This window comes from Musca domestica, unplaced genomic scaffold, assembly GCF_030504385.1.
Source record: "Musca domestica strain aabys unplaced genomic scaffold, Musca_domestica.polishedcontigs.V.1.1 57, whole genome shotgun sequence".
Taxonomy (NCBI): Eukaryota; Metazoa; Arthropoda; class Insecta; order Diptera; family Muscidae; genus Musca; species Musca domestica.
In genome coordinates, this window is record NW_026712358.1 from 1,772,253 (window position 1) to 1,844,341 (window position 72,089).

General features: G+C 35.2%; 4 protein-coding genes and 1 long non-coding RNA gene across 6 annotated transcripts; 3 read left to right on the forward strand and 2 right to left on the reverse strand.

The window, feature by feature from the left end:
* Positions 1-3,300: 3,300 nt before the first annotated feature.
* Positions 3,301-12,229, forward strand: LOC101887427 (ethanolaminephosphotransferase 1; the record flags this gene model as incomplete). The annotated part of the gene is made up of 9 exons (XM_059128679.1): positions 3,301-3,360; positions 8,139-8,207; positions 8,264-8,447; positions 8,508-8,764; positions 8,831-8,988; positions 10,323-10,503; positions 10,563-10,772; positions 10,834-10,875; positions 11,982-12,229. Coding segments are annotated over 9 exons (1,218 nt in total), but the record flags the coding sequence as incomplete, so codon positions are not given.
* LOC101887603 (uncharacterized) lies at positions 12,223-15,972 on the reverse strand. The gene is made up of 8 exons (XM_059128680.1): positions 14,988-15,972; positions 14,472-14,651; positions 14,169-14,415; positions 14,064-14,109; positions 13,786-13,991; positions 13,483-13,706; positions 12,525-12,701; positions 12,223-12,462 (listed from the first exon to the last, which is right to left on the reverse strand). Exons 1-8 carry the CDS (start codon positions 15,440-15,442, stop codon positions 12,234-12,236), a joined length of 1,764 nt encoding a protein of 587 aa, XP_058984663.1. The 5' UTR covers positions 15,443-15,972; the 3' UTR covers positions 12,223-12,233.
* A 1,097-nt stretch (positions 15,973-17,069) lies between these two features.
* LOC101899829 (uncharacterized) lies at positions 17,070-18,221 on the forward strand. Its single transcript, XM_059128699.1, has 4 exons — positions 17,070-17,375; positions 17,435-17,661; positions 17,722-17,892; positions 17,952-18,221. The coding sequence occupies exons 1-4, from the start codon at positions 17,082-17,084 to the stop codon at positions 18,166-18,168; spliced, it is 909 nt and encodes a 302-aa protein (XP_058984682.1). The 5' UTR covers positions 17,070-17,081; the 3' UTR covers positions 18,169-18,221.
* A 1,055-nt stretch (positions 18,222-19,276) lies between these two features.
* LOC101894322 (FR47-like protein) lies at positions 19,277-26,036 on the forward strand. Of its 2 annotated transcripts, none has more exons than XM_059128729.1 (5): positions 19,277-19,430; positions 24,414-24,672; positions 24,744-24,970; positions 25,032-25,202; positions 25,260-26,036. In XM_059128729.1, exons 2-5 carry the CDS (start codon positions 24,472-24,474, stop codon positions 25,474-25,476), a joined length of 816 nt encoding a protein of 271 aa, XP_058984712.1. In that variant the 5' UTR covers positions 19,277-19,430; positions 24,414-24,471; the 3' UTR covers positions 25,477-26,036. The 2 variants fall into 2 exon arrangements, with proteins under 2 accessions (XP_058984712.1, XP_058984713.1); XM_059128730.1 differs by having other exon boundaries at positions 19,295-19,430; positions 24,403-24,672.
* A 6,024-nt stretch (positions 26,037-32,060) lies between these two features.
* Positions 32,061-33,925, reverse strand: LOC131805525 (uncharacterized). The gene is made up of 3 exons (XR_009343706.1): positions 33,078-33,925; positions 32,346-32,806; positions 32,061-32,273 (listed from the first exon to the last, which is right to left on the reverse strand). It is a non-coding gene; the product is annotated as an uncharacterized LOC131805525 (long non-coding RNA).
* Between the last annotated feature and the right edge of the window lie 38,164 nt (positions 33,926-72,089).

Sequence of the window (72,089 nt, forward strand, 5' to 3'; positions counted from 1 at the left end):
GATTTAAAATTCACATTTCATTGAACTTAAACCCAGCTGCCGTATTTTCTATAATTAGTGTCAATACATGATTACGTATGTTTTTTGTATGTTTTTTTCCACAAGATTACTGGGGTATAAAGCCAGCTCTTTTGTAACATAGAAAAATATAATCAACAATATATGATATACAAAGAGCGTCGTAAAAAGTACTTTGTACCATCAAAGGGTTTTGTATAAGAAACACCATGTGTTCCCGTTCGTTTTATATTCAAAATTGTATGTACAAATATTTTGTAGTTCTAAAAAAACAAATTCAAGAACTAAAAAAACGTATTTATTGTAACATAAAAAATGTTAAAATAAAAACCTGCTAAATTTAGTCCGTGTATACTTAGAGTTTGTCCTTGTGATTTATTAATTGTCATAGGAAATGCCAAATGAAGAGAAAACCACAATCTTTTAAATTTGAACTGCATTTTTTTCTATTCGTGGGATTCCCCGTAATAATCGCCGTCTAAATTATATTGTTGTGTACTTTTTTCACTGTTAGAATTTTAGATCAACTTCCCTCACACTTCATTGAAATTTGACATACATAGCGTGTTTGGTGTATCAAATACTCCAAATCATTTATATAGGATCTATATTCAAATCTGGATCAATATCAGTGTAACTTGACTAATTTTTTGTAGACCAAATTCCGTATCACATTCCAAATTTCACTGAAATTGGAGATGCATAGCGTGGTTGGTTCATCAAATGCATGAAATAGGCCAAAAAATATATGGAAGCTATATCCAAATCTAAACCGATTTCAATATTATTTGGTAAATTTATTTTTATACCAAATTGCGTACACATTACTAACTTTAAAACTGTATATTTAACCGATCAATAGATATTTGCATACAAAATCCAGTTCCAAGTGGAATTTCAAAAATATATCTGGAAAATTTCAGGAAAATCTGTTTAGCGGTTTTTGAGTCTATAAAATACAAACAAACAATCAAACGTACAAACATTTTCCTCTTTTATAGATATAGAAGAAGAAGATTTCCGATATATGTTCACGAATTGGTAGTTCATAGCTAGGCATATTAATATCAAATTTTAAGGGCAAACGACGGCTCTGGTATCCCTTTATGATATGTCACAAAATATACCATGCGAAAATTTCAAGCTATTTACAGGGTGCGATAAAAAATGCAACAAAGTCAAACGCCATATTTTTTATATTTTTTAATTTTATTGAATGAAATAAGATAATATTCGGCATTTATGGCGGCCCACACCATTACCATGGCTGGCGTTTGAGTTCTGGTGGCCAACCGAAGGTGCAGATTTTCAGCTGACCTCTTTGGCTATTAAACACGATCATTTTGTTTGTTTGTTCACAAACTGCTGGACAATGAATGTTTTCTCATCGGAGAGAACCAAATTCGGCGCTTCACCACTTTCGGCCAAGCGAAGCGAAGCTCTTTCGAGTCTATTTTCTTTCTCTTGCGGTGTATGTTCTTGCACTTTTTGGAATTTCAATGGCTTCATTCCGAACTCATTTTTTTAAATATTTGCCGAATGGAATATTGCGATATGTTCAGCTTACGAGCTATTTTTCGGTAGTACGAAAACGAGCGATGTACGAGACACAAACAATTAATTCACATTTAAATGCTGGAGTGCTCTAGCGATAGCCACTTATGGTTTTCCAGCCAAATATAAAAAAATCACACGATTACGCTTGAATTTCATGACAAATAAGTTTTTTCTGGAAAATTCTCACCAAAATGCTTTTGTACGGTTCTAAACAATATAATGATGCAGAGCTCATCTTTTTCATTCCCAAAATCGAACTTACAAACCAGGGAATTGAAGTCTGACGGGCGCACTCTGTGCCAAGGTTACTCATTACTTGGACATGAGTAAAGTAAGTTATTTTGTCTTTTTATTTTTTAATGAATAATTAATTGCCCTCAACCTAATGACAATGCTACTGTTTAGATTGTCTTTTAATTGTTATTTGGCCCATACAGCTCCCAAGTTTCTGCTGGAAAGTTTTGTTTACATTGCCTTGTAATCTGTCTTCCAAATTGTTGTTGGAAATTCTATACACTTTCCACTGGCTGAAATTAGTTTTATTTATTTATTTATTTTTTTTTTGAAAAGAAAGTGTTTAATAAGATTTATAATATTCGGCTAATGTAATGCCATTTCGTATGATATGTTCGTTGAAGTACACGCTGCTGCAAATAAAAATAACGAAAGCATTTTAAAGGAAGTAGGAATAGCTGTTGACACTCTCCACTCTCGTTTGGTGATGCACAGTGGGTGATTTTTATTACGTTTTTATAATGTGAAAAAAAATGGTTTAATTTCCACAACTTTGCTTAAATACAATATGTGATTTTTTTAAATTTATATTTAATAATTTATAAATATTGGAATTAAATAGTGTTTGTGTATTTGGGTCTTACGGTCGTACCACATATCCACAGTTTGTGCTCAGAGGGGAATCGGGATCATAGTACAATAATTTCAAGGTAGGGCCAAATATACTAATAACAAATGCAACAAGTTGGATCGCCGCAAAATTCTTCACAATATCGAGTTCCTTATTCGAATACAATGATTTTTCATCCCAAAACACAAACATTTATTTTCCCCAAAAGTTGTAAATATTAATTAAAATTCAATTCAAAGAAAATCACATCACAATAGTGCAAAACCTACTGAGTTCATTGTCGAATTGTTGTCAAAAAAGTTTTCTTGGTCATCTTTATCTAGACACTGATTGGGATATTTGTTTTTAATTTTCCTAACTCAGTACTACTCGGTAAGAAAAGTTGATAAAACAATAAAATCTTTTTCCAAAGTTAGAAATTAACAAACTTCAAATTTTTGTGACAATTCGAAATGAAACTACATTGCAATAAATAGCTGTATAAAAATCTTCCACTGTGCCGTATGTGTGTCTTCTCATAATCAGTTCCCCACTAATTTGGAATCTTGCGATAGCCATGAAACAATTTTCAGCTGATTAAAGTCAAAAACGGTTGATAACGCCTATTCTGTAGCTTTTTGCGTGTAGAGTGATGAGCATTTGGAATGCGATACATATTTTGCGACAGTCGGTCGATAGTGTGCCGCGCGAATAGTTGTAACAAAGACGTGAAAAAGTAACAAAAGTTGATTTGAAATTTCTCCAATTAAACAGAAGCGAACGAAAATTTGCCCACAGTTAAGGTTAGGCTTTTAAAGCCCCGACAAACTAAATCGTTTCCCCGGAGACAAGCAAGAGGACACCATTACCGCTGACAGTGACAACATGTGGGCGTCAAATATTTAACAGAAGCCCATTTGAAGGGCTTCGAAAAATACAAGGTAAGAAACGTGAACAAACCCCCAAAGAGTGCAATAATTTAATTAGAGTTGACGACACCGGCAAAAATGGGCTGGACACCTAACGAATTGAATCAAACGTACTCAAACGCTACATTTGTTTGCAGATTATTGTGTTCTTTTAAAATGTCATCGATTGTTTGTTTTTCAAATATTTCTATTGCCTTGAAATTATTTATTTTTTTGTGAAAGCAATTTGTTCCACATGAATTCAAAGAATAGATTAAAAAACCCACACACTCTCAAATTGCTGACCTTAGATTACAATTTAATTGCATTTGAATATTTCCATGTTGTTGCTAAAATTTGTTTATGTTCGACTAGGAGGGGTTCTAAATTTTATAAAATTATACTGTATATAATTTTTATGAAGTGCAAAATCTGTCAGTTACCTATGCAACATACATACGTAGGTCCTCAATGCTTGACTTTCAAGGAGTTTCTAACAGCATAATAATGCCTATTGTTCACTGACCATCCTCACAACCATCCCCAATAAAGCCCCCCACATTTCCAAAAATAGTCTTCAAACCGGATCAACATCATTAAAATGACAAACCAAGACAGTGACACTGTTTCTTGATTTATTCATTTAATTGGATTTTTGTTGGTCAATTGTTGTTATAAAAAAAAATTATATATCACCACCTTTCTGTGACCGTTCATCCGTTCGCATTGCCCCTCCACTGATCGTGCTCGCTTATCTGCTTCGTTTCTTTATTCTGAGATTTTGTTGTGCTCATTGGCGGAGAGTGATCTTTCAATTTCATTTCGTTCTCCGTCCGTCTAATTCCGTTAATGTCTCGATTGTGGGGGGCATTGACCAAGTGAAGCGTCGAGTGTCCAGTTTTGCAAATGAATTTTTCTCAATGGAATTGTAAATTGATTTCTTAAAATGGAATGAGACATTGTTTTTGCTGAACTCACTAGGGCAATGGAAGAACCAGAGGGTTGTGCGTACCGACAGCGATAAGCGGGCTAAGCCAGGCTGGTGTGTTATCATCGTCACAAACGGGTGTCTGTTTGGTGGAGCGAACATGTTGTGCCTGCGGTCTAAAATAGAGATTTGTTGTTGAGTTGTTGTTTTTGTAGACAATAAACTTTTGTGATCTTAATCTGAGGATTCGCGTGCGAAATCTCACAAATGAAATTCGGTCAAAAATTATGAGAAACATGAGGAAACTTAAGAGGGATATAAAAAACAGGTTAATGAAATTTTTTGTCTAAATTTCCTTACACCAAGATGTAATTGAAGTAATTTAATACACGTGTGAACATGCATACATAGATACGTCATATAAAGCAAATTGATTAATTGTTGCATAGAATGCTGTCTGGCCACTGTAAGCAAGTCCTTATTAAATTAACAAGAGTTAGCAAGGGTAGTATAACAGGGTAGTATATCTTCCCCAGGGAGAAATCAGTAACTAGAACAAACATGTACATATAGGCTCATCAGCAACATGTGTGTTCAGTGCAATGGGGAAACCCGACATTGTTCAGAGTAGAACTTTGAACAGTTTTCAATAAATGTTTTGGGATTTTTTGAGATTAACTTTTATAAGTACAGTTATATAGAATAGAAAACTTTCGTAACAAAAATCACCAATATGGTTCACTTCTCAAAACTAAACCCAAATCTGTTCAGAATAGCTGCTTAATGTAACTGATTAAAACTTTTCGGTAGTCGCAATTTATGGGTCCAATAGCGACATCTATCAAGTACAGGGTACAACTATGAAACTCTATAAGATCTAGTCTTCTATGTGTGTTCCAACCAATCTCATATAAATCTGCGACACTAACATGAAGTCTAAAATGGTTCAATTATAAAATATATAACAAATCGAAGACCTATCATTCATATCATACTCGTCTGCTTGCAAGATATTGATTTTATTGAAAAACAATTGCAATTAGTGATGTCTGGGCGTATATAAAAATATCAATTACACTGTAATAGTACGTTTACGCTGTAAAGGATTTAGAAAAATCAGTCGATTTAAATTGTCAATTCCATTGCATATACCTCAAATAAATCTTCATGAAGAAGGTTAACCCGGAAAAAAGCTCTAACGTAAACATGACTTTACACAAATGGGAATCTAAGTCTGGGAATTGAAAATTCCTTTTGGGGATAAAAGGATTGGTGAGCATATTAAAGACCTAAAGGAGAGAGAGGATATGAGTTGCACTTTTAAGATATAGTCGATGTTTTTTTTTTCTTGTGACCCTGTAGTGTATCATAAAATCGCAGTATATGCATTACTGCAGCTTGTGTCGATAATCTTTGAGATGACATATCTTCATATTTCGTCTTTCTAACTCGATAATTTCTGTGTCTTAATTTCTTAAACCGGAACACAATGATAACAAGAAGAGTTTATGATATTAAAGTGGTTCTAATGGGCGAGAATACTATACTTCCATGTTTCCGGGGTTCACATTTGAATTTAAATTATACTATCACGAAAAATAAACTTCCTGTTACATTTGTTTCAGCCAATTTTTGTCCATTTTATGCTAAAACCATTCAAAATATTTCCGTTTGCGATAACACGTGCCACCAGAGCGATTCTTATTTCCATAGTAGACTTAGGTCAGATATGAAATGGACGATATTGGCCCACACTTTCGGAACACCCCATAAATGGTGAACAGTTTGAACAACCATAACGCAAGGTTGATACTCCTCTTTATTGATCCTTTAGTAAATTTTAGTGTTTTCAATGGTCAAGTAGCTTCTTATGTCAAATTTATACGCCAGCTTTTATTTTTATACTCTACACCACATAATGGTAAGAGTATTGTGTCTTTGTGCATTTTCTTGTATCATGGAGAAGGAAGTGAAATAGACCCATAATTGCTATTGAAAATCTTCATAGAATCACTTTCTTAGTCGATTTATGCATACCAGTCCGTCTGTCTGTCCATATATTTTTGTGAACAAAATACAGGTCGCATTTATTATCCGATTGAGATGAAATTTTCCAAACAATATTTATTTGGTCCAATGACGAACCCTGTTACGATTGATGAGAATCGGGTAAAATTTAGATATAGCTTCCATATATATCTCCAACCGATTTCGGGTTAATTGTGCACCTAATGGCCTATATTAGTGCAAATTACCTGTATTTTGGCACATCCGAACTGATTCAGTCTAGAAGAAAGTACATCAAATTTGGTGAAAACATATATTTTAGATATAGCTATAACTCCCATACATATGTTTCATCCTATGTGTTTAAGTCGCTCAAATTTGTAATATGTATCCCACCATAATGATATTTGGTACCAGGCATCGTATACAGCCCAGAAATACATCTGCCAAACTTTATCGACATCGGTTCAAATTTATATATACAATCGATATACATCTTCATACGATTTTATGGTTATTGTCCACCCTATATGTAATAGCAGTCCAAATTGTAAAGATTTTTTTATATTCATCGAATTTTTCCATTTGATGAAACTAGGTCCGGTACATCAATTTCTCCAATAATTTTTTTTAAATATAATTCTTATCGAAGTCATATCATGTACCTTACTGCAATGTTATTTGGTACTAGAGGTACAAAATCCTCCGTCTCATTTGTTGAAAATCGATTTATGGTTCGATATAGTTCCCCAATTGTGACTACTCTAAAGCCATGATACGCATTCAAATAAGGTTCATAGTTGGTACGATCGATTCCCATAAGTTCCCAATATAAACCTCTTTTGTTACGGGAGCTCTACTAAATACGCATAGTGGTGTCGGGTGTCATATAGTCGGCCCCGCTCGATTTTTGACTTTTCTTTACTGGCTTATTGATCCTTTAGTACATTTTATTGTGTTTAATGTTCAAGTAGCTTCTTATGTCTAATTGATACACCATGTTTTATTCATCTTTTTTTTAAATTAGAATACGATGGAGTCATAACAAATATGTATTTATACGATTTAAGGAGCCAATTATTTAAAATCGATCCCATTAGAAGTAAATTCGGTACATTATTGGGACAACGTTAACTTCGGGGTACTCCTCACTCATGATAATGCATCGATATTTGTTATCAATCAATCATGTTTTATAACTAATAATCAAAAGTAAATTATATGATTAGACGATGTTTGATTTTGAATATCACGTTTACCTTAATCTTAGTAAGTCATTATCATTCTCCATTGCTTATCGGGCAATTGTTGTTTATATTATTTTACTTTGCCCTAATTAACACCCAACACCGTAACTTTAATTTTACTTTTTAACTTTAATCTTTTTTGGTTTTATTTCAAAATTTTAAAAACATATAACACATATACATATTCCGATGGCTTTCGACTTTTTATATTCCTTCGGTGAAGAGACACTTGGTAAATGTTCTTGCGATGAAAGACATTTTTCGACATCTCTGTAGGTAGATTCCATAGATGGAAGATGTCCTATTCATTCATATTCATACTCTCTTCTATGTGACCGAGGGTATGTTAAACTTTTCTGGGTTCTCCCAATGGCAAAACTAATAAAAGAAAGAAACGTAAATATAGTAAATATGTAAAATTATGTCTGCCTTCCTCAGTCCTTTCTTTGAGTAGAGATCTTCGCGCATTGACTAGGGTCTTAAGTAATTTCTTACTAGGGTCTTAAGCAATTTTAGAACTTTTGAAATGTTTTAATATTTATAATGTTTATTAACAATTATTAAAATAGTAATATATACAAGATAATAATAAAGAAATGTACTTAATTAATCACTCTTTTTCCTTTCAGTATAACAGTATTGACAAAGGATTTCTCAGTGTTTATGTTATGCACCCGTTTTGGAATAAATGTGTAGAGGTAAGTGGTTATAAACCCCAACAACTGTGTCCAGCTATTTAAACTATCCCATTTAGTTTCTTCCGATGTGGTTGGCGCCGAATATTCTAACATTTGTAGGATTTCTTATGACGGTGGTTAATTTTCTTCTGCTATCCTACTACGACTGGGACTTTGAGGCAGCAAATCCTGCAGAGAATACAGTACCGCGGTGGGTGTGGTCAGTGGCGGCCTTAAATATACTGATATATTATAATCTAGGTAAGTTGTGTGTGCGTGTGTTGTGAAATATTGCTTTGCTGACCAATGCGTTGCTCACAGATGGCATGGATGGCAAACAGGCACGGCGTACCGGTACAAGTGGGCCGCTTGGAGAACTGTTCGACCACGGCTTAGATTCATATTCGGCTGTGCTAATACCCATCTATATGTTTTCGTTGTTTGGATCGGACGATTTGCCACCTATTCGTATGTTTTTCGTCATCTGGAATGTGTTTTTGAACTTCTATTTGACCCATGTGGAGAAATACAATACCGGTGTAATGTTTTTACCTTGGGGTTACGACTTCACAATGTGGGTAGGTAGAACAACGCAGATTTGATGTTTTCATCCCACAGACATAATGTTTTTTGCTTTATTTAAGGGCGTAAGCATAACACTGTTTTTGACCACGGTAATAGGGCCAGGTATTTGGCGTGCCCGAACAATTTTTAATCTATCAATGGCCAATGTGTTTGAAATCATCTTAATCGGCTCGGGCATTGTCACAAGCCATCCAATCATCGTCAAAAATATTTATATGTAAGTATTGACATAATGTTGGTTAGGGTAATCCGGCGTTGGTTTAAGCTCACCATTTCGAAATTTTCTTTTGAAAGAAATAATAATTAATTAATAATTAATTTTCGGACATTTTACATTTGCAATATTGGACATGCTTATGTGTGTCCTGTTTTAAAAAAATATTTTATAAAAAAATATAAAGGAAATAAATATTTTTCATTTCATTGAACAAGTATGTTTCAGGTCCTTGACTTTTTGTTGTGTCCCCGTGAAAGAGTTCCGATCAGCCTGTTCAGAATGAAAGGTTCTGTTAACGTCGCTCAAAGTAGGGTATACGATATAATTTAGAGTATTTATACTGATGACTCAAAGAATTCAATTTTTCGGGTATTTATGCATATTCGTTCGCCAGTTCTTCTAAAAATCCAATATACATGACAGAAAACTGCCTGTTCAGGTTCACGTTTTCTTATAGGTCACACATAAAGGCACCCCTCGATACTTTGATGATTATTTTAAATTTGGTATTTGAAGTTCGTAATGGGTACTACAGCCTACGACAGAAAATTGTCTGTGCAGGTCTACGTCTTCGCATTGCCCCCATAAAACGGTATCCCCCGATATTCGGTATTTGGATGATTTTACCGAGATTATTCACCGGCATTTTTTCAAATTTGGTATTTTGAAGTTCGTAAGGAATGCTACAGCCTAAGACAGAAATTGACTTTGCAAGTTCACGTCTTCGTATAGGTCCAATATAACGGTACCTCCCTATATTCGGTATTTTGATAATTTTAGCTACATTATTCAAAGAATTTTTTTATTCAAGTTTCGTATTTGAATATTGTAATGGATTATGACAAAAGTTGCCTATGCTGATCCACGTCGTCGTATAGGCCCTAATATAACGGCTACATTCGATATTTTTAAGATTTTAATGGAATTTTTAACGGATTTTATTTTTTTTTGAAAATTGTCAAAATTGTTCCAAATGGTGGAGGGTATTCAAAGATCGGCCCGGCCGAACCTAAAGCTTTTTCCCTTGTTCAGAATTATATTCAATTATCGTACGATTTCTCATGAAACCTATGAAAGGCCCGAGGGTTTTATTTTTTTTTTTTTGAAAATTGCCAAAATTGTTCCAAATGGTGAAGGGTATTCAAAGTTCAGCCCGGCCGAACCTAAAGCTTTTTCCCTTGTTCAGAATTATATTCAATTATTGTACGATTTCTCATAAAACCTATGCACGGCCCGAGGGTATACTTAAATTTGGCGTACGGCATTATAATGTCGGTTCTGTCTGACTTTTCGCTTACCTTCCAGGCTGTTATTAAACATGATTCTTTTTTTAGGTCCTACAAAAATAAGACTGGCAAAATGAGGCCATTTTTGGAAGCAGTTCGTCCAATGTTCCCCTTCCTGTGGCTCTTTTTCTTCACCACAATTTGGGCCTTCTATTCGCGCAATAACGTTCTGAGCCTGGAACCACGAATTATGTTCATTTTATTTGGAACTCTGTTCTCGAATATTGCGGTGAGTAACCAAATAAATCAAAGCTAGAAAAAGATATTTATTAAAAAAATGTTTTGCAGTGTCGTTTAATTGTAGCGCAAATGTCTGATACCCGTTGTGACGGTTTCAATATACTCATGTGGCCCCTGGTAGCCACTGTGGCTGTGAGCTGTTTTCCATGGTATGAGCAGGTGATGGGCAGTGAAATTGAAGCAAATGTCGAAAGGTGGATTGTTCAGGGTCTGACAATATTTGTGACCATAGCTCATTTGCACTATGGACATGGATTGGTGGGTTTTGCTGTCGGCCATTCCGACGTGTTTTATAATCCATTTCTTTCTATTTTTGTAGGTTCGGGAAATGTGTAGCCATTTCAAAATACGCTGCTTCAAAGTAAGAGATCGTCCCGTAACGACAGCAGTTCGTAAGGGTTTAAAGCATGCCGAATAAAACACATCTCAACTACCCAAATCATTGAGGGGTATTTTTTTCCAAGCACTAACAACCATTGGGGCCAAGTAAAGCAAAATGTGTGATTGTTACAGAACATAGATATATTTTCGGGTATCCTTCTGGTATTTATGTTGTGTTGTCGCAATGGTGTCAATGACAAACTGTAAATGTGTCACAGTTTTTTTCTTATTTGTGTTTGTAGGTTTGTGTGTGTGTGTGTGGATAAGCGGAATGTGATCATAAATTTAAAAGTAGTTTTTCTTATGAAAATTTATTCTAAGTTGGGCTTATGTGTATGTGTGTGCATGTAATGAAATCTATGTGTGTTAGGTATGTAATTGAAAAAAAAAAAACTGAAAAATGGAAAAACGAATTTAATTCTCAGAAAGTAGCCTCTTTATCTCAATTATTTTTGGGTCTCAACTTGAACCATGTTAAGAGACACATTGCCTGTTATGCGTCATGTATCTCTAATACGTAAGTGTATGCATCGTTTGATTTGGTGAACATAATAAATAAATAGATTAAATGTCAATTTAATATATCATGTCGGTAGCAACGTCAGAATTGTAAATATACAAATATAACAATATTCTAAATCTTATTTATTCAATTAGTGTATATCTATTTCCATAAGCGTATTTTAGAAAGATACAAAACAAATAATAAGAGAAATACCACACTGAAAATTCTTCATCATTAGGATTTGAAAATGCAAATATAATTCGAGTTATAAATCTGAAAAGGACATTTTAGATTTAAAAATTAAATAGACGGAATTGTATTTGCCATTAACACTTGGTAGATTGAATTTTCCTATGGAAAAATATCACAAGACTGAGCTCAGCAATATCGAAAATATTGAAGAAGAAAAATATCAATCGAAAAAAAGAAAATAATCTGTCAATCATTCAGGAAGCAATTCAAAATAATATGGGTTAAAAACTCTGCATGCAACTAATAAAATGGGTATATCACATAGAACGAATTATTCGAATCTATAAAACAGTTATTAATCCTATTTATTGATGGACATGTTAAAATAGATTACAAAACCAACACCGGCGGAAGAAGAAATGCAGCCAACGGCCGAAATTGTTTAAGAATAGCGAATTACTTTGCTCGGGGCGAAGCCGAGGAACGCCACCAAAACATGGATCAGATTGACAAAATACAAATTAAGAAATATTTTTTTAATTATAGTTTTAAGACGTTATATTTTTACATACATAAGTGCATACATTTGACACATATTTATATACATAATAATAAAATTGTAATGACAATCTGTTAATTGTCTATGTTTCTTTTGAGGGGCAACGTACGATGAAGACTTCTTCCTGTGAACGGAAACCGAATTTTGTAAAAAGATTTTTCGATATTTCGTTCGACGCATTGATCATGGTACGCATGGCATGGCCTTCTTGTGAAACTCGTTTAAAAAATTCCTTGATGAGCACTGATGCAAGACCGTGTCTTCTGTAGCCTTCTCGAACATGTAGGGTTCCCAAAAATCCGCATTGACATCTAAATGTAAAATATATAAAAACAATTGTTAAATATTTTAAATAGTGCTGTTTAGGACAAACCTTGTACACCAAGCCACTAGTTCTTTGTTGTCCTTGCGATACACGCCAAGACTTATATTGTATTGAATTAAGGATCGGATAAATTCTAAAGAACCTTCTTGACGAGAATACCAAATGTCATTAACAATTGCGGCATCTGAAATATCCAAGGATTCGACGACAAATTCAGCGGGACATCTTAAAAAAATAATAATAATGAAAAACATCAATATGTACGTTGCTTATGTAAATATCCACATTTGTGAAGGATTATAAATATAAGAAGGATATATTAAAAATGGTAGTATAAGTTCAGTTATTTTTATGACAGTCAGTTATTAAATGACATTGTGGTACATCGTAGCATAATTATCAAACTTAGATCGAGCTATGAGATGGGCAATATCGGCCCACTCCTTCTGGTACCTCCCTCACAAAGGTCTGCAAATCATAGTATTTGTATCATTGCTAGGTCAGTTGAGAAAAAGTGTAAAATTTTTGAATAATTATAGCTCTTATAAAATGTCTTTGCATTTCGCGTATATCAATATTTTTACCAACACAAGATCTGGTGTGAAAGTCGGTCCATTACTTCGGGTACTTCCCCACAATGGGTCAAAAATTTGAATAATTATATCTCTCATAAGATTCGAAATTAACATCTGATTCATTCTAAACTTCACACATTTCAATATTTATTCTAACACAAGATCTGCTGTGAAGATGGGATATATCGACCCACTACTTCTGATACCTCCCCACAAATGATCAAAAATTTTCAAACTGATATCTCTCATAACTTGCGAAACAAGTTAACGATCCTTTCAAACTTAGTAAGTCTAAACATTTTTTCCTCAGCCAGAGATCTGATGTGAATATGGAATTTTGCGAACAAAATTCGTTTGTTCTGATATACAGCTTTAATTCACAAACAGTTTTTTAAATTAATTATGTCGCTTTGATAATACATTGAACTTACCTAATATCGGAATACATAGCAGCATTCGGATCGTGTTCATATATTTGTAGATTAACCTTTCGGTATTGTAATCCAATTTCCTGAAAGGTTTTCTCCACTATGTCAATTAGTGATGCCGGCAGAGCTGTTATTTTAAAGTTGGGATCCCAGTTGATTGACCGGAGTGCCGTGGATACCTCCTCCTCGTCGTACGTCACACAGTTTATATAGTACTGATACATATCCTTCAAAATCAAATTAAGTTGAACTTTAGAGTAGATATTCACTCATATTGTTTTGTTTTACTTGTTTTCGTTTATCTACCTCGATGATAAAGAGCCCACTTTTCCGCCAAGAATTACTAACGACATATGCTTTTACAAAATCCAATTGTGGATTTGATTCAAACCACTGAACATAATTTGTAAGTGTATAATAGCCATGGCGAGTTTTTAATGATTTTCCTTCATACAAGCCACGGAGTACTTTCAAATCTTCAACTGTTTGTAGTAATTCAAATTTACTCATTTTTTATATTTTCAGTTTTTATTGGTATTGTTTTATTCCGAGTTATAAAAAATGCGTTTCCTGATGACACATACTGGACGATGTATAAACTACAACTGAACGTTGTAATTGTTTTCTACACTGAGTTTAAACAATAAAGAGTGTGAGAGAACGTAATTTTTTCTCTTTAAACATTATTCTCCATCTGGCCAGGTGAAATTCTCCGCTGTGGGTAAAGTACGTAGCCAATAGCAACGATCGGTTACGGTAAAACCAATCTTTTCGAACATGCCTCGCGATGCTTTATTATCCTCGTTGACAAGTGCCATAACATCCTCGCCCTGTTCACCCAAAGAGCGAGCTATGGCACGGGTTACAACGCTTCCCAAGCCCTGGCGCTTATATTCGTTTTTGACTTGTAGTGCGCCCAAAAAGCCACCCTGTAGGCTATGTGGAAAATAAATGTATAAATATTGTTTGCCGTATTAGAGGCTTTTTCTTACCGTAAACACCATGCCACCAATTCATCCGTTCCATCAGCATAGACGCCCATGTTTACATTCCAATCAATGAGTCGTTTTATCAGAAACAACGAGCCATTGTGGCGATTGGGCCATAGCTTGTCGATTGTTTCAGCATCAGTGGTAGAGGTAAGGGGTTTAACATAAAAACCTTTCGGACAACTGGAATTGGGAGTAAAATAAATACGTATGCATGTTTAAGAAATATTTTAGTTAAAATTTCTTAAAAACAAATATTGATATGTATTTCTAATTTCAAATAGGGGAGAATCTGAAAGTGGGTCCACTTATAACAAGCGTATCCTAGATACTTGTTAAAGTCCACGAAATAAAGATACAACCCGCACCAAGTCTTAAATTACTCAAAAACTATCCAATATCAGTACAAAATTCCCACTTTTAGAAATTTTCGAGATGACCCAATTGGTCATAATTTTAGTTTTCACATGCTGGCCGTTTTAAATAGTTTTCATTTGTATGTTTAAAAGAAACATTTACCTTATTTTCAGTTTCTTCGCCACATTGTGCGGCATATAGTACATTAGCGTCAGACTATCGTATTCACACTGCAGACCTTTGTTGTGCACAATATTCAGCACCGACTGTCGATGGCACTCACGAAAAGAACTTACTTTCAGGCCAATCGACCAATCCAATTGTTCCAATGCCCGGTAGAGATTCTCACAGCTGGTGGTATTAAGAGAACCAAGAAACACTTGATATCGATCGACAACAACATAGAGAGCTTCCACATGATCGCTCTCCTCTCTCATGGTGTAGATCTTCAAGTTTTTTATGTTGCCATCCAATCTCTTCCATTTGTAAAAATTATCTAAACAATAGTAGCCGACGCAGTGTTGGGGCCAATCTTTTAAATACAGATCTCTCAATTTGCGAATATTCTCAAGATCGTTAACTTCGATTAGTTTCTTATCATTTTCTATGGCAGACATTCTTGTAATCTAAAAATAAACGAAGTACGGTTAGGACTGAGCGTATCAAGCGTAGATCTTGCTTGAGAGACCAGATAATGGAAACTAAAACAATTTAAAATTTTAGCTTGTTCTCCATGTGAGAAATATACGACGATTTAGAGTTGCCAAGCAATGTTAATATTGTTGTTGTATCTTTTTTGTATCCGATAATACAAAAAATTAAGGGGGATGTACATCAGAGCTGAGCAAAATCCTAAATAAAAAAGAGATTAGTTAAGAGAAAACTTGAATTACGTTTTTAGCTGTATTTATTTCAACCAAATTTAAATATGAATCTTGTCTTACATTTTGTATAAATCAATTATTGGAAGAATTAAATAAATAATACATAAATATTGATTTGTTGCCGGGTTAATGACAACAAAGAATAATTGAACTGGTGCGCTAGAACACATTGTTTATCAGCTAGGATATACATACATATATACATATGTAACACAACCCCTTTTTATAATGTTTTGAACTTGCTATTATCACATGTTTTTAAATTTCAAGAAATTTAGCCAACGAAAGTTGTCATAAGGTATCCAAAAAAACTTATATTTATTAAAAAAAGTTTTCTTTTAAATATTTTAAAAAATAAAATATATAATACAAAACTATTTTTAAACTTTTTAAAGTTACATTAATGTTTAAATTTTATCCCTCAGTTATTAAAAAAAAAACAACAAAAAAGTAACAATACGGCTAAATTATCGTGCAATATATTTTCACTGAAAACATGAATATTTCATATCGATGACCCACTCTATTAAATAACACGTTTGTTGGGTTATGTTCTCTCAAAGATATAGTAAACTTTGTATATGTTTTTGTTTTTTTAAACAGAGGTGAACAAATCAGATAAAGAGATAATTAAAGAGAAAAATGTTAAATGATTTTTAATGCTTTATAATTTATTTAACTTTTTTAAAACATGCATGTCATCTGAAATGGTAAAAAAAGTAGTCATTCAATGTTATGTCTGGCTTTCAATATTAATAAGGTGGTGGGATAAAGTTCACATGTTGGGTATAATATTTTTTCAACATGTGACTTTAAAATGTTAACAGTAAATTTAGAAAAATGATAATAAAACAACACATTTTATTAAAAAAATTAAACATTTACAATACAAATATTGATCTGGTCGAACTTATCTTCAACAACTTTCTTATAAAGAATAAAATTCAAAAAAGTTCAATCTTTTAATTTTCATATGTTTTTGTCTCCCTACGTTAGTAAAGTAGTAATTTGTCGGTCCCAACTGCTACGTTATAGAGAAGTTCGACGGAACGTCTCGTTGCGTATTTCGAGGGAAAAACATCACTATAGAGCGTTTTCATAATTGTCTAATTCTAAAAAATTAACATATGTTTTCCACAGTCAAATTTATTGTGATTGATTAATTATCAACATTTCACAGATAATGATTTTTATGTAAATGAAATTTTAATACAATGTCTTGTCGAATAATTTTCGGCTACCTTGTTAATGTGCCGTCACCAAAGATTACACTCCGCCACTTGTAGACAATAAAAGTTTTTTTTATTAAAACTAACAACAAAAACAGAGGTGATTAGACACTCTCTTTCCCGCTCTGTTTTTTGCACTGAATATGAGAGCTTTAGTGCAAAAATTTAGTTTCCTTCTAGATGTTGTAACGTGTGGAACTCTGACATTTTGCGGTTGGATTTTTTTAAGAGAAAATATGAATAAATTAATTGAGATACCAACAGAGAATTGGCCTCAGCTACGTGATTTATATGCTGGACATGAAGATAAAGCTTCATGCTATAACACCATACAGACATTCATTGATTGGATCAGACAGGAACCTTCCTTACCCCTCAAGATTTATTCTCTAAACAGTGAATGGCAGATGACTGGAACATATGTGGCCCACTTAATGGTAAGCATGAAGCGACTGAAGTTAACATTTATTCAATGAATATTTTTATTATTTTTAAGGCTTTTAATCAAGTGTTCTGCAATACGCTGAAAGATGATTTATCTGAGTTGACTGAAATTTTAAACTGTTTTGATAACGGCCATTTGATTGCTGGCTTTCAAGAGCGGGTCTTGCCGGCTGTTGATAAATATTTTCTTGATTCGGGGCTGAGCAAGGATCAGTTTGGAAATACTTGCACCATTTGGTACCACATTTCTAGAGATGAAGCTCTAAATTTTGACACCAAGTAATAAATTTAATTTACATTTGCTAGGAAAAAAAAAACAATAAATTCTCTTCCCCATAGGTTACCTGAGAATATAACAGCTAAAGATTTGAACGAGAGTTACGCCGAACAAATAAACAATGTGTGGCCTCATCGCAGCGAGGGTTCGGTGAACTTTGTCAAAATGCTCATACGACTGAACAAAAGCGTGGGCCTTTTCGAAGATGGCAAATTGGTGGCATGGTGTTTGTTGTAAGTATCATGTATAGTATATTTAGATGTCTGACTAATGTTTCTTTTGACAAAAACAGACTGCCCCTTGGAGCCCTTGGTCTATTGCAAGTTGAAAATACTCATAAACGTAAAGGGTTTGGATCACTTGTTGTAAAACTGTTGTCAAAATTCCTAGCAGAGAATAATATCGAAGTGACAGCTCCAGTTGTCGTTAAAAATGTTGCTTCACGTTCTATGTTTGAAAAATTAGGCTTCAAAGAAGTCGACAAAGTTTATTGGCAATTTAAATTATGAAAAAAAATCCAGAAGCGGAAAATAATAATTTTCAGTAAATGATTTGAATGTGCTTTGTTGTTGTTTTACTTTATTCATCTAGATAGGGGATGTGCAAAGGTCTATGACAAAAACATAACATTATCACTTTTTTTGTTTTAAGAACCCATTTTATTTCAAGAAAATTGACATTTTACATGTCAATGGGAACCTTTTGAACATGTCAAACTTATTGCATAACATATAGATTGCACTTGATATTACTATCTAATGAAATGAAATGTAAGGCGGCCATTACAATGGATGTTTAGGATAATCCAGTATTTTCTATTATACCCTCCACCATAATATGGAGGGTATATTAGTTTTGTCATTCCGTTTATAACAACTCGAATTATACATTTTTGACCCCACAAATATATATAGCTTCCGAACGAAATGAAGTAGGTTGATAAAATTTTACTCAAATGTATATTATGAGTGCAGGACTTTTGGTATTGAAATGTCCATGTTTTCGTATAGTCCTCACATAACGTTACCTCCCGATATTCGGTATTATGATGATTGCTAAAATCATTCAAATTATTCACAGGAATTATGAGTAAAATAAATAAACATCGGATAATATGAGAGGGTGGAATCAACACAAACCGTATGTTGGGCAATATAGTTTCTTTTCGATAGCTGTGTAAAGATCAGGGGCTGGAATCTTGCTTGTGAATAAATCAAAATTAAAAAGTTTCGTAAACGTAACGCTAACAAAATGACGCAAGGCAGTAAACATATGTATACGCATTTTCAGGACTGATTGCAATGCCATCTATATTTTGTGACACAAACACTAGCTACTTTTTTCCCACAAAATGTGTACATGTTAAACATCAACATCGTTTATAAACATGTTGAGTTTGTATGCTGTGAATGCCTGGCTGTTTGACAGATGCGTATAAGCGATACGGATTCATGTATCTCTCATACGTTCCACCCCACTTGCAGTGCACGCGGTTACGGCAACTCGGCGAATAAGGGTTACTTTTATGGGTGTAAATAAATGTACAGGAAAAGAAAAGTACATTTTCCATTTTCCATCCCTTATTTTCGAGCGGTCGATATTAGCGCCTGTGAGGTTTCTTTGCCACCCGAATGATTTTCCCTTGTCAATTGGCAGTTCGTTCCACAGGAGACAAGTGCTTTTTTTGTTGTTTACCCCAAGTTTGAATTAATCAATGTTTATTTTGGAAAATTAATTTCGGTGATGGTGATTTTTCCTTTAACCGTTGCTGGTGAGTGGAGACAGAGTAAAAAAGTTATTCACAAATTCGTTTTTTAAAAAGAAAATAAACACCATTTGCCAAGATTCCGTGCAAATACACACAGTGCAAAACACACGTTTCTAGGGCAAAGAGCATAAACTGGATTTTTGAATGTCAAGTGCAAACGTGAAAGAACGCCCCTCAGGAATGGCTCCCATTCTACGGAAATGTCACAGATTCTTTTAAACAAAATAATTTGGTAATTTTAATTCAAATAGTAATTTTTGAATGGATTTTGGTAAATATCGGCAGACATAAATAAACAAAAATTATGATATCGATGATAACCTGACCCCCAACAAGGCTAGTTTGTATGTAAATTTTACCGTTATTGGCACGATTCTGTATTGGTGGGTGTAGAAATGTGTTTTTTATGAAAATTATATAAGAAACTAGACAAATTGACCATATTGTGTATGTTGCAGACCAAAAAAAAAAACACGTAGCCTTAAACGTGCACACTATCAAAATATATGACATTCCAAAAGATCTATGTATGTATGCATGTTTGTAGATATGCTCGCAGCCAAGGCGCAAACTACAAACACCACAGTGAATGTAGCATAAGTGAAATTGAAACAGGAGAAAAAAGAACAACATTTGTTTTAGTTAATCGATACGTTAATTAGAAGAAGGTACGCAAAAATGGTCTGAAATAAATTTGGCTCTTTTAATCGACATTTGCTAATACAATTTGGCATATAAAGCGGAATGATTCCAATTCTGAGTGTGGCTTTCTTTTTTTGAAAAATACACTATATATAAAATGCGATGTCAGGGAATTCAAAACCATTCGAATGCTGAATATTTTAATATTTTGGAAAGAATTGTCTAAACTATTTAATAGGAACCAAATCGGAATGAGTGCAACGCATATAGTTAATCTCTGGGAACACAGTGTCCACCAGTGCTACATTGAATTTTAATTTATCGTTTTTTGAAGTATATATCGAGACTAACACATGTTTTTATCCTCCACCATAAGATGACATTTGCAACACCTTGAAATATTCGTCGATAACCCCATTAAGTGTATACAATTCTGATTCGAGTTAACGATATCTGCACGGCCTTTAGTATTTAGGATAAATGAATGAAATTTGGTATAGACTTCTATTGTACTCATATGATATTTGGCTCTAAAAATATCAGAAAATTGTCATTATATGACCATTGTTTGATTTTTTTAAGTATTTTGAAGATTTCAGACATATATTTTTCCATATTTTCCTGCCAACAATGTTTATCATTGGTACCCATATGGCTGTGCCTCCTGACATTTCGAAGATTTTGTGGTTTCATTGGATGTGATCCACTCTACGAAAAGTTAATTGGTCTATGACGCTTCTAATGGTACTGGCCGATTTAATGTGCTTTATTCCCGGCTAAAATGTCCATTCGATTAGGCTGCTTTGGAGTATTCTTTAAATACCTCAAAGTATATTTTTGATCAGCATACAATTCCATGCCGATTTAGCTATGTCCGTCTGTGGAAATCATTCTAGCTTCCAAACAAAACGAAGTAGGTTGATAAAACTTCACTCAGATGTGTTTTACGTCTGCACTTTTAGTATTGAAAATGAGCTTTATATTGGTATGGAGCCCATATAAGTGTAGCATCAGAATTATTTTTTTTTTGTATTTTTTAGTCCCATCAAATCGAATTTGCTGTAATAGTTGGAGGTGTTTGTTTCCAGTATGTAGGAAACATTCCTGCATAAAAGTCAAAGTTTTGGTATAGATCCTTTATAACTTTACTTGCAGGATTAGTGTCACAGTTTTTACCGGGATTGTTTAACATTTGGTATTTAGAGTTCTTAATGTCTGTATAAATCCCCACTTTCGAATAGTCCTCATATAACGGTACCTCCCTATATTCTGTATTTTGAAGTATTTAGCTGCATTTTTCAATTTTCCACGTTTTCGCATAGCCCCAAATAATAATAATTACAACGGGATTTATTCCAGTTTGCAAGTTCCTTCCAAAAGGGTGGAGGGTATTAAAAGTTCGACCTGGCCGAATTTAGCCATTCTTAAAATCAAATTAAGTTTACCTACCAACTGACGGAAAATCATATTTCTCATAAAAAGTCATTGTCCGATTTGGTTGGACTTTTTTACATTGTAGAATCAACATTTACAATTAGTTCACAACGTTAAATCAAGTGTATAGATGGGATATGTAAGTCCACTCCTTACGAGGTACCCAATATCAACGTTCATAATTTTAATACAATACATTTTTTTACCTTCTTATACCCTCCACCATAGTATGGAGGGTATATTAAGTTTGTCATTTCGTTTGTAACACCTTGAAATATACATTGTAGACCCCACAAAGTATAAATGTTTTTGAACAGCATAGCATTCTATGTCGATTTAGCGATGTCCGTCCGTCTGTCGTTCTATCTGTCTGTAGAAATCACTCTTCCGCACGATATATACTTCATGTAATGTATATTATGTCTGCAGGACTTTTGGTATTAAAAATAGGCCTTGTAGGTCCACGTTTTGGTATAGTCCCCATATAACGGCACCTCACGATATTCAGTATTTCAGTATTATGTTTATAGCGACATTATTCAGCGGAATTATTTCAAATTTGGTATTTGAAGTTCGCAATGGGTACTACAGCCTAAGACAGAATATAGTCTCAACAGGTCCACGTCTTCGTATAGCCCCCATGTAAGGGTACCTCTCGATTTTCGGTATTTTGATGATTTCAGCTACATTATTCACCGAAATTGTTTAAAGTTTGGTATATGAAGTTCGCAATGGGTACTACAGCCTAAGACAGAAAATTGTCTGTGCATTTTCCATTTTGGCCAGATTGAATTAAAATATACCATGTTTTTTATGACGTTATTATACCTCAGAATATCCCCTAGCCCTATAATTTGTTGCCCAAAGAAAGTGTCTGCCATCGCCTTGTTATTCAAATATTGTTTTTTCCATGATGTGAAATTAATAAATTTCACATTAATGTTCTTGACTTTAATTGACCTTTGTTAATTAATAGTTTTTGTAATAAATTGAATTGAATGTATTTGTGTGTGTGAGTGTATATTTATTTATTTCTTCCTTTGTCTATCAATGTCATTGGAAATATTCCCAAATCTAAATAACATTTCAAGATAAATGTTATTTATTGGAAAAGACAATGATGAATGTGTTTAGAGTTAAGGCTCCCCCAAAAAACATTTCGGAAGTTCCATACAAATGAGACATTCTGTAAAAGAAATACCCACAATGTGTGTACCTTCACCTTTGTGCTAAAGAAAGGTCTTCAAAATTTGTAGTTATAATAAAATTATCTCTGATAAAACTTTACAATGCTAATTTCAGCTTCAAAATTAATATCACAATCATTTACTTCAAATTTTAGAAATTGTAAGGTTTTGATTAATCCGAGGTCATTACAATCGAAAACATCGAAAACTACTCGGAATTTTATGGTTGCAAAAATGATATTCATATCAGATAAGGGTTTTTTTTCCAAAACACAATTTTCTAGGAGGTGTTTCTTGTCACAGAGTACAAGTCTCTTTATACACCTACATAACATCTAAATGAGCCTCTTTCCTATTAAAAAGCACTCCATTAGCTTCCAATTTAGAAGGACGTTGAAATGTGGACTTTGGACACTATATACTGAGACAGAATATCTTCTTGTTTTGAGTTTTCGATGACGCACACAAATATAATTTGTTTGTCTAGACGTCTGCCTGGTTGTGTACAAGCCTCAACAAATATATCGTCACTACGAATCGACAATGACGAAACTGGCAACATTTCGTCTATTAAATATTCCACTGGGGACACATGTACGTACATATGTATGCTACAAGTATATAATTACATACACAAATGACGATGAACGAATGAAAAATACAAAAGAAATTGTTGTCAAGGAGGTGTGTCAACAACCAAGTCAAAACAACATATAAACGTGCGTCTGTGTTTTGGACATTTTTCAAAAAAAAAATAATATCGTTATTATTTAAGATATTACACTCGAAAAGTTTTGCATTCGATGTCAAAAGAGTCAGTTGTCTCTCAGCAGTCGACATTATTAGTCCTTAATATTTTTGGTAGTTCAATTCAAAACTTTTTCTCATTTTTTAAAAAAGTTTTCACCAGTTTTCCATTTTATCAGTGATATCATTTTCTAATTAACCAGACTCCTTTTATAAAAGAATATATTTATATTCAATATTATTTTACTTTGTATAACATTCAATATCATCAACCTAAAAATAATTTCGCACATCAGAAGCTAAACATCTTAATTTATTTAAGGATCATGATTTGGTTGACCTACAATAGTACCCAATGAATACTATATATTCCAGGGAGACCTTCAAATTCTGGGAATTATTTTCTTTTTTTTTTGCCGTTTGGTGTTCAGAGTTGTGGTATTGGAATTTGAATAACACGGACTCAAATATACTGGAATTTTTAGAAAAACATTAACAAACAATTCGCAGAATTATTGTCATCCTAAGCTTAGATTAGGCCTCTATTTGTAGACTCCAGAGTGTTAATTGCTTCTTCATCTTATTTAAATAAGAAATAAAAATCTATGCCACTCCAACATCGGATAGCATTTAATTTATGTTGAACCGAAAAAAAAAGGAAAAAACTTCATACATTTTTCTTTGAGTGTCTTCGGCTATATGTGTTGGGCTAATATTTCATATTGAAGACAATTTTCAAACAGCTGCAGATGATATTGTTAAGATCCGTACCGGACATTAGAAGTCCCTAGAGAGTAAAATTCAAATGCCAATGCATATATTTCTTGATCACAGCGACAGAGAGAGTGAGAGAGAGAATAAAGCATCTAAAGAAAAATAGATAGGAAAAATACTACTCCTACACACACACACACGCACGCATGCACGCACCCCAATACATTATGCATATGTGTTATTTTGTCCAGTACTGTTTTAGATTTTGCAAGGTGAGGAGCTCTGGCGATTTTGGTGGCGATCCAACGACACGGGAAACAATGGACAAATTATTAGAGATACCCCCGGAGAAATGGCCCCAGCTGCGTGACTTGTATGTGGATCACAAAAATCGGGCATCATGCTACAGCACGCTGCAGTCGTTTATCCATTGGATCACTCAAGAACCGGAATTGCCGTTGCGGATTTATTCCCTTAACGATGAATGGCAAACAAATGGAACTTATGTGGCCCATTTAAGTGTGAGTACCTGGTGTAACCATAACCATCTACCAAATTGTATTTATTGTCATCTCTTCTATTCTCTCAACAGGCCTACAAACAGTTATTCTGTAATACACTGAAGGATAATTTAGACGACCTGATTGTCATATTGAACTGTTTTGACAATGAAAATATTGTTGCCGGCTTTGAGGAACGCCTCATACCGGCCGTAGACAAACACTTCCTTGACTCAGGTTTGAGTCGGGAACAGTTTGAGAAATATTGCACAATTTGGTACCACATTCCTAGAGAAGAAGCCTTAAAGTTTGACATTAAGTATGACAGTTGTTGTAGTTGCATCTTAACTTCATAGTAATGGTTTCTAATTCTGTTACAGGCTACCTGATAATATAACTACCAAAGATTTAGATGAAAGTCATGCCGAACAAGTTAACAATGTGTGGCCTCACAAATGTGACGGATCAGAGAATTTTGTCAAAATGCTAATACGGCTGCACAAAAGTGTGGGTCTCTTTGAGGGCGACAATCTGGTGGCTTGGTGTTTGAGGTAAGGGTTAATTCTAAAAACTAAAAACAAAACTAAATACAACTCTCTTTTTCACAGACGACCCTTGGGATCACTTGGCCTACTTCAGGTCGAGAACACTCACCAACGCAAAGGCTTTGGTTCGCTGGCTGTGAGATTGATGGCAAAGTTCTTGGCCGAAAACGATTTGGAAGTAACGGCCACTGTCGTGGATGGAAATGTTGCTTCGAGCGCCATGTTTGAAAAGTTGGGCTTCAAACAAATCGACAAAATCTACTGGCAATACAAGATCTAAAAGTATTAACAGGAATAACAGAAACTCATGTGATAAAAAGTAGCGAAATTGACAACCTATATACTCATACTCATACAAACAAAAAAAAAACGACAAACAAACAAAGAGACATACATACATACAAGTGTATATCAAGAATATTTATGTTTACTTTCAACTATATCTCTCTATCTATCTATCTACCTACCTATCTATCACTGTACAGTGTTAAGAACTATATTTGTAAGTCGCAAGTGAAACCCGATGGGAAAGAGTTTTCTTTTATCAGAGCTAACTTGTTTCGATCTTATGGACCTAGAATAGTTATATTTATTAAATATACATTAGTAAATTTAGACCTAGTTAATTATGTTAACGAGTGAACGAGGATAGAAAAATATATATACATACATAGACATTAACTTTAGTATTAATTAGCACGAGCACCTAGGTGTCTGTCGTGGTGTATCTAAATTATATCTTGAAGCAATATATGTAGTGTTCATACAAGATTATGGAATAAAGTTCCAGACAGTTTGAATGTACTTATGTTCAGACCTGTTCTAAATACCTACAACGGATCAAAGACAAGTGTTTTTTTGTGTCATTCTTTATGTCATGTGGATGGTTCTGGCAAAAACATCATAGACTTTGAAATTTCGATTTCAATGTTCCTGTCATAAATTCTTTTAACGATCTCCTATTGTTTGTTTTTCAAAAATATATGTGTTGTTCGGAACGAACTTTTGGCCACCCGGATATTTATAGAACATGTTAAGCAATTATCGGTTTGAAGGCCAAATTTTCCATTTAATTTTCATGTCACAATAGGTTATTGCCAACAATTTTTTTGACGAAAACAAAAAAATAACAGCATATCGGCAGAGAGCAGTGAATACATAGTGCGGATCACGAGACACGAGTGTGAAGCAATCTCTTTATGTTCCAATCGACCACACTGTGCTACAGTCAAAAACAATGTGGGCGTGACGGCCTTTGATTCCGAACACGTGAAACAACATCAAATAGTTCCCATCAAGTTTTATGCATGGCATGGGAGGTAAAATAAATTTATGTTGTTTTGATCGTATTTTTTTAAATTATTTTTATAATTTGTTACCAGCTGGCTGATTCGGACAGTGTTACAACAATAAAATAAATATAACTAATTTTTTATATGTATTTCAACTTTTTCTTGGTATATTTTCAACTTCTTTAAGAGTTAATTTTAAGTTGCAATGTAAATACTTTTTCTCTGTTATAAGAAATGACATGATACGGCTTTTAAATAATCGAAAAACAAATTGAAAATGTTGCAATAAAACTTAAAGCGATATCACGGAACAATATTGTTATCCTCTTATGTCTGGATAGCAATACAGTGTCATTAAATCTTCATATTATGGTACCACCTGATATTCAGTTAACTACGTGGCTAGGATACTGTGCAAGGCATGAGAATATAAGTTTTTGGGAAATCGAAGAAAAGGGTGCCCAAATTTGTAATAAATATATAAAAGATGAGTTAGTTTTTTTTTTAATTTTTTTAAATAATAATTCTAAAGCCATACTTTTTTAATCGAATTGCATAAAAATATCGTTCTGACATATCTATATATTTTATCACAAATGATCGTCATTCCCCAACTAATGCTTTTATGGAAAGAACAATTTATCACGACCACTTTATTTACTACACTTATAACTAAGGAACGGCTATACTGTCTATGACAATTCGCACCAATTCGGAAAGTGCTGCTGGCAGAAAAAATCGCATAAAAATATGCAGAAAAATATGTGAATAATATTGTTACATTTTGTCATATATTTTTTAATTTTTGCCATTTTTTATCATTTTTTTCAATTTGTCTTCTAATTTGAATTGTATGTAAATTTTTTTTGAATGCCAATTGAAATATTGAAAATAATCAAATTAGTGCACAATGCGCTGGTAATTGTGACTCCAATCCTAGATCAACCAACACAGTTGTATGAAGCTTATGCCAATACGTGGACCTTCATTTCCATATGTCAAATTTCCTATCAAAATCCAAAATGCTGAAATGCAGCCAATTCGATCGGAAATTGCGACACGATAGAGTGAAGTGCTGAATATTCATATTATTCAAAATACTTTGAATCTGCAGGCATGGTTATATTGGGGCTTAGCTTAATAGGGACCCAATATTATACAACTGTTGCCGGAAAAGATTTCAGTCAAGTGAATATGAATAATTGAGCGGTCGGAAATTGTAGCAAAAACGTGGAAATACCGAGTGTTAGTTGGTGAAATTATATAAGGTCAAGGCCTGATCGTGGACAGATGTGCCCTCTTGATTACTAATCATAGTAAACATTTGTCTTACGTCTGTGCATAGATTCAAAGATTTAGCTTAAAGCGAGAGTCTCCTTTCAAAATGTTTTTAATTTATAATACACTACATAACAGCAATAATCAATCATCAAATAAACATCATAATAGATTGTGTTTGCTTTTTAAAAAGGAGATGGGAGAATTTTTACTTTATAAAAAAACAAGTAAAAAAGCTGTGAATCTGAACTTTGAATACCCTCCACCATTTGGAACGAATTTGGCAATTTTCAAAAAAAGTAAAATCCGTTAAAAATTATGTTAAAATCTTAAAAATACAGAATGTAGCCGTATGTATACGACGATTTGGAAGACGTTTACCTGCACAGACAATTTTCTGTCATATTCTGTACTATCCAATACGAACTTCAAATACCAATTTTGAAATATTTCCGGTGAATAATGTCGCTTAAATCACTAAAATACCGGAAAAAGGGAGGTACCATTATATGGGAGATGTACCAAAACGTGGACCTACATGTCCCATTTTTAATACCAAAAGTCCTGCAGACATAATATAAATTTGAGTAAAATTTTATCAACCTTCTTAATTTCGTTCAGAAACTAGAGTTATTTTCACTGACGGACGGACATCGCTAAATCGACATAGAATTTTATGCTGATCAAAATATGCATATACTTTGTGTGGTCTATTTCGAGGTGCTACAAACGGAATGACATACTTAATATACCCGCCATACTATGGAAAATTTTTGTGGGGAAGGGAATGTTCCGTTCTTCTTGTGTTGGTAGAAATATTGGGAAGTTTTGTGGGAGAGATAGCAGAAGAAGGCACCATGAGCAGTTATCCGATATATTCCATCTCCATCTCAGATCTTGTGTTGGAAGATAGGAATTGTATGTCCATTTCGTGTTTTATGAGTTTTACGTTTATTAACAATTTTTACCAGTTATTATCAGAAGGAGTGGTCGATTCTATCTATTCTTCATACCGGATGTTATGTTGATTAAAATATTGGTATTTGTAAAATTTAAAGCCAAACCGGACTCTTTTTCACAATTTATAAGAGTTAAAATTATTCAAAATCTCGACCCTTTGTGGGGGAGTTACTTGCAATGAAGCTACGTTTGTTGGTAATTGTCCATTAAAGGGAGTTATCCGCCTGAGAGAGTATTCACTTTAACTGTATACCCTCTGTAACCATACCTATAACTCATACAATATTGCTCGTAGGTTCTTCATATCTCGTATATACCTCTTTTATTAAACGAGACCACAAACATAGGTTTTTGAAACAACTCCACCAAATGCCAAGAGAATATGAACCCTCAGAATAATTCTATATTTCGAACTTAAAAACCGATTTTTTGCGTAAATGAGAACTTTTTCAATTTTCTTTAATTTTCACAATTATTTTACTTGGGAAACACACACTTTTTCTTTCAGAAGCTTTACTTTTTTCACCATAATAATTTTACTGTTAGCACAGACAAATACATAATATTAAAAAAAGCTTTAGTGTGTAAAGCTTTTAGTATGAAACTGGAAGAAATTTGTAATAATATTAATACCGCTACGTCTGGTCGAAGCTTGAATGAACTTTATGACAGCATTTCAACCCCCCACGTGGAAATGTGTCTCTGCTATAAACTATCATTATAGTACGGGGGTGTTTTTATGCTATAAAATTCGCTCATAGTTTGCAGTTGACACACTAGATGGAGTTGTGTTACCTTTGGCGCTCTCCATCACCATGAATGCAAAAACCATTAATGTCAATGAAATCTGAAAACAGCTATTTCTATTTGCTGTCTGCGAAAATTAATAATCGTCTTTGTATTACATTGGTGTCACTCTCAAAATCAAACTGGCAAACACTTCGAAGAAGTCTTGGCGTCTATCAGCTGTAGATTAAATTTGTTGCCTGTGGATGTTTCGTGAAAACTTTTAAACCTCAAGGCAGCCGTTGTGGTTATGTTTAGCAGGGGGACAATGGCCTTCAAATTTGTTGCTGACATTTGGTACTTTGTAACAAAATAAAAATTATTTCTATTTTCAACATTGCTTCTTTTTGGTGACGGCATTCTTGCGGCCACTTGTTAGTATGTCAACATTGAAATCCTTTCAAAATTGTTTGTATTTAATTTCTTGAACTGAGTAATTAGACGTTTATTATGTTGACAAAATAAACAACAATGCATTCATTCGGTGAATGGACTCTGGCCTTTGGTAAATTTAATTGCACAATTACATCGAAGAGAGACATAAATATACATGTTTCTTAAATAAGCACATATATGTATAGAGTCCTTTTTGCAAATACATACACATCAATTTCAACCAAAATCTATTGAAAGTGACATCAATTTGAAGAGATACATAAATATTTTTTTGTAAAGTTAGTGGCTGAAAATGTTGTGCACTGAAAATAGTAGATGAAAATTTATAAAAACAAGTTAAAAAGCTTTAAGTTCGGCCTGGCCGAGCTTTGAATTACCCCCCACCATTTGAAACGAATGTGGCATTTTCAAAAAATAAAATCCGTTAACAATTCTGATAATATCTCAAAAATACCGAATGTAGCCGTTACATTAGGGTTATACGACAACGTGGACCTGCATGGGCAACTTTTGTCAAAAGCCATTACAATATTCAAATGCGAAACTTGAAAAAAAGTCGGTGAATAATGTCGTTAAAATCACAAAAATACCGAAAATAGGGAGGTACCATTCTATGGGGGCTATACCAAAATGTGGACCTATATGACCCGTTTTCAATTCCAAAAGTCCTGCAGACATAATATACATTTTAGTAAAATTTTATCAACCTTCTTCATTTCGTTCGGAAGCTAGAGTGATTTCCACAGCCAAAGAATTTAAGGCTGTTTAAGAATTTATAGACTTTGTGGGGTCTAAAATGTATAATTCGAGATATTACAAACGAAATGACAAACTTAATATACCCTCCATACTATGGTGGAGGGATAAAAATCTTACTAATACTTTAAAATACATAATACTTTAAAACTAAACTATTTTACAGGGTGAGATGAAAAAACTTCAACCAACTCGTCCGACAGCTGTTAAATTTATTTTAGTGGCTATCGTTAGAGCACTCCAACATTTAAATGTGAATAAATCTTTTTTGTCTCATACCCTCGCTCGTTACCGTGATATTGGTAGCGTAGCCCGACGTCAAGGAAGTGGACGGAAGAAAACAGCAACATCAGCAGAAATGGTTCGAAAAGTAAATAAGCGACTTGATCGAAGCCTGCGTCTCAGTGGCCGAAAAGTGGCTCGTTAGCTGAACATATCGCAATATTCTATTCGGCATATATTGAAAAATGAGCTCGGGGTAAGGTTTACACCGCAATAGATAGAAAATATACTTTGCTTGGCCGAAGGTGGTGAACAGCCGATCGGAAAAACCCAATTCGGCAGCCAAAGAGGTCAGCTGAAAATATTCACCTTTGGTTGGCCACCAGAGCTTAAGCGCCGGCCATGGTGATGGTGTTGGCCTCCATAACAGCCGCTCTCCGCTCGTATTAATCGACCGTGGAATCAGAATAAATGCCGAATATTATCGCGAAAATATTCTGGAGGGTGTATTAAAGCCTTGGGCACGCAAACAATTTGGCCGCAGATATTGGACATTCCAACAGGACTCAGTAACATCGCACTCAGCACGTGCCACCCGAGAGTGGTTATAAAATGAGGTTCCTCGCTTCATTTCCAGCGCACAATGGCCACCAAAATCTCTGAATACCAATCCGTTGGACTATTGTGTCTGGAGTATTTTGAAATGCAAGATTGGCACTAAAAAATACCAAAGTGTCGATCACCTCAAGCAAGCGCATCACCGGGAATGGTCCAAAATACCGCAGAGCAACATTCGGGCAGCGTGTGACGGTTTCATTGGCCGTTTGAAGGCCATAATTCGTGCCAAAGGTGACCAATTCGAAGAAATCTAAACTTATTCTACAATATTATGCTATTTTCGAGATTTTTTTATTCAATAAAATTAAAAAAAATGTAAAAATTATGGCGTTTGACTTTGTTGCAGTTTTTTTTATCTCACCCTGTATGGTATCATTTTAGAACTTTTGGTAACCTTTAAATTCGAATTCCAAAAAAAAAAAATTCTTTCAAAATTCAGGATTCCAAATAAAAAGTGTCCAATTTTTTATACATTTTGCTTATTTTTGGTACCCTTTTGGTACGAATATCTTTCCAACATATGAGCAATAATAACGCATGTTTATCTGTTGCCCAATCACAGTTCCAAATACCATATTTGTTTTATGAATCACTCTGTGAACAACAACTAATATCAGCGAAAATGGAGATTTTCAATAGAAACGCATTTCTCTAACACGACGATTTTGAACTGTCCGATACACATCAATGGTTTTCCATTCGTTTCGTTAAATATCCTCTTAGACAGCGATGACAATCGAGCCATGAAATATTTTCCATTCGTAGAAGTCTGAAAATAAAACAAAAAAGGACTTTCAACAGAATCCTCAAAAAGTGGTTGTATTTACTGTCTGCGGCTTACATTGTCATTTAATGAGCATTTTATTTGTGTGGCGGTGTCAACCAACCTCGACTGAGCTAGTCGTAGCAGAGTAAAAGTTTCACTTTTCAAAAAGGTCACTCGATTCCTACGGAATTCTATTCAATTGACTGGCATCTAAAGGTCACTTCGATCCCGGTTTGTTTGGCCTTCTGGGCAATGTCCTTAAATTTTATTTCAACAAATGTAAAGGCTGCATTTCCATTCAATCATTTGTTGGATGAATTAGGTCTCAGTTGTGTGTTGTAGCCAACTTGTAGCAAGTCTTTGTGTGTAGCCTGTGTTTGGTGCAGGGATGCGGCGGTGGTGTGTGTGTGTTTTGCCAAAAAGTTTGTAATAAATTTAAAGTTTTCTTTATTCGATTTTATTGATCGCCTACGGGAATTTCGCCTAAACAACCTTGTATTTGAATATACAAACACACATAGATTGTAGGTGTAGATCTGGAATTTATAAGCGTGACAAATAACTCAAGTTAGTAAAGTATTCATTTAGTTCTATACAGTTGGTCGGCCATAACAGGATTACATTTAAAAATCACAACATTTTAAAAAATTCTGGGCAGATGATTGATAGAATTTATTCCAAGAGGGTTCTCTCCGGATTACCACCATAGATTTGTTTAATACCTAGATTTTATTTAGATTTATAATTGAAGTGATAGAAATTGTTGCAGATAAAACGGTGTGTCCGTCTATCGACTGAATGGCTCACCTGATAGTTGTAACGTTTCCCATTCACAGTCCCATTAATTCTCGATGTTGTTTTGTTCTGTTTTGAACGTTACAATGTCGGCTTTGAAAACGTTAAGTTAACGACTGTCGGGAAGAAAGCCTCCCTTAGCACGTAAACAACAAATCATGCAGCAAACCAGCACATTGAACACTCCACCCCAAAATATCCTGTCACTTTGGCCGTGGCATTCAAACTGCAACCATGGCTGTCATGCCCCACTCCCCCTCTCCTTCTCTCTTTCTTTCTTTTTTCCCGTGTTAGTGACATTTGGAGGTTACCCAACAGATTTGTTGTTTCACACGACGCTGCCTGCCGGGAAACAATCACTTCCAGATTTTACGTTCACAATAGCCGGAATGGCTGTATTGCTTCAATCACACTTCGTCGAGTGCAGACAAACACTTGCTCCGAGCGGAAGGGTTGACAATGGCAACGCAGGTTGGAGGAGAAAGCCGGGCTTCCGTTTTGTACAACATCACGTTAGACTAATTTTTTGTTGTTGTATTCCAGCGACATAGTTTCAGATGTTGCCTCAAGTTGCTGGGGGATTTAGATTTGCAACAGAATAATCCAATGGTCATTTGTGCATGTCAAAGCATTTTTGTGTTTTTTTCTTCTTTTCTTTGTTTCTCCTTGAAAACGTTGCAGTCCTGATGCAGACGTGTTCTGTGATGTAAATGTAGTGAAGCGAAAAAAAAAGGAAAACGTGAAACGACATTGCTCGCTGTGAGGGATAACAAATACAAAAGCGAATGGATGCGTAAGCGAATTATGCTAACAAAGACGTTAACTTTGGAACGTTCAAATTGGCCTAATCTGTTGCGCGTTTTCATTTGGTTATGTGTTTTATGGTGTGTTTTTCTATTTGCATATGTTATATGTTAACGGTCTTAAATTAATCTGAAACTAGGGATGTTTTCTGAAGATGTTGATAATTAAAGAATACTATTTTTTGACTACTGATGATATAACTAGGAACTAGGATGAAATTGTTGAAACCTTTTAATTCTGAGCTTTTGGAGTGCCGAATATTTGGGGGACGGAAAATCATTTTTTTTTTTGGGATGAAAATCCTTGATTGTATATATTGGTCAGAAAATTCCATAACTTTTATGTGACCATAACTTTTATGTGACCATAACTTTTATGTGAGAAATACGCGAATATTTTAAATTTCTGCGGAATCACAAATATACGCATATATAGCAAAATATATACAATCTCATATATCAAAGAAGGGGATGTTAATTAGACCTCTTATAACTCAAGAACGGTTGGACGGATTTTGATAATTCTTACCAATTCAGAATGACCTCTTGGCCAAAAAGATTTAAATCAAGAAATATCGAACAACATAATGCCAAATATTAAACTAAAACATAGAAAACTATACAGGGTGGGATAAAAAACTGCAACAAAGTCAAACGTCATAATAATTACATTTTTTTAAATTTTATTGAATGAAAGCAAAAATTTTCGGAAATAGCATCAAATTTTACAATAAGTTTAGATTTGTTCGAATTGGTCACCTTTGGCACCAATTATGGCCTTCAATCGGCCAATGAAACTGTCAAACGCTGATCGAATGTTGCTCTGCGGTATTTTGGCCCATTCCCGGCGAAGCGCTTGCTTGAAGTGATCGACACTTTGGTATTTTTTGGTGTTAACCTTGCTTTCCAAAAGACTCCAGACACAATAGTTCAACGGATTGGTATCCGGAAATTTTGGTGGCCATTGTGCTCTGGAAATGAAGCGAGGAGCCTCATTTTCTAACCATTCTTGGGTGGCGGTGGTGCTGAGTCCTGTTGGAATGTCCAAGGTCTGCGGCCAAAATGTTTGCGTGCCCAAGGCTTTAATACACCTTCCAGAATATTTTCGTGAAAATATTCGGCATTTATTCTGATGCCACGGTCGATTAATACGAGCGGAGAGCGACCATCGGCTGTTATGGCGGCCCACAAAATCACAATGGCTGGCGCTTGAGTTCTGGTGGCCAACCGAAGGTGCACATTTTCAGCCGACCACTTTGGCAAGTAAACCCGATCATTTTGTTTGTTTACAAACTGCTGGAAAACGAGTGTTTTCTCATCGGAGACAACCAAATTCGGCCATGCGAAGCAACACTTTAACTCTTTTAAGACTATTTTCTTTATGTTACGGCACTTTTTTTTAATTTAATGGCTTTACCCCGAGCTTATTTTACAATATTTGCGGAAAGCAATATTCCGATATATTCAGCTCACGATCCATTTTCGGCCACTACGACGCGGGTTTCGATCAAGTCGCTTCTTTTCTTCCGTCTACTTCCTTGATGTCGGGCTACACTACCAGTATCACGGTAACGATGGTACGAGGTTTTTCAGCCAAATATAAAGAAATCACACTATCACGTTCGAATTCCATCACGAATAACCTTTTTCCGGAAAATTCTCACCAAAATGCTTTTGTACGCTTGTAAACAATATAATGAGCTGTCACTGGAATAATTTTAATAGCTGTCGGACGTGTGGCTTAGAAATTACAGCAGTCTGAAGTTGGATGCAGTTTTTTCATCTCACCCTGTATAGGGCAAATGCTACGTAGATGTGCATGACTTCGTGGTTTCGATCCAATCGTATGTTTTTGGAAAATATCGGTTACAGATCAATGATGATAATTCAAAAAGTGCAGAAATCGTCAAACTCTAGCCCATGCTTACCTAATTGATACGATGCATAATGAAATATCGCTATATATCTGTTTGCAGCATTTAATGTTTATTTCTGCAATAACATGTCTTTAGTCAAATCCCTTTTGGGATATTTTTGAAGTAAATTATGTCCTTATAGTCAATCAGTTCAAGGGTTTCCTACTGGTATAAAACAAATTTGGTATCATATATTACATTTTGCATACCCAAAAACAACATTTAATCTCATCTTTCAGACCAATAGAAAGTTAAAGAGTCTAAGGTTTAAGGTATAAAAATTTAACCCATAAAACACAGTTTTTAGTATTTTCAATATCTTTTGTACGAATCTCTAAAAATCCCTCCTCAGATACTCCCCAGCGGCTGCATAAAATGCTATATTTAAAGATAGTGACAACGTCTATAGTTATTTCATCCTGCAATCCTAGATTTTAAGTGTTTTGCAACCTACTTGACTCGCATTAATGATATTTCAATAATGAGCATGAGGCTCTGGTACATCACTTTTAGTTTATGCCCTTCCTTTCTTTAGATCCTTTCCCCACTGGGTCACAATTGAAAGACTATTTAATAATTTTTTTGTTTGCTGTCAATAATCAATGCAAATAATTTATGGATTTTACACAGCCCCCACCTTCAGTTCTTAAGTTTTTCTTCATCACAGTATTAAGTAGTTTCTCGTTGTCCGTGTGTGTGTGTGTGTCAAAATTTCCCTACGAAGTTTCCTTCGATTCCTTCGCTGCTGTTTGTCCATAATTAAATTTTCTTCAAGGGATCTCCTCGAAATTTCTCCTTGGCTGTAGTCCTCCTTCTCTTTGATAGCGAACCAGGACAGCGACAATGTTGGCTGTCGTCCCTGCAACCATAATCTTTTTGAAGAGTAAACAACGCCAATATAGCCAGACAGCCCGACAGACAGTCGGACAGACAGACAGAGAGATAGACAATAATTGTGATAGCAGTACTGCAGTGAATGGAAAATGAAAAGTAATTGTTTATGTATTTGCTGTGCTCGCTGAGCAAACTGAGCGAGGGCAAGTATCGAAGAAGACTTTCCAGATTTAATTCAAAAGTATTTACAAAATTTATTGAAATGTTTTCTTTTCTCAAGTCTGCAATTATTCCAGCGTAGCCTTTTTGTTCTTCCTTCAGCAGGCAGCAGTTGGATTCAGCTCCGTGCCATGAAGATGTTTCCCTTGACTGCCGTTTTATGTATGTAAATATTTGCACAGAAGCCAACAGCAGAAGAAGCTGAACCACCCTGGCGATGGCAATGGAAATCGATTACAATGGAAGCTTTGTATAATACCGGAGACGGAGACGGAGCGACCAACCGACTGACGATTCCTGCAAGAGCTATGAGTGTGCGAGTGTGTGTGTGTGTGGCGGTGACTGTGACTGTAAGAGTCACTCTCGTTGTAACTGTAATTGCAATGACAAATAAAAGCAAATTAACGTCAACTGCTTATTGCAAATGGGCTGTATCAGCGACGTAGATAGTAGTTCGGGGTTTTCTTGGTATTTGGAATCACCTCGGGGTGCCACACCCCAACAGCCACGAGGAGATGACAGCTGAAATGTGTGACGGCCTTGAAAAGTTTCTTGTGAGTTTCAGACGACGACGACTACGACCCTGTTCGCAACGGAGATTAAAAATCAAAGAGAAACGTTCAACGCAATTTCAGAATTTTTCAATTGGAAACCAATGATGACTGCCAAACGACAATGAATTCATTTGAAGCAATAATGACAGCGATGATGTTGTCGTTGGCGGTTGACGGACGATAATGCTGATGGTGGCGTGTTTTTGGATTTCAAAGATGCCATTGACAAGTAACGGACACAATGGCAATTTCAATGGTAATGACGAAATGTTGATGGTCTCGGATTGGATTGGATTGGATTTTTGTTATCAATTTGTTTCAGCACCGGAATATTGGTCAACTTTTCATTACAACGGTCGACAAGACCTGACACTGTGCCGCAATCGCCAAATTTTGTATAAAGTTGGTTTGGGTTGCCTGCATTGTTTTGTTTCTGATAGAGAGAAAGAGTAGGAGTTTGTGATGTGAAATATCTTACATCATTTTTGTACATTTCATTAATTTTTTACTAGTACGAGACGTTGAGGTAAATTTATACAGATATAAAAAAACTAGCATTGTACTTATATACTAGAAATAAGAATAAGCTTTTGGGGGTACCCTTTTTGCCGGAGGTTATAAGTTACACATAAAGTTAAAATACTGAAATATAGAAACATTTTTACGAAAAAAATCTCACCCAAATGATAAATCGGAATTTCTTATTCATACGATCTTATTCATCTCACTTTGGTGATTATGGGTTTAGCTATATTCATCACCTGATATTCCTGACGCTCAGCATGGAGAAAACAAAAAGTTAAGTTCGCAGGACCGAACTTTTAATGCTCTCCACCAAACTAACTCATGTGACATTCCAGTATTCGAGGGGTATGCGTCACTTCAGTCAGTAAAAACACACACAATTTAAAATTCAAATTACCTCAAATGATCAAAATACCGAAAATCAGGAGGATGTGATGAAAAATTGTTGACCTACATAGAAATTGTTTCTTCAAGAGTAAATAACCATTTACGAAATCCAAATAAGGAGTTCTAAATAATTTCGTCAGAAAATCTGACTAAAATCGCCAAAATATCGAATAACAAGAAATATCGGAAAACATGAATGAACAGTGGCAATACGAAAACATGATTGATCAGTGACTAGCGACTTGTATACCATTACGTTAGAAACTGAGAACCTATGAACCTATTTCGAAAATTTTCTATCACAGAAAATATAATGAATTCCAAATAAAAATTTCGAATATTAGTAGGTACAGTTATATGGGGTTTATAGGAAAACGTGGACCTATATAGACAATGTTCCTTCATAGGGGGTAGAACCTACTATAAACTCTATACATCGATTTTCAAACTAATCCGTTCGAAAGTGTGTCTTAGAAAACATGGACCTGTACCGACTATATTCTGCCACATGAGGTAGAACCCATTATGAACTCCAAATACCGATTTTTAAACATTTCTCTTAGAAAAAAATTATTCTAAATCGTCAAAATACCGAATATTGAGAGGTACTGTTATATGAGGGATATTCGAAAACATGGACCTACAAGACCCATTTAATCTGCCTACTGACAAAATACACAAGGGATGACCTTTTATGACTTGCCTGACTGGTATTTGCCATAACTGTAGTTTTTAATGCGATTTGCAAGTGTGAAATGGGGTCGGTTCTGTATTTGGGCATGGACATCGACTTAGAATTTTACGCGGAATTTCAATTGATTTTTAGCCACAATAATTTTTGATGTCGGCTCAAGTGGCATGTTTTAAGGGGTTTGTAGACCATATTTTCCAGCCGAAGTAATTGAAATTATTTGAATATACATAGGTCAAGCTGAAACTGCCCAAAAATTGTGGTTTTGGCCATGCGTTTTGAGGCCTCCAGTTATCAATTTGTGATGTCACAATTTTCGAGGATGCCCAATATAAATGTTCTACTCGTTTTAGGAATTTCGGGTTTAGTCCTTTTTTTCGTCAGAAAATGTGTCAGACATAGGATAATGTATTGGAGTAGTCTTAATGCGACTGTGCTAGATTTTTGATTCGTGATTTCGGGTCCGTTACGGAGAGCAGCCCTTTTCGCAGGTGGAATTGGTCAAACGTTCAGTCAGATCGATCTCAGCATTATTTTTCGTCCATCTAACAAAATAGTAGACCAAAATATGTCTCAAAAGAATCTTGTCTCGAAATTATTATTATTTTTTTTCACACTCTCGATTTGCCGCACAACGCCTTGGCATCACCTCCGTTCAACGTTCATCGTTCACTTTTGTTTGCACATAATTAGAACGAAAAGTTTAAACTGCTAACAACAGCAGGATTAGGATTATCGTGTGTACGGTCGTCGGTCACACCTTTTTGTTGATTTTCGACACGTCTTCTCGTTTTGTTGGTTTTGCTTTCGTTCGTCTTATTTGATTTTACGGTGATTTACGATATTTGCACGAATGAACTGTTTACATCTAATATTTCTGACTTAATTCCCGTTTCGTTGCTGCCGTTGTTGTTGATTTAAGTTTTTTTGTTGCTATTGTTCTGGGAAAAAGTTTCGAATTGGTTGTGTTCAATACGCCGTTGAATTGAAGGTGGAAATCGGTTCATTGGAATCAAAGCATACCAGAATGACCAGTTGTGAATTTAAAATTATTTTCTCAAAATTGAAATTTTGAATGGAAGAATGACAACTTCAAACGCCTTAATTTTTACATTTTTTTTTTTAATTTTACTGAATAAAAGCAAAGAGTGTCGGAAATAGCAACAAATTTTAGGATATGTTAGGTTTGTTCGAATTGGTCACCTTTGGCACGAATTATTGCCTTCAAACAGCCAATGAAACCGTCACACGCTGCCCGAATGTTGCTCTGCGGTATTTTGACCCATTCCCGGCGAAACACTTGCTCGAAGTGATCGACACTTTGGTATTTTTTAGTGCCAACCTTGCTTTCCAAAATACTCCAGATACAATAGTCCAACGGAGTGGTATCCGGAGATTGGGCGTTGGAAATGAAGCGAGGAACCTCATTTTGTAACCATTGTTTGGTGGCGCGTGCTGAGTACGATGGTGCTGAGTTCTGTTGGTATGTCCAAGGTCTGCGGCCAAAATGTCTGCGTGCCCAAGGCTTTAATACACCCTCCAGAATATTTTAGCAATTATATATGGCATTTATTCTGATGCCTTCGGCTGTTATAGCCCACACCATCTCCATGGCTGGCCCTTGAGTTCTGGTGGCCAACCGAAGGTGCACATTTTCAGCTGACCTCTTTGGCAAGTAAACACGATCACTTTGTTTGTTTACAAACTGCTGGACAACGAATGTTTTCTCATCGGAGAAAACCAAATTCGGCAGTTCACCACTTCCGGCCAAGCGAAGCAACTCTTTAGATCTTTTGAGTCTATTTTCTTCACGCTTGAATTCCATCACGAATAACTTTTTTATGGAAAATTCTCACCAAAATGCTTTTGTACGCTTGTAAACAATATAATGAGCTGTCACTTGGATAATTTTAACAGCTGTCGCACGAGTGGCTTAGAAATGACAGCAGTCTGAAGTTGGTTGCAGTTTTTTCATCTCACACTGTATTCTTTATCAGGGATAAATGCTAAGATGACTTACACATCTTGGTCTGTCCGTCTGTGGTTATAAGTCTAACTTTTAGAGCGATCGACCTAAATGATATATAGGTCAAAGTTTTGTTGAGACCTGACACAACGGCACCAGATATTTGTAGGTCCTTAAGTGTGTTTGTACGTATTTAACATATAACCCGTTTCTTAAGTTAGAAGTTCATCAGTCGCAGACGACGTAGAGGACGAAACAGAGAGAACTAACCAAACACTGCAACATCCTCAACAACATCCTCATCATCATCATGGCCACTATATCCATCTGCATAATCACCCACAAAATTGCTCTGGAAATCTTTACTTTCATTTGGTCTGATGTGGTGGTTAGGGCTTTGGCCCACTCAATGCTTCTGCATCATCCAAATGAGGATGTTCTCCAAGTCTATTCTTGTACACATAAATGTCATGTAGAGAATATCTCTGTTGCATGGACATGTCTGATTCAACATATGCTGCACATCTTGCTGGTCCACAACGATAAATATACTTAGATATGTGAAAAATAGGGCTAACGAAGTGTTGGAATTCTCATCGTCCCTTGGTGGGAGAAATAATAGCCAAGCATGTTGGCTAAGTACTGTTTGGAAGTAAACTCCGAGCTGGCATGCAGAATATTTCTTCAATGAAAGCCACTTAGAGATGGGGGTTAACTCGAATGCCATTGTGCCAGGTCATGCTAACTCCATAAATTAGATACACATACATATGTATTTATTTGTACATATGTATTTTCTTTGTACCAAAATGTATTAGGTTGTAGGGAATGTAGTTTTGTATTTTTTTTTGTTAAATGAGACTAGATGAGTATAAACAATAATAAGTGCTAGTTGCGCAGCAGAGCTTACAGTAGCCATCCTTTGTCATGTGAAGAAGCTTTTCGAAACAACACCTAGTTTTATGCAAACGTACCAGGTACTGATATCAGATTTATTTGAAATAATTATCCTTGGAACACCCTATGCCATTCCACCCGTGTTCAGCTCCACCATATGACTAGATATGTCTGTTGTATCGGTATCGCTGTAATTCTAGTGTGAAAATAAATCTACGAGATATGCAAACTATGACACCATTGTAGCTTTGCTATGATTTTACTTGTCCATAAGTCAACGGAGTCGTTCAAAGTCATTTCGCATTCTGTTTGGGTAACCTTCAACACTGACTTGATCCGACTCCAGTCAAGTGAACTTGACTTGCCTGACTGGTATTTGTCATAACTGTAGCCCTTTAATGTTGTTTGCAAGTGTGAGATGGGGTCGGTTCTGCATTTGGGCAATCCTTTCAATACCAACACACTTACAATAAATACATTCATGTACATACATGTGTCGGTGCCCAAAAATTTTCAGAGTTTACTTAAAGTCATATAAGCTCTACGAAGGAGATGACGAAAGAAGTGCACAAAAAATGGCCAATGACATATTTGAAGATGCAATTTGCTGCAATTTTGGCCAAATTTGTTGCCATGCAATTTTCATTACGTGGTTACAGTCTCCCTTCGTTTTTCCACCAACCCCCGGTTCCCACCCCAACTGTTGCCACGGCTTAACGCCTTAACTCGATGATGGCGTTAAGTGAAATTTTAAAAAGCAGCAGCCATCAACTGACAACCATTATTCTGATGATGAGGAGGAAGTCAGTGGCTGATGCTGCAGAATGTTATTCGTGTTAGGGTGGAGTTTCTGCTGCCTTGCAGTGATTCATTGCTAAAAGTCATGACTTTCTTTACATAAGCCAAGAAGAGAATGAAATGGAGGAAAATAGCAATGACTTTAAGTGATTTTTTTTTGGATTGCTCCCCACACACTCCGGTTAGATGTTATACCTTTTTGGTGTTTCTTGTGTACTGAAATAAGGTAGATTTTTTTTATCGGCGCCATATGTAAAAGTCATATTTTTATACCCTCAGTCTAATGACTAGAAAAAAATGTTTGTCTGGCTTGAGAGCATGATTACTCTTGAGAGCATGATTACTCTTGAAAGAAGGTCCAAGCTTTTTGTCAAACTTATATCAACTTCTACGATGGGTAATATCGAACCACTCCTCTCATTTTAGAACCCCCATATATAGAACCAGTAAAAAAGCGGCTAAGTTCGGCCGGGCCAAACTTTTAATACCCTCCACCATTTGGAAGGAACTTAAAAAATTTCAAAAAACTTCCTGAAATTGTCACTTAAATGATAACTATTATATGGAGACTATACAAAGACGTGGATCTACTTAAAATTTTTGTCAAAGGCTGTACTACCCATTACTAACTTTAGAAACCAAAAATTTTTGTCATAGGCTGTAGTACCCAGTAAGAACTTTGAATATGAAATTTGAAATAATTCTGGTATGAGGGCTATACGAAAACGTGGACCGAGTTACGGACTTAACCTGCCTACTGCAAAGTTTTAGCCTTCTTCTCAATTCGTTCAAAAGATATCGTGATTACGACAGGCAGGCGGACTGACAGACAGACAGACGGGCATCGCTAGATCGTCTTAGAATTTTACGCTGATCCAGAATATATATACTTTAGGGTTTATTATAAACTTTTCGAGGGGTTTTAAACGTGAATGAGGGTATAACAATTTATACAGAAAGTAAAGGGAGTGTAGGATTCTGTTCAAATTTGGTATATCGCAATATTTTTATCAGGCCTAGCTTAGGAGTGTAAAATGGTCAATATCGGAAAACCACAAGTGGCTATCGTTAGAGCACTCCAGCATTTAAATGTGAATAAATCTTTTGTGTCTCGTACCATCGCTCGTTACCGTGATACTGGTAGCGTAGCCCGACGTCAAGGAAGTGGACGGAAGAAAACAGCAGAAATGGTTCGAAAAGTAAAGAAGCGACTTGATCGAAACCCGCGTCGCAGTGGTCGAAGATATTGAAAAATGAGCTCGGGGTAAAGCCATTGAAATTCCAAAAAGTGCTGAACTTACAACGCAACAAAAATAAAATAGACTGAAAAGAGCTAAAGAGTTGCTTTGCTTGGCCGAAAGTGGTGAACTGCCCAATTTGGTTTTCTCCGAAGAGAAGACATTCGTTGTCCAGTAGTTTGTAAACAAACAAAATGATCGTTTTTACTTGCCAAAGAGGTCAGCTGAAAATGTGCACCTTCGATTGCCCACCATAACTCAAGCGCCGGTCATGGTGATGGTGTGGGCCGTCATAACAGCCGATGATCGCTCTCCGCTCGTATTAATCGACCGTGGCATCAGAATAAATGCAGAATAGTATCGCGAAAATATTCTAGAGGGTGTATTAAAGCCTTGGCACGCAAACACTTTGGTCGCAGACCTTGGACATTCCAACAGGACTCATCACCATCGCACTCAGCATGCGCCACCCGATAGTGGTTACAAAATGAGGTTCCTCGCTTCATTTCCTGCGCACAATGGCCACCAAGATCTCCGGATACCAATCCGTTCGACTATTCTGCCTGGAGTATTTTGGAAAGCAAGTTTGGCACTAATAAATACCATAGTGTAGATCACCACAAGCAAGCGCTTCGCCGGGAATGGGCCAAAATACCGCATAGCAACATTCGTGTTCGGACGGTTTCATTGACCGTTTGAAGGCCATAATTCGTGTTAAAGGTGACCAATTCGAACAAATCTAAACTTATTCTAAAAGTTGATGCTATTTCCGATATTTTTTTGCTTTCATTCAATAAATTAAAAAAAGTAAAAATTATGGCGTTTTACTTTGTTGCAGGTTTTTTATCTCACTCTGTATATTGTTGAAGAAGCACGCTCAAGAAGTTGGGTATTATATTATTTTTAATGAAAAAATCATGATTTTCTCAAAACTTCGAAGAATTGCGAGATATACCCCAACTTCTTTCTTGAAAAGTAAAAAAGCAAATATCAGGAAGTGTCTGACTTATTTCATATTGTATTTCTCGCATTCTCCTTCTAATCGATATAGGGTTTGTAAAACATTAATTTTATAAAAATTTCATATTGACAGGGTACTTTTATTTGGAGGTATACTAAAGATTGAAATATATAGATAAATATATCCCATACAGATTTGCGTAGATAAACATCAAATACTAACACCAAGTTCGTTGGTTGTTTTCGGAGTAAAGAAAATAATTTGAAATTGTTTTATTTTATTTTGTTTTTGTCAACTCTTCCTTGACACAATCTGGGAATCATTCGAACACAAATTAAAATAATCGAATATTTTGATTTGCTTTACACAAAATACAAGATTACTCTCTACGTTTGTGTGTTGGCATTAAAGCTGTTCAGAACTAGAACATATGACCGACCGGAAGGCAATCATGCAAATTGAACTTTGGTTCATTGATTCTACCAAATATTCAATTCGATATCAAATTAAATCCACAAGAAATCCCAAATGAACGCATCGACTTAACCTCATCCATATGTAGGTACATATGTACGTACATTTACTTAAACACTATCTATGATCTGTTGTACACATGGAGATATGCTGGCAGACAGACATCCAGACAAGATGGCCAAACATAGATGTAGCCAAGAATTTGTCAGATGATTTGTGTGGACTATCCCATGGATGGATAATAAAAATCGAACACAGACTTTCTTCTACAATTGATGTTCTTTTCCTAAAAGTCTCTGCACACAAGGATGTCTGTATGTGACACACGCACGCACACTCACATTCGTTTCTGCTTGTGTCACATGGAATCAATATTCATATCGGAAAACAGAAAGACCCCAAGGATGAATAATAATTAAGGGTAATTGCTTAATTACTGAATCAATAAATTCTAAATAAAATATATAAATAATGAACTTGGGCCACAGATATCAATTGCCAGACCACAGCTTCCACATACACACCCACCAACCACTACACACACACAGCGCCTCTTTGACATGTATTAATTGAAGTGCACACTACAGCTGTTACGCCCACAAGTATCAGATGACACACAACCTCACACACGCACAAGGAAAATCGGAGTCCTTGGCATCGAACGGTAGCAAAGTGGATGGAGATGGAGAAAAAAGTGTTCCGAACCGAAGTAATTCATTTAAAGTTTCACACGATATTGACAGCCATTGCAGTATCATCGCCACCACTGTCAGCGCCTCCAGCATTAGCTATTTGCGGCAAACAGCGAAGAAAAGCTAATTAAATGGGAAAACTTAAACATTGAGGTTTAGAAATGTTTTCAGGAATGTTATAATTCAAATGTGAAAGGTTGAATAAATTGAATTGTGGGAACACATGTATTTTGAAAGATCGATAAAATATATAATGTGAGGACTAAACTTGGTAATACATAATGTTCTGTTTTTAATTTTTATAAAAAGGTGGTTTTTAGTACAATGAGTTTGGTGAGGTAGGTTGTTTAACAAATTAATGTATTTCCAATCTGGGTGTACCCTACACCACCCTGTGGAAAGTTTGATTGGGCCAAAAAGATTGTTGTATGTCGATCCTTGATCCTTGACCTATCAGGATAAACTGAATCGATTCAACTATGTATATCCGTCTGTCCATGCTAATTTGTAATCAATCTACAGATCGCAACTATGGACTGACCCTCAGTATATTAAACCCAGTGGATTGAAATTGCGATGTTGATTGCATATATTTGTCAAAAAAAAGAAAAAAAAAAACAGTATGAGAAGGCCAAAAGTCGGGCGGAGTCGACGATATGATACTCTACACCACAATGCGTATTTAGTAGAGCTCCCGTAACAAAAAATGTTTATATTCAGAATTTATGTGAAGTAGATCATTCCAACTATGATCCTTATTTGAATGCGTATTATGGCTTTAGAGTAGTCACAATTTGGGAACTCTATCCAACTCAGAATCTGTTTTCAACAAATTTGACGGAAGCTTTTGTACCTCTAATACCAAAGAAGATTGCTGTATAGTGCATGATATGACTTCAATAAGAATTATATTGAACAAGTAAAAAAGCCGGCCGGGCCGAACTTTGAATATCCTCCACCATTTGCAAAGAATTTAGCAATTTTCAAAAAAAAAAAATTATAATAAATAAATAATTAAATAAATAAATAAAATAAAATATATGAAAAATTCTGTTAAAATCTTAAAAATACCGAATGTAGCCGTTATGTTTAGCTCTATACGACGACGTGAACAGGCATGGGCAACTATTGTCATAAGTCATTACAATATTCAAATGCGAAACTTAAAAAAAAATCGGTGAATAATGTCGCTAAAATCATCAAAATACCGAATAGGAAGGTACCGTTGTATTGGGGTTATACAAAAACGCGGTCCTGCACAGACAATTTTCTGTCTTAGGCTGTAGTATCCATTACAAACTTCAAATACCAAATTTTAAACAGTTGCGGTGAATAATGTTGCTTAAATCATCAAATACCAAAAATTTATTTATGTGGAGCTATACCAAAACATGGACCTTCATGACCCATTTCAATACCAAAAGTCCTGCAGACATAATATACATTTGAGTAAAATTGTATCAACCTTCTTCATTTCGTTCGGAAATTAGAGTGAATTCCACAGACGGACGTTGGGACAGATATTGCTAAATCGACATAGAATTTTATGCTGATCAAGAACATATATACTTCGTGGGGTCTAAAATGTATATTTCGAGGTGGAGGGTATAAAAATATTTGTTCTAGCTATCTATTGCTTCGAGTTTCATCAAATGGAAAATAGAATCGGATGAAAATATATATCGAAGGTATATTCAATCTCAACCGATCTCGATAAAATTTGGCAAAGGTATTTTCGAGCCGTATCTGATGTCCGGTATCAAATATCCTTGTTCTGGAGTACATATTACGCATGTGAGCAAGAAATCGGATGAAACATATATATGGGAGAAACCTTAATTCAGGAATTAAAAAGTACATGGTATACATACATTTATATGTATATATCCACCCTCTCTACAAACACAGTGCTGTATTCCTTTTCAATAATTGACAGTTAATCCTTCATTAAGGATTTGCAAAACATTGCATTATTGGTGTTCCATGAATGTCAATGACCAATTGTTAATGGACGAGGCAACAACGTAATTTTTCTATGCCCACCTGCAGGACGCAGCACTAAGCAACAGGGACCCAACCGACACCCCACTCATTATATCGACTACAATGGGGATTAAGGATAACGAGAATGTGACAAGAATATCCTCCACCAACATACAATGCGTTCGACGAGTAGTCAGTCGCACATAAACAATGGCTTCTTTATTGGCAATGGCTAGAGTGACCACACAGTACACGCACACAAACACACCGAGTGTTTTACATCACCACACACCCACATACACAAACAGGCACACACACACACACGTTCTTGTCCACGTCCCATCTTTGGTGTATTGTGGCTTGACAATATCTTCTGTAAAGCGACTCAGTAGAGTCGTCCATTGAATTGCTTCGACGACAATGGTCCCACAATGGACAATCACAACACTGGTGATGATGACAATGACGACGACGATGCGACGGTGATGGTGACGATGGAGATAAAAGTGGGGTAACTATAATAAAATTGTATTAAATCGATGTGTGGGTGGATATGAATGAATGTACGAACGGACATAGGTATTTGTTTGCTCTGGATTTGTTCGATATATCCTGGTTCTTGTTAGCGGCAGTGTGAACAACAAATATCAGGGGGTGGGGGGTCTCGGCCGAACAATGGTCACACTGAGGCTAACCTTACAAATTAATTGTAAAAGATGTTGAAGTAGAAATAAATAAATTATTTCTATCTGCTTAGATACATTCACGCATATTTACAACGACACTTGTTGGTGGGGGTGTGCATGTATGCGTATGAGGTTGTAGCGAATGTGTGCTGAGAATATTAGCGGTAACAGCCGTTACAAGGAGAAGAAAAATGTTTTCCAATAAAAAAATGGCAGACCGAAACAGATGTATCGACTTTGGTTTAGATTGAATGTGTGTCCTATTGGAAATTATTTTCATGAACAGTGGAAAAATACAAAAAGACAATGCTGTAGATTTTCTTTTATTTTCTATTTAATTTGAATTGTAGAATTTTAGCATAGGTTAAATTACTATCCCCTGCGAAAAAATTAAAATTTTTTAGACACTAAGTGCTAATATGATCTTTATTGAATTTGATTTGAAATGCTTTTGAGAACTTCATACTTTTTACGACTTTTCCCCAATTTCCCAAGGTGCTGTTTAGAATATTTTCATAGATATCTGTGTGGAATAAATAAAAATAGCCGTCCTTTGTTTCGCGCAACAATGCCGATATTAGTTTTTTTGTTCCAATAATAGATGAGAGGCATGTGACCACAACCTGTGTCTAACCACCATTTAAATAAGCTGTAGCTGTCATAAATAAGAAAGGGAAACAAAGGCATCTTGAAAGGTCAAAGTTAGGGGAGAGCAAGGATACTGGAAACAATAGGACAAAGCCGCAACAGAGGATATATAAATGGAAGACAAAGGGAACACTTGCCGGCTGAGCAACGCGTAAACCTTCATTATACCTTTTCACAACATTACTTATGAGTGTGCGTATGTGTGTATATGTGTGCGTATTTTGTATGGCCTTTGTTTGGATAATGGATGTTACATAACGTGGCATATATTACGAAAAATGGATATTACCGAAATAGGTTGCCATGAATTATTCGGCATTTCGCAAATTACATGCACAACATATAATTGAAAAAAAAGAAAGAATTTTGTATCGAATAATTCTATTCGTGGAAATGATTTCATGTAACAAGTTATCTATATGGGTTAATTGAAAATCTAGCTTCGAAATTATATCTTTTATGGAGATAATACAATGCAGAATTAGAATATATTCTTGGAACAGTCAATTGATTTTTGTAGAAAAAATTCTAGTGACAAAATTCCCTAAGTGGATATTGTAGGCAGTTAATGCAACAATCTAAATTTATTTCTGGGATTACCAGTATAGATATAAAACGGATTGCAATCTTCGGAAATATTTACATCGATTTGAAACCTGTGGTATGTTATTTTAATGTATTCCATGTAGTCTTGTCGTAGAAAATAAATCTTCCTTTAATAAATTCAATATTAGTTAAGCCCCTTCTTTTTTTCCAACCATTTTTTATGCTTTTGGTTTAGCTTCAAAGTACCAGGAATTATGCACTATTTAGAAACGATATTTGTGTCAAAAAGGGTCTGATCGAAATATCATTTATAGAACTTAGGTCTCCTTGGACAAAATCCGTTGTCGGACATTTGTAGTCGATCAGAAGCGATCATGTAGATGACATGTAGAATGGCCTTTTCGTAGCGTCTTTCCCAGTATATAGAAATCATATGCATAACTTTCATAAAATTCAAAATTATTATCCAGTTTTCTTCGATATCTGCACATTGTAACATTGGTAAATTTTAAAAGGCTACAACATTTTGAGGAAATATCTGTGACAAATGCTACTAAAATGTTTAGCTTGTCTTCAACGGATTTTTAAGATAAATCGGGAATCTTTAACGTTAATTAATTCTCTGTCGAGATAAACCTGTTTAACTTCCATATGGACTGACAAACAAATGACATGAAATGAATTGGGTCCAATCGGATCTGATATATAAGAGTTTAATGTCGATAAAAAATTTTTAAATCACCACACATTCATATTTCTACATATATAAGATATGAGGTATAGTGCTCTCATAAAGTTCACTTTAACAGACCTTATGTAAAGAGAGAATAACAGTACTAGTCCTACAAATAATTTTGAAATATTTAATTCTAATTGTTAGATTTTCCCAGCGCCTCATCCGCATTCAAAAGTATGTACAAAGTATTTTGTACACCCTAATATTATTGTCCAAGAATTAGGATGGAAAATTTTTGGATTAACTAAAAAGAGAAGCAAAATAAAGAGAGGGAGTCCATGTATACTACGATTTCAAAGTTTGGTATACGTTAGGTACTGCTTTGAGTTATATGCTTTTTATTAAAATTTTTGTGGGAATGTAAGTAAATATTACATCTTTTGACTAAATCATAGACTCCGTGATTCACATTTGTATACCCTAGCCACATGGCTACAGAGAGTATAGATCATTTGATACGGTCAAAACGTGCTTCATCAAAATGACGATTTCAGACCCTAGGTCTCTTCGGACCAAATCCGTTTCAGGACATTTGGAGTGGATTTAAGGATGTCCTTTCGTCCGTCTATCTGTCTGGCTGGTGATCACGATGACTCTCGAAGGTAGTATCCGATTTAGTCCAATCCTGTTACATTGTAATATTATTATGAAACTTGGATTTTTTTTTAGAGATGAGCAACATCGGTCCAATCCTTCTGGTACAACCTCCACAAAAGTTCAAACTATTTTTAAAAAAAGAGCAAGGATAATTCGATTTTTGCAAACTCTTCCAATCCCAATATTTTTTTTCGAAAAATGGGCAACATTGGTCTACGCCATCAAGTACTTCCTTACCGGGGTCAATATTTGGACTCTTAACTCGTATATAACGTGAAACAAGATTGGTACCTGCCCCAACAAGTCTCACAATTCTGAATTACCAAAACGATCGTAAAATGCGAATTCAGCAGTCAATCTTTTTCAATTTCACACGTCCCTATATTTCTATCAAAACAATATATGTTGTGAAGATGTAATTTATGTGTCCACTCCTTCTGGTGCATTCTCCACAACGGGACAAAATTTGGAATAACCCAACCTCTCATAAAATGCGAAATACGCATCTGATTCATTCTAAGCTCCACAAATTTCAATATTTCCACTAATACAAGATCTGCCTGGTGTGAAGATGGAATATATCGATTCACTCCTTCTGGTACCTTTTGAATAGTTATACATATATCACATAACATGCGGTTCACTGGTTTGAAGAGTTATTCCCATAGAAATGTAAATAAATATTTGATTTTCTTTAAATGTTTTACATCTTAAAATTTTTATCAGTATTAGATGGTTGGAATACTTCAGTCCACTCTATGTGGTACATGCCACATATTTAAATATTTTCCAAAAATTATCACATATCTCATATAAAGTTTAGGAAGCAGTCGATATAGGCCAAAATTGGCACCTTGATCTATTTATATCAGACTTAGGATAGATACGAAATGGAAAATATTGGCCAATCCTTCGCAATCTGACCCACAAAGGGTTAAAAGCTTCAATAATCGTAACGCAAGTCAATATATATTTAATCAAACAGATCTCGGTTGAGGATATATATCTGTCGGCAAAACCGGCTGATACTCTTTAACTTATTTTAAATTAAGAAAACTAATGGTATGTATGAGGTTTAAAGGTTTTAGATTATGATACTGATCTGCATACGATGTACGTGGTAACGTTTGAGCTTAATGAGAGTTTTGAGTAGACTGAATTCATTTGGTTCATTTTCACAATTAATATATTAACATAATAGTTATGATTAAATAAAAAAAGGTAATTTTATTTTTAAGAAAGGAAACAATAAAATATTTAAAAATAAGATTAATATTTGATATGTAATATGAAATCACTTTTTATTTAGGTAATATTATTTAATTTTTTTCTTCCTTTCAAAGCTACAGCAAGATATGGTGTTGAGGTGTCGCTGACGCTGACCTCCTTGAAACTGTTTTCCATCCATTAAAGCTCTGCTTGTCTATGTACTTGTCACTCATAACAATGTAGCTGCTGTGCTTCCTTTGGCCTCCTTCCAAACATTGCCACTCAACATAACTCAAAGTAAATGATCTTTGTTTCGTTAATTGAATTGAAAGCATTCGCATAAAATTAATTACGCTTAATGTCATTTCGCCTCACTTTTAACTTACATTCCAGATCAATTACATTTATTTAAATCATTGATTCAAGTTGGCACATGTTCAACACTCTCCGGCTCCACTTTCGTGGCATTTACCATTGATTTTGATATGACCATTCCGTTGATAAGCAGAAGTGAAATGTAACTTCGTTTCGGCTGCGGCTGTGGCATCAGCAGTGGCGGTGGCAGATGTGGTCCTCGTCAGTATGTCTGAAGTGAGCGACTGGCTGATGTCCTCGCCGCTTGTCAATGTCTCTTAGTACGCGTGTCATTTCGTCTACAAACAGACCATTAAGTTTATGGAACGTTAATAATTTGCTAAAGTACTTGGGAAAAGACTGAATGCTTTTGTTTAATTATGTGAAATGCTTTTCAGCAAATATTGACACGGCGGCAACTTGAAAGGCAGGGAGAAGACTATTTTAATGTATCTATGTGGGTATGTGTACGTATACATGTACATATATCTAGACGAGTGATTTGTGTGTCAGGACGACATGTTGAGCAGTCATCAAGTAATAGAAACTATAAATTTAATTTGTGCGAAAGTCAAATGGTGGCAAAAGTAGGTGTACATAACTATGTGTTGTTGATACTTTGAAAGCAATTTTTAAGGGGCGGAAAGTCCCCGCTCTGGCATTTAATTGAAGTGTTGTAATTTAAAATTACCAACTTCCATTAAATGGGCAACCTAATAACATTTAAAATATTAAATCTCAGTTTTGAGATTTTTGAGCTAAAATAGTTAGTGTACATTAAATAAGTTAACAACGGCTTTATGTTCGGAAAATTTATTTATTTATTGTTTATTACCTCCATGGTGAAGAAGGCTAATATTATAACAAAATGTCTGGAAAATGTGGGTTAGGGCTTTACAACCCTGTGTTAGTTTTGAATTTCTTTGCCGATATGGGCCTTCCTTTTACAAAATACTAACCCGTAAAGAAAGTCTTAGAGCCGAGCTGGGCTGACTTTATGATACTCTACACCACTTTGTATATTAAGTAAAGCTTCAAATAACATATACAAGTTTTTATGGGGAATTTGTGAGAATTAAATCACACCAACTATGATTATATTTATTATTTAAAGACCAAAGGAACTAATATATGAGAGGAATATCCTTCTCTGAATCGATATCTACTACACGGCATGTTTGTCTTTTGAATTACCCATTTCATGCACAATTAACATGAAATCGGATAAAGATATATATGGGAGCTATATCCAAATCTGAACCGATCTCGATAAAAATTAGCCAAGGTATTCCTGATCTGTATTTGATATATTTCCCCTAATGTCGTTGTTACATAGTGCATATTACGACTGTGGATAACAAATATAACAAATCAGATTAATATAATATATGGGAGTTCGCATTACTGCTGTGAAGAACACATATAATAAATCGAATGAACATTATATATGGGAGCTATAGCTAATCTGAAGCGATTTTCAACAAATTTGACATACTTTTTTCTAAACTCAAATTGGTCGAAAATGTCAAATTCCATCCCATTTGGTTTAATATTATAAGTTTGGTGCACAAAAAACAGCAAATCGGACGAAGATATGTATGGGAGCTATATCCAAATCTGGATCGATCTCCTCTAAAGTTTTGCAAAAGTATTTTTGAGCTATATTAGATATATTTCCCCAAATATAGTTGTTACATAAAGTAACAATAACAAGTTAAAAAGTATCAGTCGGTATTGCCGACAGATATATACCCTCAGCCAGCGTTAGATTATTTAAATATATTTTGGCTAGTATTACGATTATTCAAACGTTTGACACTCTATGCAGCAGGTTCCGAAGGAATGGGTCAATATTGTCCATTTCGTATTTTATGCGAAATGATAAATTCCGATAAATTTCATATTCATATCAGACTTCTTATTGAGAGAAATATTTGGGCATAGCAATTAGTAAAGAATTGCTGAATTGTTTCGAATGTTATGACAGATAAAATTATTGAAAATTGTGACACTATGTGGGTGAGGTGCCAGAAGGGGTTCGAAGATATATACAAATCTTGTGTTAGCAAAAATTTTTGTATGTTTGAAATTTGCAGAGAGTTGGATGCTTATTTATTTGAGCGTTTTTTTTCAAGATCTTGAACTCTATGTATGGGGGGAGGTACCAGAAGAAATGGTTCGATCTATACCATCTTTATAACAGATCTTGTGTTGATAGAAATATTCAGATGTGCCAAGTCTAAATGGAATCGGATGTTAATTTGGCGTTTTATGAACCACATGGGTATTCAAAATGTCGACATTTTGTGGGGGAGGTACCAGAAGGAGTGGACCGATATATTCAATGTTACACCAGATCTTAGGTTTATAGAAATATTGGGATGTGTGAAATTTTAAGACGTTTAGTTCCTTACATCACATTTTATAAGAGTTATAATTATTCAAAATTTTGACCCTTTGTGGTGGAGGTACTTGATGGAGTGGACCGATATATTCCATTTTCGCACCTGACCTAGCACTTACGCAAATATTAGGATTCGAAAAGTTCGAGCAAAATCGGATCATCCTTTTTCTTTCTGTGCAGAAAATATATTTTTTGCAAATTTCGAACTTTTGTGGGGGAGGTACTTGATGGAGTGGACCGATATTGTCCATTTTTGCACCTGACCTTGCGCTGTTACAAATATTAGGATTTGCAGAGATGGGGCAAAATCGGATCATTCTTTCTCTTTCTGTGCAGAAAATATATATTTTTGAAAATTTCGACCTTTTGTGGGGGAGGTACCAGAAGGAGTGGACCGATGTATTCCACCAGATATTACGCTAATACAATTATTGGGATGTGTGAAATGTGAAGACAATCGGACTCTTACTTCACATTTTATAAGAGTTGTTATGATTCAAAATTTTGACCCTTTGTGGGGGAGGTACTTGATAGAGTGGATCAATATTGTCCATTTTCGCACTTGACCTAGCACTGACAAAAATATTAGGATTCGCAAAGTTGGAGCAAAATCAGATCATCATTTCTTTTTCTGTGCAGAAAATATATTTTTTGAAAATTTCGACCTTTTGTGGGGGAGGTACCAGAAGGAGTGGACCGATATTGCCCATCTCCGAACTCGATCTAAGTTTGACAATAATATTACGATGTACAAAGTTTGGACCAAATCGGATACTCCCTTCGAGAGTTATCGTGCGCACCAGCCAGACAGACAGACGGACGGACGGACGGACATCGCTAGATCGACTCCAAATGTCCTGAAACGGATTTGGTCCAAAGAGACCTAGGGTCTAAAACCGTTATTTCGACTAGGCACGTTTTGACCGTATCAAATGATATATACCCTCTGTAGCCATATGGATGAGGGTATAAAAAAAGCGAATGAACAGTATATATGGGAGCTATAGTTATATCTGAACTGATTTCGATCAAATTTGGCACACTTATATTCAGGCTTAATTTGATAGTATGGGCTAAATTCCATACTATTTGGGTTGATATTACACGTTTAGTTCACAATAAAATTCAACTCGGACAAAGATATATATGGGAGCTATATCTTAATTCTGACCGATTATCTCCAATTTCGATAGGGTTCGTTCTTGGGTCAAACAAATGATTTCTGCAAAATTTCATCTGGATCGGACAATAAATACTTTGTTTATATGAACAGACCAACGGATGAATGGACGGACGGACATGCATAAATCGACTCAGAATGTGATTCTATGCAGATCATCAAAAGGAACTATGGGTTTATCTCGTGCTTTGCTTTTGCCTGTTACAAGCAAATGCACAAGGACTTAATACCCTGAACAACTTGTAGTGTAGGGTATAAACATTTTGTGCAACTGTGAGTGAGAATTTCAAAAAATGTGTGGAATTATCTTGCTTAGTACTAATACTCTCTGTCGTACGACCTCAGAGGAATATTTAATCTGATACGGCCAAGATAATGGACAATATTGATGTAGGTGTGGTGTTAAGTCTACACATTCCAATATGTTTTGTCAGCACTAAATACGGGCCGAAGATTAGTTATATTCTTTAACCACTAGATCTAAAGTGAATGTAGAATGTAGTCGATCAACTCCTTCAAATACCTCCCCCAAAAAATTTAATTAATGTCAGATTTTTTTCAAACTTGATATATTTAATTCTTGGTATTGTCTTCATGGGATTCTCGGGTGAGTGTCATGGTTGACACACATATAATCAATATTTAAATTCACCATTAAAAACTTGGAAAAAAGTCCCATTTCGTACAGAATTTTTAAAACTGCTTTGTTTTTATTCTTTGACTATTTTTTCATGGCAAGTATTTTTGGGTTAACATCGACATGTCCCGTGGTAGTAGCGATTGTAGTCTTTTTATATAATTGTTATACGCCCACTCAATATTTTGAAACTATAAAGATCCCGCGAAATCTACAACAGATTTTCGTGTTGGATATTCAGACGAGTTCATATGTATGTGTGTGTACAGATATTTGTTCTTATTAAAAAACGGGGATGATATTTATTTGTCTTTCGAATCTAAAGACATTTTGTTCACACACACACAACCACTCCGAATGTTGCCACTTTGCAGCAGACGTTGCTGGATTTTTAGATGTCTACACGTCTCTCTACATCCACATCATGAAAATTCCATATGTTGCCTTTGTCGTTGCTGGAAATCTTCTTCAGTGGCATTTTCTTCTATCGACTTTGTGCGACCCACAACGTTTCAATCTTGATAGCAAGAATTCATTAAGTTTCCATTAATGTATTTAAGCAATTAGTTGCTTTTAATTTATTTACTCATGAACTTTGTTCTCTCTCGCTCGACTTTGACTGCCTGGCCCGGTCTTTTGATTTTGCTTCCGGATTTGTTTTTGATCACGATACTAGTTTTTAAGTGAATTTAAAGGGCGTTCTGTCTGTCGGCATGTGTACGTGCATATATATATGTGTGTGTGTGTGTGTGTAGTGAGGGTGAAGTGAATGTGTCTGATTTCTGAAAATATATGTGATAGAATTTTAAGATTGGATGTGAGTTGAAGGAGCACAGTCTCTGTGTGTGTCGATGCTGGAGATAGTTGGCATAGGTTGTTGACTATAGGCACCTTCAAAAATAGTGCATGTCACTCGCAAAAAGTTATGGTAAGACGATTAACATTAAATAGAATGGCTTTTGTTCTCAATCCTTTTATAGCCTGGAATAATCTTTAGAAATTCCATTAGATGAGTTAAAGAGTGGTGCCAGAATCTATAAGCTAAATAAAATAATTTATAAAAAAAAATAAAAATGATTGTTATATATGTGTCATAGATGAAATTTCATTGCAACGATGTTAGTCAACACGTGTTGCATAATTTTTGAACTTTTAAAGGAGCGTAGAATTTCTTCATTTAAAATTTGTTCACGTTCGTGTCGTGCCCAAATTTGGAAATCCCAGGATCCTACAGTCAAGCTATAACATCTCTCGTTGATCTGGCTACCCTAGACGAAGCTTGGGATATTTTTTCTTTGGTTGCTGAGATGGCACTCGCTGAAATAGATTTGGCGACTAATATGTTTTTAGTTATTAGATTTATTCTTCTTGTTGTTTAATTCGTTGAACGGAATAGACGTCCGGTCATTTAAACCGATCGATTTAGTCAATAGGAAATCAATTTGTGTAAAATCTTTGATTTATTCTCTTTTTTTTTAATAAAATCAAGAATTGTTTTCTTTCCGTGGCCGAAAATAAGTGACTTTTATTGAAATATAAAATTGCCTGGTGTCGCTGTTGTTGGTTCCATTTGTGCTTTACCGGTGCCTTTGACCTTTTTGATTTGTTGTTGGTATTTGCCAGGTTTTGTATCGGAACAAAACAAAATTAGTGGAAGTTGGTAAGATTTCTTCATTATTACCAGTTTTTTGGGATTATTCCAAGTTAATATTTCTTTCTGGTATTTCTTCTAGGCAATTTTAGATCAGTAAAAAGGCCAAACGCCGGTCTGGTCTAATCATATGATACCCTACACCACTATGCATATTAAGTTGAGCTAACCTTTGTTGAATGCGTATTATGGCTATAGAGCAGTTATAATTTGGAATCAGAGGATACTAAAAGATGGGAGGTACATCTACCTTTAAATCGATTTCCATCAAATTTGACGGAGACATTTGTAGCTCTCGTACCAAATAACATTGCTTTAGTGGACATGATATGTCTTTGAAATGTATTATATTAAACAAGTAAAGAAGCAGCTAAGTTCAGCCGGGCCGAACTTTTAATTTGGAAGGAACTTGGAAATTTTCAAAAAATTCCGAAAAATACCGTTTGAATGAGCCATCATAAGTAATATTTTGTCATAGGCTGTAGTACCCATTAAGATTTTCAAATACGAAATTTGAAAACATTGCGGTCAATAATGTTGCTGAAACCATCAAAATACCGAATATTGGGATGTACCGTTATATGGGAACATACGAAAACGTGAACCTACATACGAATTTTTTCATCATAGGCTGTAGTACCCATTACGAACATTACAAATACGAACTTTATTACAATTCCGGTGAATAATGTTGCACAAATCATAAAAATGCCGAGTATTGGGAGGTACCGTCATATCGGTACTATACCAAGGCGTGAACCTGGATACAAAAATATTTGTCATAGACTATAGTACCCATTACAAACTTCAAATACGATGCTTGAAATAATTCCGGCAAATAATGTCGCTAAAACCAGGAAAATACCGAATATCGGGAGGTACCGTTATATGGGGGCTATACGAAAACGTGGACCGACATGGCCCATTTACGAACATAACTTGCCTACTGGCAAAATACACATGTGTGCAGACAGACAGACAGATAGTTGGAAGTCGCTGCATCGTCTTAGAATTTTACGCTGCTCCAGAATATATATACTTCGTATAATGAATATTTCGAGGAGTTACAAATGGAATGACAAAGCTAATATGCCCTTAATAGAATGGTGGTGGTTATACAAATATATCTATCGGAGTAATACACATATGGGAACCACTTTTAACAAATGGAAATATACACTTGAATATGAAAAAATCCATCCAATTTGGGCTGATATTACATACTTGATACACAATAACTTGGAAATCGGATGAAGATCTGATCGCGATAAAATTTGGTAGAGGCATAAGTGAGATGCATGTAGTGCCAAATATCATTGTTGTTTAGTGCATATTATGAACGTGAGGAGCTTAAACACAAAATCGGATAATGCATATATATGGGAGCTACACCTATATCTGACCCGTTTTCCACTAAATTTGAGGCACTTGCTTAATTCAGTCGGATGTGCCGAAATACATCCTATTTGGACGGATATTAAGTATTACGTATGCCGCACAATATAATTGGAATCGAATGATATATCTTCGCGAGGTATATATAAAATTTCATATCAATCGTACAATAAATATACTTTGTTTACAAAAATTCAGGGACAAGCGGACATCCGGACGGACGGACGGCCAGACATGCATAAATCGGTTTCGAATGTGATTCTATAGAGATCAACAAAAGGAACTACAGATCTATCACGCTTCCTTCTGCATGTGACAAAAAATAGGAAATGCACAATCATATAATCCCCTGTACCACAGTGTGGCGAAGGATATAACAAAATTCTAAGCCTAGAAATGTTTACAAATTGATCGTTTTACATCCTTCATTGTAAACTAAATATTGTTTAGACACATTATTAATAACCAAAAATTAAAAAAAAAATAGTTTCATTGCAATATAAAAATCGGACGAGTTGTTATGGGAGTTATACTCAACTCCACAATTTTGATGGTTTAGCACCTTGTCTCAAAGAATATTCTCTATCTGCAAGTTCTCTCCTTTGGTTATATGTTTCAGTTTTCTTAAAACACACACCTACTCACACACACTCTTATCTAAAAGTGTTTACTTGTATATACAAACAAAGATAGTTGATATTTCCCTGTATGTCGCTCACAATCCTCTGTCATTTCATGCCACTTTAAGAATGCGGATACTTCTGTATTTGGCATTGCAGGTTGTGTATTTGCATTTGTGTGAGTATGCAGCGGTGTTTGTGTTTGTGTATGTGTGTGTGAATATGATATGCTAAATATTTTGGAAACAATATCCCTAAAAGAAAATACTTTGTAGGATTTACTCAAGCTGAAAAATGCTCAAGTATGCAAATACGTAGCTAGAGTTGAACATGCATACAAACACAAGACACTTGCAAAATGCTGAGAAAATTTTGAATAAAATTTCAACAAATCCACATTCTGTCTGACATGCAAATGCAGGCAGGCAGGTACCTGCATTGAAAACTGGCATTGGTGAAGTCGGGGCTTGGAAGCGTAAAAAGGGCCCTTTTAAAACATAAGAATGATTCACTTCGTAACGAGGGAGAAATAAGGTGTTCAATTTAAAATGAAAAATGTCAACATTTTCAACGCAAACTTGAGAATAAGAGAAAATCAGTGAAAAAATGCTACTGAAAATTTGGTATTCTTTTGGGAATTTTTTTATTCTTTTCCCTACAGGGCATGAAATTACTATTTTTGAATTACTGTTCGCAAAATGAAGGCCCCAGTTCATGTCTGAGTTTGTGATGCCCACTTCCGCCACAGATATGCCTGGCTGGCCCATAGTCAGGTAGTCAGTCAAATCAAAAAAAGAAGAGAATTTAGACAGAAAAATTTTCATTTCGATAAGAAGTATTTAGTAACGTAAATCCATGTTGCACATAGTGAAAGTATTGCAAAATACTTTATCGGTCATTTCCTCCTCTTCGGCGTGTCTCTAAGCATCCCATTTGTAAGAGTACGGATTGAAGGAGTCGTCCATTGGAAGTACAATTGATAAATTGATGCAGGTTGAATGGTTTGTAACATACAATCACACAACTAACTGAGACATGCAGAGTTTTCTGCTCGAAGGCATCAGGACATCGGATTACAATAATATTCCACTGACTGATAAATGTCGATGGAGAGACACAGACGGACAGGTGGATTTTGAATAAATGACAGTTTGTTAGCAAAGGTAAAACACACTAACAAGATGTATAATGTACGAGTATGTGCTGGAATTCCTTAAGCGCAAGACATTGGATTTGTGCTGCAAAAATAAAATAAGAAGAAATGTCACTTCAATTGGTCTTTTCTTAAACATTCTATGTCGGTTATTGGGCGATATCAGTCCACTCCTTCTGGTACGACCCCACCCACCAAAGGTCAACATTTATTAAGAAAATAGCAAAAAGAAAACTTTGTAAATCCTAATATTTATATCAGTGCTAGGTCAGGTGCGAAAATGGGCAACGTCGACCCACTCCACAAAGGGTCCCCTCCTCCCCCACAAAGGGTCAACATTTGAAGATTTTTGAATAATTCTTATTCTCATTAAATCTTAATTTAGCTTTCGATTCTCTTCAAATTTCATACATCCCAATATATCTACATACACAAGATCGTAGATATCAATCCACTTCTTCTGGTACCTCCCTCACAAAGTGGTTTCCGTTTTCAATAACCATGAAACTCATAAAACGTGAAATGAGCATCCGATTCCTTTCAAACTCGGCACATCCCAATATTTCTATCAACACAACATTAGCTTTGAACATGGAATGTGTCGCACCCCTCCTTCTGGTAATATTTCTCTTAACCAGAGATCTGACTTGAATATGGATTTATCGGCTCACGCTTTCTGGTACGTACCCCACAAAAGGTTAAATTTTTGATTAACATTTACTCCCATAACATGGGTAATGGATGTCTGAATTTTTTACATTTTGCACATGCCAATGTTTTATTAGTATTAAATGAAGGTGAACACTTTGGCTCACTATATATGGTACCTTACGAATATTTTAACTTTTTACAAAAATATAGGAAGTTTCCATTATATTAGGGTTTATATGAAGATCTGCATAGGCATTTTTTGTCTGGTCCATTACAATATTTAAATACGAAACTTAAAACAATTCCGGTGAATAATGTCGCAAAAACATCAATATACCGAAGATAGGGGCGTTACGTTATATGGAGGCTATACGAAGACCTGGACCTGTACAGCCAATTTTCTGTTACAGGCTGTAATACATATTAGGAACTTCAAACACGAAATTTGAAATTATTTTGGTAATACCAAAATTTTCAATACCAAAAGTCCTGCAGACCAAATACACATTAAAAAAGTAATATTTTATGAGCCTACCTCAATTCGTTCGGAAGCTAGAGTGATTCCTACAGACGGATAGACAGACGAACGGATATATATATATCTTTTTGTGTTATTATTTATTGCGTTTTTTATTATTCAAAAAAATAAAAGTATTTAACATCCAACCAATTTCGATACCTGCACACCAATAGAGGGAATAAGTTTTTTTAAACGTGTTCAAAACTTGGGATAGGCTTTGTGAAAACTCTGAATCATAGAGGAATTCGTTAAAAATTACGTCCTAACACTTGTTATGTGAGACCTATACAAAGAAGTGGACTTATTTTGGGGAAGTCTTAAAGAATAAGTGCTGATCAACTATTTCGATGCTTAGCAATAGGAATGAACAAATTAACATAACCCCCATCCTAGCCTTTTTCCAAAATGAATGCAGACCATAATTTAGTTACTAACAGTCAGTTAAGTCGCTCTTATGCCTTGGAAATACAAATGAATGAACGATCGATCATGCGTATCTACAGTAGAATTGACGAGCTTGAAGAGATACGTTAACAATTCGTAAAGCAAGTGTGACAGGGCCAAGGAGAAAGGGCTACTTAGTAGTACTGGGAAGTACTACTGTCGGACAGCGTATAAGGTAAAATCAGATCCACCAGATGAATCAAGAGTGGTGTACATCTCAAAGGTCTTGTCTGCTCGTCATCAAAGATGTTTGACAGCGAAAAAAAAAAAACAAAACATAAAAAAAATATGTGCGTGAGCTGTGTAAACCAGTATTGACAAAATAACGAAATAATTAATAATAAAGAAAAAATTATACTTCATACAGCGTCGATAGACAATATCGGTCTACACCTTCTTTTTAGTGCGTAGATATTTTTCTTGCATTTATAAATGAACAAAGGTTGGTTATTTATATCAACATTATTGGTGCTCATCTGCCGTATCAACATATTACCAGTACTCTCTCGATTTGTAATTGCCGTTGATTTCAAAATATGACAGAATCTCTTATTACTATTAGCACACTTATTGTGTGCATTATATATTCATAGTTAATGTAGTTATAATTAGTTTGTTCGAGAATTATTATTTTAAAGATTTACAGAAGTGTTGAAGTTAGTTGTTAAATATTCTTTTTAACAGAGCATATTTGAATATAGATTTTTACATGCATTTAATTGAACTATTTAAAATGTAAAATAAACATATACATACATGTGTACACATATCCTTTTCACTTTACAATATTTTGTATTCACACTGCATACTTTTTCTATTTCCTACATTCAAAAGCAGAACATCGGTGTTCACCAAAAAAAAAAAAAGAAAAAAAAACTTCTCGTTTGTACTGCAACAATACGTTTTCAGCATTAAGTTTGAGCATTACATGTTCTGCAGAAGCCTGCACTATCAAAGGCAGAACAAGTGACTCGCACAAGTCCTTTGAGAATGGCACGTTCCTTAAATGACAATTTAAATATTATATTTATATGATATTGTAAGTCACTATGAGTGTGTGTGTGTGTGTAGTTTTGCTGTTGTTGTTGTTGTATGAGTAGCCGTACACTTCACTGAAACCCATAATAAAATATTTATTTGGACCATAATTTGCCTTCTTTGTAGCCAACAATTACGTGCAATGCTAGTTTTTTTTTGGGGGGGATCTTGGTCGAGATGGCTTTGAGCTGGCACAGAATCTCACCATGGTTCAGTGCCATTGAATTCGTCAGTTTAATCTAGAGAATGTAAAACGAGAAAAGATACACGTTTTTCAAAATGTTAAATGTCTACTGCATTTTTTCATTTGCGAAATGTTTTCCGTGCATTAATGAATGGGACATCAATTCACATCAATTTCAATTACTTGGTACGAAAATAATTGAATATTTATACCCTACAACACTATGGGTTGGGGGTATTATAAGTTTGATTGGGCCAAAAATTATGTAACACCTCGAAATATTGGTTTCCCACATAGGAAAGTATATATGGATCTTCCTATCTCGCCGAGCTGAGTCGATCTAGCTATGTATGTCCGTCCGTCCGTCTGTCCATGTTAATTTGTAATCACTCTACAGGTCGCAATTATGGCCCAATCTTCACGAAATTGAAAATGTAGATGATTTTTCAGTTGCTCTACAGGTCGCAATTATGGACCAATCGAAGCGGAAGTTAGCACGGCGCTAGGGCTTAGGGCTGTGCAGTAGCCTTCCAATTTTGATGGTCATCGGGTAATATTTAGAGGGTGAAATAGACCAGAACATTTGTGTTAAATAAAAGTCAAAATTTCCATTGAATCGCTAATATTTTTAATTCCGGCGAAATCACAACAAGACGAACAGGTCAATTCTGACCGTTACGTAGATGATGATAGTAAATATCTCGGATATATATAGCGAAATATATGCAATGTTTATATTCAAAGGAAGGGGATGTTAGCTAGAATGCTTATATCTCAAGAATGGCTGGACCGATTTTGACAAATGTTGTGAATTCAGAAATCCCTCTTGACATAAAAGTATAAAATCTAATAAAATCGCATAAAAAGAATTCTATAATGATGTTAATATTGATTTTGTAGTATTTTGTGACATTTTTTATTTTTAATTGTTTTTTATCGCATGCGATTTTTTATTTTGACTTATAATATTGAAGTGTATATTTTGTAATATTTTTTCACCTTACAACACAGGTTGGGGATATTATATACAGATTGCAATTATCGTCCGATCCTCATGAAAAGGGTAGGGTTAGGCTCAGAAGGGCTAGACCTGTTGTTTTCAAAGATGTCCGCAATATATTTAGGGGTTGAAATGGACCAACAACTAAAAATGTTCCTGATTTTGCAGCTGTTATAAAGGTCATAAATAGAAACCAAAGGACACAAAATCTCGCATGAAGTTAGAGTTAAAAACGGCGGGTAGAATGGACAACTATATATGTCTGAACAACATTACTTATAGGCGATATCCGAAGTTCACAAAAGGCGAACTTTTGGCTTTTTTATGCTGAATTCTACAATTCTAGAATTCTAGCATTTTGGATGACCATTGGATTATAGTCAGCTGTAAAATGGACCAAAACAACTAACAGCATGACGGACAGCGTGAATATTGGGCAAATGTTCCTGGTCAAAATGCTAAGGGTAATATCTGGACAGTGTACCGTAACATAATTTCAAAAGCGAAATCTTCCAAAATAGATTTCACCATAAAGGGGCCTCAAACATATTGTAGTGTTGTAGGGTATAGCCTTTGATTACTTGTTATTACTTTAGAGATAAGTATTTTTGTAAGCATTTGATACGGCCAAAACGTGCCTCATCGAAATAACGGTTTTAGACCTCTCCACCAAAGGTAGAAAATTTCACATAAAATAATTTACAGTATAAAACAAGAAAATACGATCCAATTTTGTGGAAATCCCAATATTCTTTTGAGTGACACATCTGGTACGATATGGATTATATTCCACACAAAGAGTCAACATTTTGAACAATTATAACTCTTATAAAATGGGAAATAAACATCTGATTCTGTTCAAAAATCGCATATAGAAATAGTTCTATCTACATATGATCATAAGTGAATATGCAATGTAACGAATGACTCCTTCTGATACCTGTCCCACAAAAGGTCAAAATTTTGAATAAATATAACTTTTATAAAATATATTTTATATAAATATAACTTTTATAAATCAGATTGTTTTCAAATTTCTTACATCCCAATATTTTTACTAGCACAAAACTTGATGTGAAGGTGGTAGATATCACTCCTTCTGGTACCTCCAAATTTTCAGTAACCATGAAGGTCATATAACGCAAAATGAGCATCCAATTAATTTCAAACGTGGAACATCCCAATATTTCTGTTAACACAAGACGAAGTGGAAAGATGGAACATTTCGGACCACTCCTTCTGGTACCTCACGCACAAAAGTTCAATATTTTGAATAATTATACTTTATTTAAAATGTGAAACGAGATTTCGAATGTCTTCAAATTTCGTACATTTCAGTAACAATATGTATCATAACTTTTGAAACAAGTCAGAAATTCTTGAAGTATCTAAATATTTACCTCAACTAGAGATTTTATGTGAACTCCTTTTGAATCCTCATTCACAACAGGTTAAAATTTTGATTAATACTTATTCGCATACAACTGGAAATAAATGTTAGATTTTCATTAATTTTTTTTTTGAATTAGATGAAGTGGAACACATTTGTCCACTATATCTGGAACCTCTCGTACATGCCAATATTTTCAAAATATGATCACATATCTTATATAGGCTAAAGGAAGTAGTCACTATAGTCATATAGATACAAATATTGGCCTATACCTTCGGTACCATCAGTGAATGGTATATATATGTACCGGTATGTCCGGTATTTTTACCACTTTGGCCTCATTTTCTATTGGATTTGTCTCAAAATCTATATTTGTAGTTCATAATGGGTTCAACCACCGGTGTCAAAACATGGTCCATGCTGGTTCAAGATTTTTATATGACAGTAACAACCGAAATTCGGCATTTTTATCCTTGCCATATTTTCTCACGGTGTTTTGAATTTGATACTTAAGATTCGCAATAGTTAACAAGCCTTGTAGTAGAAATTTGTCTCTATAGTTTCCCGTTTTGGTATGGCCCTCATATAACGGTTCCAACCACATTATTCTTTTTTATGAACTGTAGCTGCATTCTCCAATCGATCTCACTAGTATTTCTAGTTTAAAGTGGAACACGGCTCAACAAAGTTGTAATTGAAATTTTTTAGAGGCAATAAATGTATAGTTATTGGAATTGTTTGAATGTGCTCCCTTCCACAATTGACATAAATCGGCCCGACTGACTGTATAGGCGTAGTCATAACTGACCGATTTTTATTTTATTTTTTTTTCCGTTTTACGGCTTAAAAACGAGTTAGATATTTACATCGAAACTATTTATATATTGCAAAATAAAAATCTGTTCTATTTTGAAAGTTCCAATTATTTCTTCAAATGTCACACACTGCATCAACTTCCCACAAAATGAGTTACTGAAATGTGTAGGAAGAGCATTGATTACTGTCGAGTTCAGTTTTACTGCCTTAAGCCTTCTTGGTAATGGAAACGTTGTATGGGTTTTTATTTGTTCCATATGTTGCCACGCACTTCACATACACATGTGTGTATGTATGTGTGTAGTGGTAAATGTATAAAAAGGGTTATGCAAACACTTACAAAGGGTTACTTGCATTCGACAGCTTTTATTTTAAATATATTTTTGTATCCATTCTCAGAGGCCAAACTGAAATTGTCACAGCCACTGGCAACATTTCTTTTGATTCGGGCTACTTTTTTTTGTTTTTTACAGAAAAATAAACATTTATCGATTTCGGCATCCACAGACACACACACCGACATGTGTACACATGCATACATATGTATGCGAACAATCGGAACATGCCAACGACTCTAGTAGTATTAAAATATTTGTAGGCATGCGACATTTGGCTTAAACGGCTGGTGTGGCTGTGTGCAGGAGTGAGTAAGGACCTTGTGTGTGTGTTTGTTTGTGCGTAAGGAACTGAAATTGAATTGCAAATGTGTTGATAATGAAACTTTTTTTTATTGAAAATCATGAGGGGCGATGTGGAGCTGACACAGTACCGAGGGGCGGGAGAGTTGTTGCTAAGTACGTGTGTGTGTGTGTGTGTGTGTGTGTGTGTGTGTGCGTGTTTGTGTGACGGTTAGTTGTTGTTGACAGCATTGGGGTTGTCAATAAAAGCTGACTGTGGCAGTGACAAAATGTCATCGTCGGGGAATTGACATCTCTGCGATAATATGGTAAATGTGATTCCATTTTTGAGCAGTTTACTGTGGCAAATACGCTTAAAAGGGGAATAAAAACCTTTAAGCGTTTCGTAAACAAAAGCCAGCAATGGATCATAAAGCAAAGACCACATAAAAATTTAAATTGAAAGCTTTTATTTTTGTTTTGCTCCCCCTAGATTTCCTGCTGTTTTTTCTTCTTTTTCTTTTTTTTTTCTTGACAATTCAAAATGACTTGGAAGAAGAAGGAGGAGGATGATTGTGTGTCCTTGTGTGTGTGTGTGCATGTGGCGTCATGAAAATGAATTTATTCTGAGGATTAAAATGACATTGTCATCGATCATTTCTAAGCCTATTTTAAATGTCCAATATAAACAATTCCATTTAAAGAAATGAACGAAATAATTGTTTCAATTAAGTGAATTGAGGCATTTCCATATTCATTGGAAGTAGCGACTGTTTTTATCAGGAAAGGGAGTATAGGTGGAAATTGACTTGAAGAAATTGATTAGAACTTGGAGGACTCTGAACCCAAACCACCACATACGAACCAAGTTGTATTTTCTTTCAATATTTTAACACCCAAAAAAAAAAGAAGAATGCAAACAATTTGTTGTTGAAATATTTCTCATACATTTTTAATCCAATTAGTTTAAAAGTTTCGTTATGTTTTCATATTTTTTTGGTCGATACAATATGCTACAGATGCGTGTGTGCATGTATTCGTGTAGATCTTATCTATATAGCCCAAGAGCAATCGATGTTTGCGAGAGACTCAATTCGTTGTATTCGAATATATTTGGTATTCAATGAAACAGAAAAGATTTTCATGGGTGTTAGTGGGTATGTTTGTAACTGAACGTGTAATAAATTTCATGAACAGAAGTTCTCATGTCTGACATGACCCGATACATGCAACGAACAGAAAACATGACATTTGGGTTACGACAAGTGGGAAATGCGTATGTCATCTGGAGAGCACTTGGATGGATCACTAGAAATCAAAAACAAAATCGTTTATAAATGAAGCTCAATTGTTGTTTGTCGAACCGAAGAGGCACTTAGCACACACGCATACCCATCCACCAACACCCACATCCACATGGTATGTCAGACAGCCACTGGAGAACAATTGTGGAATGATTTAAAAGTGAGTTATTCCATATTTAAAATTTATGTGCGTTAACAAAATATTTATTCGCTGGGGGTTTGAATGGAATCGGTGCCTCTTTGGAAACTACAAATGGAAGTGAAGGATATTGTGAATAATATTACGCTATATACCATAGTAAACATAAACTTTAAACAAGAATGGATGTACATTCAATACATAATTTAGAAATATAGATTTAAAGGGTTTCGTTGGGCTGCACAAACTAATTGAGGGGTTGGAAAAGTAACGTTTTCAGATCAAAAGGGTTATGAATATTAAATATATGTATTTTTTGTAGGTTACTTGCATGTCACAATATCTACAATAACAATAACCACACAATTCTTATTGTCTTCCGTGTTATTCACCTTTGCTTTGACGTACAACAAACAGCTAAGGAATTTCGCTTTTGACATTTAAAATTCTGAATATTTTATACCCTCGAACATAGTATGTGTGTGTGTTCACATGCTAATACTTTGTTACTAAAAAGAAGGTAAATATGTTTCCATGGGTATGTTTTTTTTTGTCGTTCCAAGGTTCTTGTTTTGAGTGATGTCAGACTATTAAACATTTCATTTGCCAAAAGGATTACCACAGTAATAGGGTCTTAGCGCATTGTGGCACGAATGGGAAGAACATTACTATTCTCTATCGCCGACACACTAACAACAATAGAAAATTGACGAAGAACAACAAAGCAGACGAAGTTTGTTCCACAGTGGTATCAAATAAATGAATTTTAAAGTTTTAAGACGATATTCTAGTATTTTTGAATGACTAAATAACATGGGTCATATTTTCAATTTATGACATATTTTAAACACATTTTTAGCCATTTAATATTTTAAGTTCCCATTGAGTAAGAGATATAAGAAGCTAAAAAGTAGTTACCGACTGATGCATACTATCAGCCAATGTTCGTTTATACAGGGTGAGATGAAAAAACTGAAACCAACTTCAGAAATTATTCCAGTGACAGCTCATTATATTGTTTACAAGCGAACAGAAGCATTTTGGTGATAATTTTTCAGAAAAATTGTATTCGTGATGGAATTGAAGCGTGATAGTGTGATTTCTTTATATTTGGCTGGAAAACCACAAGTGGCTAACGTAAAAGCACTCCAGCATTTATATGCGAATAAATCTTTTGGGTCTCGCACCATCGCTCGTTACCGTGATAATGATAGCGTAGCCCGACGTCAAGGAAGTGGACGGAAGAAAACAGCAACATCAGCAGAAATGGTTGGAATAGTAAAGAAGCGTCTTGATTGAAACCCGCGTCGCAGTGGCCGAAAAATGGCTCGTGAGCTGAACATATCGCAATCTTCCATTTGGCAAACATTAAAAAATGAGCTCGGGGTAAAGCCATTGAAACTCCAAAAAGTGCAAGAACTTACACCGCAACAAAAAGAAAGTAGACTCAAAAGAGCTAAAGAGTTGCTTTGCTTGGCCGAAAGTGGTGAACTGCCAAATTTGGTTTTCTCCGATGAAAAAACTTTCGTTGTCCAGCAGTTTGTAAACAAACAAAATGATCGTGTTTACATGCCAGCTGAAAATGTACACCTTCGCTTGGTCACCAGAACTCAAGCGCCGGCCATGGTGATGGTGTGGGCCGCCATACTATCCAATGGTCGCTCTCCTCTCGTATTAATCGACCGTGGCTTAGAATTAATGCCGAATATCGCGAAAATATTCTGGAGGATGTATTAAAGCCTTGGTCATGCAAACCTTTTGGCCGCAGACCTTGGACATTCCAACAGGACTCAGCACCATCACACTCAGCACGCGCTGGTTACAAATGGTTACATTTTCATTTCCAAAATCTCCGGATACCAATTCGTTGTTGTGTCTGGAGTATTTTGGAAAGCAAAGTTGGCACTTAAAAATACCAAAGTGTCAATCACCTCAAGCAAGCGCTTCGCCGGGAATGGGCCAAAATACCGCAGAGCAGCGTGTGACGGTTTCATTGGTCGTTTGAAGGCCATAATTCGTGCCAATTTGAAACAAATTTTAGAATAAGTTTACTAATATGTGATGCTATTCAGACATTTGTTGCTTCCATTCAATAAAATTAAAAAAAAATGTAAAAATTATGGCGTTTGACTTTGTTGCAGTTTTTTATCTCACCCTGTATTTG

What these genes read in the sequence shown, in the direction of transcription:
- LOC101899829 (XM_059128699.1), top strand. Translation starts at nt 17,082, where the DNA reads ATGAGAGCTTTAGTGCAAAAATTTAGTTTCCTTCTAGATGTTGTAACG. An exon ending in CATATGTGGCCCACTTAATG is followed by an intron (nt 17,376 to 17,434) that starts GTAAGCATGAAG and finishes ATTATTTTTAAG; the next exon opens with GCTTTTAATCAAGTGTTCTG. An exon ending in TTGGTGGCATGGTGTTTGTT is followed by an intron (nt 17,893 to 17,951) that starts GTAAGTATCATG and finishes TGACAAAAACAG; the next exon opens with ACTGCCCCTTGGAGCCCTTG.
- LOC101887603 (XM_059128680.1), bottom strand. Translation starts at nt 15,442, where the DNA reads ATGTCTGCCATAGAAAATGATAAGAAACTAATCGAAGTTAACGATCTT. An exon ending in ATTTCACCTGGCCAGATGGA is followed by an intron (nt 14,110 to 14,168) that starts GAATAATGTTTA and finishes GTTTAAACTCAG; the next exon opens with TGTAGAAAACAATTACAACG. An exon ending in GTGGGCTCTTTATCATCGAG is followed by an intron (nt 13,707 to 13,785) that starts GTAGATAAACGA and finishes TTGATTTTGAAG; the next exon opens with GATATGTATCAGTACTATAT.
- LOC101894322 (XM_059128729.1), top strand. Translation starts at nt 24,472, where the DNA reads ATGGACAAATTATTAGAGATACCCCCGGAGAAATGGCCCCAGCTGCGT. An exon ending in GCCTTAAAGTTTGACATTAA is followed by an intron (nt 24,971 to 25,031) that starts GTATGACAGTTG and finishes ATTCTGTTACAG; the next exon opens with GCTACCTGATAATATAACTA. An exon ending in CTGGTGGCTTGGTGTTTGAG is followed by an intron (nt 25,203 to 25,259) that starts GTAAGGGTTAAT and finishes TCTTTTTCACAG; the next exon opens with ACGACCCTTGGGATCACTTG.